We start from the raw sequence: 72,089 nt of genomic DNA on the forward strand, positions 1-72,089 counted from the left end.
GTCAGACCACGGGTCCATGTAGCTTAATATTGTCTACACTGATTGGCAGCAGCTCTCCAAGGTTTCAGGCAGGATTCAGACAATGCGTCCCAGCCTCCAGAGCTGGTCTTGTGCTAGCAAGCATGACTTGTCCCATTAGCTAAGCAGGATCCACCCTGGTTGCATTTGAATGGGAGACCACATGTGAGCACTATAAGATATTCCCCTTAGGGGATGGAGCCGCTCTGGGAAGCACAGAAGGTTCCAAGTTCCCTTCCTGGCATCTCCAAGATCGGGCTGAGAGAGACTCCTGCCTGCAACCTTGGAGAAGCCGCTGCCAGGCTGTGTAGACAATACTAACTAGATAGACCAATGGTCTGACTCAGTATATGGCAGCTTCCTATGTTCCTATGATTTCCCACAATGCACCGTGCAGCAAGCACAGTGCATTGGGGGATAATGTCCGGGGTAAAAAGTAGGGGCAGGCAGGTAGGAAGTGATAGGACCTACATGGATCCTGGCAATGCATATGAACAGCCTAACCCAGGCTGTACTGCCCTAGCTTAGGTTAGGCTGTTTGTGAGAATTGGCTTATAATTGACCACAAGTTTCAGTTTATTCTAGACTTTTTTTCTCCTCGACTTAAGCAATACCCATGCTACAAACAAGCAATCTGGATGTGATCCTGTCTATGTTTGTGTCGTGGTTCTTTTCCTGCTGTGTGTTCTTGATCCACACATGCAACCCTGCACTTTGGTGTATCACCACACAGAAAGAATCTTGATATCATCATGCATACCATAACTTCCAGATTGCTTGTTTGCAGTCCTTTATTAATGCAAGAGTTTCAATGAATTAATTTATTAATGTTGCTGATGGCAGCTGTGGACTCTCCTTGAACTGAAAGGTAGGCTAGAAATGAAGTAGATTAATCTAACAAATACATCTGCAACCACGTGCAGAATGCCAGTTGCGTATCCGTCTTGACCACTCGATAAAGCATCATCCAGAATCATCCCGCTTCACCAATCAGCTCACCTCAGTGAGTCGACCCTCAGGGTACAATCAGTGAGCATCACAGTTTCCCCAGTGATGCACATTCGACATTTTCTCTGTGGCATTTAAAATGCTGCTTGATTAATCCATGAACCAGGCCATGGGTACCATCTCAGGGGATGAATGCTCATAGTGATTTTTGGCAACATCTCCCCCCACCCAGAGATGGAAAATAGACCACAGCATTGTGGCACATACAGCTTTCTCTGTGTTATCCCCTCATATGTATCCCTATCCCAAAATGATTGGGGGAAAATTGGCAGTCATTTTTGCACAGAGGAAAGAGTTAGGGCAACAATGAACAAATTGTTGTATTTGCTCCACAGAATAATCTTTGGAGGACATTCCTTCCAATTTTCATTTCCATTCCTCCGAAAAAATGTCAATACAATTTAATAGCTGTTGTGTTTTTAAAATGTTTAAAAGCTTTTAAAACACCTTTGCAAATTTTCCTACTGCAGGTCCAATGGTCAGGATTATAAAAGCATAAGACACTGAAAGCTGAAAGTATTGCAGGGCTATCACCTATTTTCTATCTCTAGGGGTGTAGGTAGACCTTTTCAAAACTCTGGTATTGCCTATGGGTCAAATGGGTTCTTGGTTTAATGGGGCAAATTAGAATTACATAGGGGTGGGTGTGTTTGTGTGGTCTAAAATTACCTTATTGTTTTCGTAGCATGTGCAAATGGGATGACTTGTTAACTCATTTATAATGGATGTTTTAAAGTAAAGGTAAAATGTGCCGTCAGGTTGATTTTGACTCCTGGCGCCCACAGAGCCCTGTGTTTTTCTTTTGGTAGAATACAGGAGGGGTTTACCATTGCCTCCTCCTGCACACTATGAGATGATGCCTTTCAGCATCTTCCTATATTGCTGCTGCCTGATATAGAACCAGTGGGGATTTGAACCAGCAACCTTCTGCTTGTTAGTCAAGTATTTCCCTGCTGTGCCATTAGGTGGTTTAATGGATGTTTTACTTTTGTGTTATTTTAATGATATTTGCATATCTTTTTGAAAAAATAATGATTTAAAGAAAATCACAATGAACATTCATCCCCCCCCCTCATGTACTAATCCCTGCATTGCTATGCAAATGCCCACTTCACCATATAAGACAAAGCAACACATCAGGAAATAAGAAGCAGGCATTGAGTTGATTTGTCCTGTTAGCCTAGGACATTTACTGCCCTCTCCCACAAAATACACACCCACATTCTCCTGGGTTTTGTGCACATGTTCACAGATTATTTGGACAAATCCCTTCTCCTCGGCATACCCAACACTTTGATGCTCGCGTTTCATATCTTACTTTCTCGCAGTCTGTTCAATTATTCAGATAACTTAAAAAGCTGATGGGGAAGTTAAGGCAGGCAATTAGCGAGATAGGCATGTTCCTAAATGAGCTCAGAAAAAGGAAGAGAGAACAGCAACCATTTCAATTGAGCCACCCAAGGCTGACGGGTGCCAGCCGTGCCTTCTGCAACACAACTGTTTGCCCAAAATCTGATGCCATTTCAAATATCCCCAGGGCAGCAAGTGAGGAAGGCAGGATTCTTTCTGGCTCATTTCTTTCAGGGTTGGTGCAAACTTTCTTTCAGACAGAGTGCCAAAACATATTCTTGGCAGCTTCCCTGAAGAGGATCTCAGAGGGCTTTAGGATTCTGATGGAAGAAAGAAGCTCTTATGGGTCTTAACATTAAACATTCTTAAGGGAGGAGAGCTGGTTTTGCAGTAGCAAGCATGAATTGTCCCCTTTGCGAAGCATGGTCTGCCCTGCTTTGCATTTGGGTGGGTGACTACCTATGAGCTATCCCTGCTCTAAGATACACACACACCCTTAGGGGATGGGGCTGTTTCTCAGTGGAAGAGCATCTGCTTGCTACCAGATTCAACCCCTGGCAGCATCTTCAGGTAGGGCTTGGAGAGAATCCTTGGAGAGCTGTTGCCAGTCAGCTCTCGAATATACAGTCAGCTGTCAAAATAGGCTATATTGAGCTAGATGGACTGTGGTCTGACTTGGTATAATGCAGCTTCCTGTGCATTCTAGTGAGGCAGTATGCCTTTAAATACCAATTGATGGAAAGCATCAGCCAAAGAGAGTTATTTGCCTACACGTCCCACTTCTGGACTTCCCGGAGGCATCTCACTGGTCACTGTAGGAAACAGAATAATGTTGGGTTTAGAAGTGTTTCTTTGATAGTTGACGTAGCCCTATTATTCCCTTGTTATTACATTTTCTTGGCCGAACTGATGAATTTTATGTTCATGTTAGGTACATTTCTCCTTGCAGATAAGAAAGCTTCTGTCACACACAAGGTTGCTAAATTTTGTGTGGCTGCTGTTAAGATCTGCCCGTTAAGATCCACTGTTAAGATCCGCCAATTAACTTCTGCTCTCTAGATTCGACCATCAAATGTTTACTTTATTGGTGTATGGTATGATAGATCTCTTGCCTGCATGCTGTATATTTGGTTGTGATTATGTCTGATCTATGATCGTAATAAAGCTATTCATTCAGAAGTGTTTCTTTTTGGGGGAGGGACAATAGTTCAGTGGAAGAGCATCTGCTTAGCATGGACAAAGCCCCAGGTGCAAACTCTGACATCTCCAGGTCTGGCTGGGTGAGATGCCTGCCTGCAACCTTGGAGAAGCTGCTGCCAGTGAGTGTAGACAATACTGAGCTAGATGGGTGAATGGTTTGACTCTCTATAAGGCTGTTTCATATGTTCCTATTGTGAATTTCAAAAGAGGCAAACAATTGTTTGTTTCCTTTTATGTGTTTTTATTGCATGTTTTGTATGGGTGTTGTTTTTTGTTTGTTTTACTGGATGTTGTTGTTTTATTGTGAGCTGCCCAGAGAACAATTTGTTAAAAGCCCTAACAAATTGTGAGCCCTATTGTGAGCCCTTTACAGCCCTAAATGGCATGGGACCAGTTACCTGAGAGAGCGCCTTGCCCCATATGTCTCAACCAGTCAGCTCTCAAATATACAGTCAGCTTTCAAAATAGGCTATATTGAGCTAGATGGACTGTGGTCCATCTATTAAGGTGAGAAGATCTCACCTTAAAATCTTAATCGGAAGCCCTTCTCCACGTGTCCGGAGGTCCATCTCCTATCTAGATGGACTGTGGTCCATCTATTAAGGTGAGAAGATCTCACCTTAAGATCTTCATTGGAGGCCCTTCTCCGGGTGCCCCTGCCAAACGAGATGAGTCAGGCGGCTACTAGGAAGAGGGCCTTTTTGGTAGTTGCACCCCATTTATGGAACCAGTGAGGTTCGCCTGGCTTCAACACTTTGTTCTTTTAGACAACAGGGACAGACTGGATTGTGAGCCCTTTGGGGACAGGGAGCCATTTTGTTTGTTTGTTTGTTTCTATGTCAACCGCTTTTGGGACTTTGGTTGAAAAGTGGTATATAAATATTCGTAGTCATCATAGTCAAGACCTTTTTGTTCACACCAGGCCTTTTAAATTCTGGTTTTCAGATCTGATTTGATTTTTAACTAATTTTAAAATGAGTTTTTAAATTGCTTTGTATTGTGTTTTGTATTTTCTTTCCTCCCTTTTTGACTGTTATGATTGAAGGTGTTATGTGTTTATATTGCATGTTTTAATTCTCTATTGTGAGTGGCTCAGAGAACGATTTGTTATGGGGTGGATAACAAATAAAGACGTTTAGTGATGATGATGATAGTTATGATGACGATTAGGTGGCTAAAAAATAAAGTTGTATCATCATCAGTCATCCTTATCATTATTTGACAGCAATACCAAGGGGTAAAACATTTTTTGCACTGTACCACTCCTGGCTGCGCGTGGGAGGTGTTCTGTTTGGTTGGTCCTACATGAGAAAAAACTCTTTCATGTCCTTCATAGAAGTTTCCAGCATACCTTTCTTCCTCCCGTGCTAATTTTCTAGGTGCACAGAAGTCTCTTGCTCAAAACGTTGTTGAAATGAAAAAGAAACAGCCTCACCCTACAGTAAAAAGTGTTACATAGAAAGCTATAGGGCTGGTTCTTACGATCATTCACGTCAGTTAAGACAAAACCCAAAGCTGAGACCCCACAGAGCTTGTCATGAGAACTCGTGATTTTCCTGCCATCTCAGACAGATGCCATAGCTGACCAACAATCCACCGAACTCCAACCCAGTTCCAGAATCTAGGACCTGAAGTTGGGTTGTCAGTGTTGGCTAATTATTGGTTTGGGGCCAATCAGTGTTCCCTTTAACAGGGATTCCCAAGTATTGTTGACTACAACTCCCAGAATTCCTAGCTGTAATGGCTTTTGTTTGGGGTCTATGGGAGTTGGGATCTCAGGTTTTCATTCAACCAACATGGGAATGATTGTGAGAACTAATCCGTACTCCAGTACATCGAGGCAATAACCCTATACACGTTTACATGCAGGTGATTCCTGTTAAACTCAGTGGGATTTAATTCTGAGTAAACATATGTAGTACTATCAGGCTGTAATCCAGGGAGGTATAATCCTTGCTGGGAGTGAAACATTTTTGAATTAGGCATGGAGTCACACATATTTGCCCTTTATTTGTTAAGGGATTGTTCAGTTTGAATTAGTGTGACACAAGACAGTGTTGTGTTCTTTTCCTTGTGCAGCGATTGGATGATGTAGGTAGCTAAGCAACGCAGCACAAATTGCAAATTTGATAATCAAGTATACCTCTTGCACATCATTTTTGTTGAATATTTTAAAAGGCAGGCAGAAAAATGCACTTTTCATCAGTATGCATGATGCTGAGATACAGGCGTTCAAATGTTCACAGGGAGCTGAACAAAAAGGGGGTTATGAATGTGGTCAGGCAGGCATTTGCTTGAAAATTAAACAAATGACTGAACATCCCCGTTTTCTCCGCTTGCAGCCTACCTCTGATTAGCTGGTGACCCAGAACTAAGGAAAAGTAGCCTGTCTAAGAAGAAAAAAGTCCACCAGTACTCCAGTCCAAGATCTCCCCCCGAGTCTCTCTCTCACACACACACACTCACTCAGGGTGATTCTAGAACAACTAGTTTGGGGAAGCAAAGAGCTGGCAAAGAGCATTATTAAGGAACTGAGGATTTTGCTATACCTTAAATACTTATAGAAGTAAGGTAATTAATAAGGTAGTTCATTATTTACTTTATTGATGCAGTTTGCGTGACATTTTCAAGCTTATTCAGAAAATGGACCAGATTCCTGTTAGAAAATACTGAGGCTCTTCTCACGATCTGATCTCTGGATTGGCCGCCCACACAATTGCTGGCTCCATTACAGAGCCGGCGGGGGCTGGGGATATTGGGGGCTGTGCGGCCCCCGGAAGCTCCAGTATGCCCCGCCCGAGCGCGCAGAGCATGCTGGAGAGACCCCTGAGCCGGGAGGCTGCTTTTGAGCCTCCCGGTCGGGGGTCTCCTCATAAGTAGCTGTGGCATGGAGTTGTGCCACAGCAACTCGTGAGCAAAAAAACTGGGTTTGTGGAGAAAATATAGAAACTATAGAAACATAGCGCAATCTGCAATATTCAAGGGTTCAAACTTGGTTCTTTTGCAACTCTTGGAACCAGATAGTTTATTGTGATGGCTTAAGGCTTTCCTATGCAATCTATTTTTAACAACCAAAATTATATGGGCAAATATATATAAGGTAGTAATTCACTCTCTTCTTATAGAGAGTGAATTATTACCAAAATTTAGGGAATAATGCGTATTGCAAAACTGACTTTTAAAATTAATAAAAGCAGAAATCCTGAGAACTCAAATAACACACTCACTGTCTAATTTCCCTTTCCCTATCCCTAAATTCCTGGAGAAGCAAAAGAAAGACAAAATGAAACCTTATCCGTATCAAAAAGGTTTCATTGTACTAAATGCTGCTGAATGGATGCTTGTTTTTTCTTTAGTAATTACAATAAATATAATGACTGATATCCTGTCTACATTTCTTAGTAGTACTACTCAGGAGCTATCCTGAAGAACTACTGGATTTCAATGGGACTTCTGTCTAATAATTTAGTTAGGATGACAGTCAATGTGTTTTTCCCCTGGGGGGGAAAACTCTCTAAAGCAGCTGTTTGGAAGTCTTTATTATTATACATTTTATATCTGTGGGCCCAGCAGCGTCAACAATTTCTTTTTACAATATAAGTCCATGGCACCCCTGACCCGACATGATTCTAAATTGAACTGAACCAGGCCCCCGTTTGGGTTGCCAGAACCGAACATGCCCAGTTGGGTTCAAATCAGGTTTAGATTTGAACCGAACCGAGCAGACCAATTTTGTGCACATCTCTACCACACAGTTTTCCTGGCTATCTCCCCATCAAACAAATTGCTTTTGTGTCGGCACAATGTAGTCCTCAATTTCGTCACACTTGTCGTTCTTCTTAGGGCATGAACTTCTAAGCACAGGACTTGTGTGACCACCATTCATTCTGAAATGGTATTGAGATGATTTGCAAAGCAGAGACTGAACTGATTGAATCCTATATTTGGAAATTCCCCACAAATCCGAGTGAGGTGAGTGGTATAAAGGGAAACCATTCTGTTTGTTCATGTCCTGGCAAAGTGCATTCACCCTCAGTAGATTATACCTTAATGTTTGAAAAGCAAAGTGCTTTGAGATATTCAGATGCATTACTTAGAAAAGCTCTTGTTACATCCTAGAGTGTTATTGACAGCAATCCATGGTGCTCCCTTTACTGCTTGGAAAGAATTTTCTCTTACAGTAGACAGCAGATGTAAGTTGAGTCAACACTTACTGGAACTGCCGTTATGAATTTTTCATATAAACAAGGAAATCTGAGACCTGGTTTGGTTGTTTTATTAAACATACAAGCTGGGAACCTTCAGGGAAGACATTCCATGCAATTATGGTGCTCTGATTGGCACTGCGGATAACACGGCTGTACAGCTGTTAATACCTAATTTGCTGCAGCTATTTGCTCTGGGGAGAGCATACAAGGAGTGGGGGAAGGCCATTTGCTTCAAGGACTGGGATGTGGCTGGGACACCCCACTATTGGAAAGGAGACAGAAACACCTTGGCTGACGTGACCGTCTGCCATATTTGTTCTCCAAAGAGAGAACCTGTATTCGCAAAGACGGATGGAAATCTGATGAAAGATTTCTTAATAAGTAAAGCCATTTGGCTCCAGCGAATGTGATTAGCAGGAGTATTCCTCCCTGTTTTCATTTGATTGATATCTGCTCTTATGTTTGAATTCAGAAATGAAAGAAGAGCCAAAAAATTGAAATCCCATATTTTGAACATAATATGAATATATTAAAGTCAAAGTTCAAATTTGGAATAGGAATTGGTGTTACATGGTTTTGAAATTTATTTATGCTTCCCCCCTCCTCCATTTGGCATTCTTATGCTACTGACAGTGAGATAGAGCAAGAGGGTTAGAGGGGAAGCAGACCTAAAGAGCTTACCTCCCCACAGATGAGCAATGGTGTCCAGATGACTACCAGCTGCTGAACAGCCCCCCCCCGGGGGCTCCAATAATGCTCTGCATTAGTGCATGGTGCATTATGGGGATCCAAGGAGCCACGAATGGCAGACGATGATGGAAATGGTGTTAGGAGAGCACTCACTCTCCTAACCTCATTTTGGAGGGTGGCTGCTTAGGCGGGTTTGAGTCTGAGATGCCACCGGGATTGGGCCCGATCCCAGTGCTGCACACATGTAGGCAACGCAGGGCTGGGCTTCCTCAGCCCAGTTATGCCTGCACGTGTGAATAGCTTCAAAATGTAGATGGATAGATGTCGAATTGTGGTCTAAGGACCACCAACAGCCCCTGGTTTCCAGTAAACATGCTGAAGGAAAATTACAGTGGGGGATACCAAAAAGTCAGCAATTGTTTGATTTAGCAATTTCCACCACAGTTTGAAGAAGTAACCCAGGCTATTGCAAAATAAATGTACCGCTGGCAGAATCATGTGTAAACATTTGTGATGGTGGTGATAGGAACATAGAAAATAGGAACACAGGAAGCTGCCCTATACCGAGTTAGACCATCTAGTTCAGTATTGTCTACATTGTCTGGCAGTGTCCTCTCCCGGGTTTCAGGCAGAAGTCTTTCCCAGCCCTACCTGGAGATGTCAGGAATTGAACCCAGGACCTTCTATAGGCAAAGCAGATGCTCTACCACTGAGCTATGGGCCTATCCCATAACCCTTGGGCTGTGGTGTGAAAATAAGGATGTACTCAAGATTGTCTCTATTTTTATCTCTGAAACGTTTGAGGGAATGCCAATGTAATGCAGCCTGTAAGTGCTAGAAATCAGTGAATGAATCTACTTTCCCAATTAACTGGTTTAATATGCATTTCTTGCCCCAGGGAATTGTGGGCACTGTAGCTGTGTGAGACTGAAGCTAAGCTATGTGAGACTGAAGCTAACCTGAAGCTTCAAAATCCTCAACAACAAAATGTTCAGCACCTCACCAAGTTACAATTCCCAGAATTCTTGGGAGGAAGCCATCACAGTCAAAGTGGTGTAAAACTGCTATAAACTTGTAGCTTACAAATACCCTAAGGCTTGCATATTTCTTCCCCCAAAAGTGTGATCCAATAAAGATATTTCCTAACCTAGTTTTCAGCGTTCAAAAGCTAAAAGAAATGCTAAAATGAAAGCACAGGAACAAAGCGTGAATCCAGACTCTCAGAATAAAGTTAACCATTCCATAAGACCTTTGCAACTGTAGCAAGCTTTAGTTCTATTAACGATTTTTGCATTTGTCAAAAGACCTAATGGGAGTATTCACACTGAGCTCCTAGCCTGCCTACTCTTTGTGCTGTATTTAGAATTGGAAACGCTCCAGATCATGGAGGGTTTGTGGAATTGTGTGTACTTTGACTTGAAAATTCTGTATCATTCCTTCGGTGAATAGTCACCAGGTAATAGAGATAGTAATGGTTCTGCCACTTGCATATATTTTCATATTCACCCTGTCTAAAAATCACCATTGCTGCATTTTGTACTGTATGTTTTGCTCTTTTAAAATTGTTCAATGGGTAACATGGAACCTAATTTTGAAGAAAGGTTTTTTAAAAGTTAAACACAAAAAAACCCACAAACACACAATCGAACAGAGAGAAGACACATTAGAGTCTGAGGTGTACCTAGCTAATTTTGGAGCCTGGATCTAAAGGCCTTTGGAGGCCCACCCGCTGCAAGTTAAGCAGCATTTTTTTAACACATAGCTTCTTGAGGGCACAAACCACACCTCCCAGGACAGACTAAAGAAGATTTGGGGGTCCCCAGGGGGTGTGAAGGCCCTGGAATTCGGCCCCAAAGTCCAGGGGTAAGAGCACCTCTGATTAGAGTTTTCATATGACATTCATAAAGGTGGAAAAATAGACTGACATCTTTTTGATACCGTTATTTTCTGTTTAGTTGATCAAATGAACTTTGGAAATAACAGAATCTTTGCATAATTGCATCAGTGTATTGGAGTTGACAAATTTATATATTGGGGTGGACAAATTTAAGACTTCCAGAACTTACTTTTATTTTGGCAGAACCCTGGGAGCTATCAGCAGTTAATCGTAGCAGCTTCTACAAAAAATTAGATCGACATAATGGTGGTTTTTAACATCAACACCCCTGATTTCCAGGATAGTTTTGCTGCAGGACAGGAGGAGAGCAAGAGAGGCTGCTTTGTGGGGGACAAAAGTATTGTCCCAAACCAGTGAGGTCAAGGACTGGAGGCAGGACTGGAGACAATTCTGACTCTCCTTAGAGTTGAGCCATCAAGTGGGATTCTATGCAAGGAGGCTCAGACCTGACCCAGGGCCAGTAAAGATAATCATTGCCAGGCAGTGTGTTCTGCCCCACAGAGGAAGCTTTTCCTGTTGCGGTGAGCCAATGCAGTGGTGGTCCTTTCTTGAGGTAAGCTGAGGGTGTCACCTCAGGTGGCAGGTTTTTAGGGTGCCAGCAGAAAAGGTAGACCCCCACCCCCACCACTGTCACCATGGGGGCAGCTTTTCAGGACCAATATGACCCTTGCAAACTTGGCAAGAAATGCCCCTCCTCACACTCTTTGCAAAGCTTGCAGGAAGCATAAGGAAAGAGAAGGAGGTGGCTGACAACCAACTGACCCTCCTCACCCCCCCATGCCACTTTTAAAGCTTGCAAGGGTCAGTTTTGAAAGGGGGCTGCCCCCCGCCACCAGGTTCATGGAGCAAGGCCTCTCTTAGGACTTTGCCCTGCGTGGGTGGAGTCGCCCACTCACCCTGGTGGCTCACCATGTGAAGAAAGTATGTACGGAATGATAGATTCCAGAATCTGGTCCCAGCAGCTCTTGACACCCTAAAGCCACCTCCAGATTACTGCAGACAGGAGTTCTGAAAAGCAACGTTTTAAAATTTCTAATCGCATTCCTCCCCACTGCACCTGTGTACATCGTTATACAGTTTAATGATGAATCTTGATGCAATCATACTAATGACCACATCAAGATTTCTGTTTGGCAGTGGTTGATCAATGTGCACATATATACATCAGGAATGCAGAGGAGGGGGGATGCAAAATGAGCGGAAGGAAGGGAAATCTGCACTAAATTTGAATTAATGTGAAAATTTCTAGCTAAATCAGAATCTAGGAGGAAGGGTACACAGGGTGGAGTGAACAAGAGGGAGAATAAAAGAACGGGGATTGGGAGAAGTCATGGATCTGATCTTCATTCTAAGATAGCCATTGTTCTTATTTTTATTTTGGTCTTTAACAGTTGTATGGAGATCAGCCTGCACTGCATTGGCAGCATGGCCGGGATGGCTCTCCCTGCCTTTAAGACCCAAAACCTTGGAGAGACACTGTTGTTCAGAGTAGACAGTACTGAGCTAGATGGACCAATGATTTAGCCCCATATAAGACAGCTTCTTATGTTCCTGTGTTGATCCCATCATTTCAGTAGGGTTTGTGCAGGAAAAGTGAGGAAATGCCACCAGACTATTCTCAATGTAAATCCCCAAAGTTTAGGAAACTAAGTATAGAGTCAGCCAAAAAAAAATCTTTATTTCCAAACTCGAAATGCCCAGTCCAAAATTTGAAGCCAACAACAACAACAAAAGTATGTACTTCAGTGAATTAAATCTGAAATTTATTTTTATTTTATTTTTACATATATATTCCGCCCTTCCTCCAAGGAGCCAAGAGCAATGCACATGGTTATGTTTGTCCTCACGACAACCCTGTGAGATAGGTTAGGCTGGTGGGCAGTGACTGGCCCAGAGACACCCAGTGAATTTCATGGCTGAATGGAGAGTTGAACTCAGGTCTCTCTAATCCTAGTACAACACTCTAACCACCACTGGCTCTCCAAAGAGACCAGATGCAAGCTAGTCCAAACTTTATAAACTAGAACAATGCAGAGAAGAGAGCTGGTCATGTGGTAGCAAGCATGAATTGTCCCCTTTGCTAAGCAGGGTCCACCTTGTTTGCATCTGAATGGGAGACTACATGAGTGAGCATTGTCAGATATTCCCCTCAGGGGATGGGGCTGCTCTGGGAAGAGCAGAAGGTTCCAAGTTCCCTCCTTGGCAGCATCTCCAGATGGGGCTGAGAGAGACTCCTGCCTGCAACCTTGGAGAACAAATGGACTTGCTAAGTACAAGGTAGCTTCCTATGTTCCAATGTTCCAATAATGACAACCATATTGTCTTTTCACTAGGACTCACATATGTTTCTTGAGCTTGAGGACAAAGCAGTCTCAAATGCACACCACGGTTGCTACGAAACCCAACACTTCTTGAATAGGTAGCAAAGGGAGATTTTAGAACTACCATCAGCAGCATCTTGGATAAATCTGTTCTATTAGCTTTGCAATGAATAAAGGATTTGTTCGGTTTCTGTGAAGGCGAGAAAAAGCTTCTGTAGCTTATATATTCATACACAAAAGCATGGCATTGCATCCATTAAATGAATGACATTAAGTAGCAGCCACACTTGGGGGGGGGGTAGATATCTTACCTTCTTTCTCATCTTTTTGAGCTGTTACTTTATTTATATAATGTTGCCCATCTTCTGACCTTTCGTAACAAGCAGCACATTTTGCATGTATCGGAATATGAGTTTACTCTTCAATACTCTATGAGCTCTTTTCACATGGAATACAAATTAGCAGCGATTAGTTGCAGATGGCTACAAAAATCCTAAATTTCAATCAACCCAACACGGTGGTATTTCAAAATCAATGCTGTGTCCTGAGGCACGTGAGTTTTTAAAAAATTAATTCAAATTTCTGCCACCAAATGACAGATTGGAGTTCTTGCTGCTGTTTTCAAAGGCAGCAGTGAGGAAGGAGCAGCTAAACAGAATGTCATTCATCTTTTTAGATCCCTAAAATAATCTGGGCTAGGGAAACAAGCCAGGAATCTGCAAATGGGCCCCAAAGCAAAGAGAGATGGTGCACAAACAGACCAGAAGCTAAAAGAAAAGAAATAGGACTCTGGAAACGACAAAACCCTGTAGACAAAACCACAGAAAAGGAAAATGATTTGCTAACCAGCATCATTCAAAAGAGACCATGAAGTGAAAATGAAGACTATATCATTCCGATGACCATTTATACAAACTTATTCATTCATTCATTCATTCATTCATTACTGACTTATTTATTTATTTAAAATATTTAAAATATTTCTATACTTGTATATCCCAATATTTATATATCCCAATGATGATATGAATACATGATATCTAAATACTCTAGACAAAATAGTTATTATAGATCTGCAAATCTACTCCACAGTAGTAACGTGTGTATAATGGGTTTGAATAGATCAAGTACTCGCTGAAGCTATTCCCACAATCACTAGAAAGTGGGCTAAGGGGGCCCAGCCCAGTTTCTAGTGAGCGTCAGAACCACCGGGCTTGTGGGTGAACCCGATGGTTCCAGGGCGGCTAGCCTGCCTAACCCCCACTCCCACTAAACAAGGTTAATGGAGCGATCACTGTTAACCTTGTTTCTTGGAGCATGTGTAAGCCATGGCTGCTTGCAGCTGTGGCTGAAACACTCGGGCTGGGAGAGAGAGGGGAAGGAGGGAGCCAGGAAGGTACCATGCATTCAGGCAGTGCCTTCCTACGGTTCCGGGCTGGGGCGCCACACAGCCTGTTCCCCGACCCCCAGAGCCCTCCAGTGAGCCGGATCAGGAGCACCCGATCAAAGCCACCACCCAGCAACGGGTGACTGCTTGTGTGCAGGGACAGCAGGCTAAGCCCGCTCTCCCCAATAACCTTCTCGAGGCGCTACACCTTGATCGTGTGTAGACCCTCATAGATTACAAGAGAATTAAAAGGTCAAATACCCAAAGGTCCAAGAAACAACCATAATGATAGGAGGCCCTCTATTTTCATGGAGGTTCCATTCATGCCTAGTGGTGCAACTATGAAAACTGCAAATAAAGAAGTCTTACCCCTATGGAAATCCAGGTGTTAGGTTACTCACACACACGGACTGCTGTTGTTTTTAAAGTGTTTTTAATTGTAAGCTGCCCTGAGCCATTTCGGAAGGGCAGTATAAAAATTGAATAAATAAATAAATAAATAGGGCCCAAAAATTGAGGGGGGGGAGAAATAGGAGGAGAAAAGCACAATACCTTGCTCTCCAGATCTCCAGCAGTGCCCCCCCTCCCAAATTGGCTGAAATTTTGGTGAATATTTGCCAAAAAAAATTAAGAGCCACAAAATGGCTCCACACTGTAAAACAGTATCCAGAATTGAAACTGGAAGTCATTTCCAGCCACCCAAGAACCATGAATATGTGAATTTTGCCTGTTTTTTTAAAATACCGTGGATAAAGAACTGGGTCTCTAAGACTCATCCACAGATACACAAAACCACGGTCGTTGAAACCATGAATAACGAGGGCCTCCTGTACATTTATTTTAAGTAAACCATTACTTGTGTCTATTTTCACTTAAGTAGTATGTATTAAATGCATAAGAGACCCTAGATCCATCTAGCTCAGTATTATCTACCCAGACTGGCAGCGGCTTCTCCAAGGTTGCAGGAAGGAATCTCTCTCAGCCCTATCTTGGAGATGCTGCCAGGGAGGGAACTTGGAACCTTCTGCCTTTCCCAGAGCAGCTCCATCCCCTGAGCAGAATATCTTGCAATGCTCACACTTCTAGTCTCCCATTCATATGCAACCAGGGCAGACCCTGCTTAGCTAAGGGGACAAGTCATGCTTGCTACCACAAGACCAGCTCTCTTCCCATCAGCTACCTTCCCCACAGCCCTACCCAGCCCTAGCAGCTAAGGTCATGTGAATGATTCTTTTTTCTGAATCTGGAGTGGTTGAATGATTTGGGTACCCGGGATGCAGGGAGGAAGCAGGCTGAGCCACCATACTGAGCCCAGTTGGAAGCACTGATTAGTAACTGATTCAAAGACATGGCAGGCAGCCTCACTGGTAGACGGATGCTTCAGACTCATGGGAATCTTTGCTGACTTCATTCTACACAATGCACTAGCAGCTTTCTTACAGCCCACCACTGTGCTTCGATGTACAGTTTGAGAATTACTGCACCTATCACTATGCCTCTGTCAACTCACTGGGAAGTGTACAACAGCTTGCAGGGAAACAGAGAGGGGGGGAAACTTAAGAACAATAAAACGTGGAATCAAAACCACCTCCTGTTAAGTGAAGGTCACTGAACATACATCCTATTTAGATATAATGAGGCAACTATTGAAGATCAAGAAAATCCGTTATTATTAAATCTTCATAAATAGGTATGCGGTGGGATGTGCTCCAATCACACAGTCGTAATAAATATCTTTGGGGGTGTTTTATTTAATATCCGTCTGCCCACATGCATTAAAATGATGCATATTCTGGGGCCTTGATGTAAAACAGAACCTAAGCCGCATAGCCATCAATCGCATGCTAAGTTGTAGTTAATAGCCTTCCCTAGGGGGAAACCGCCAGCAAATAGTTATGAATTTGGCAATATGGAACCTTTATGCAGTCAGAGCAGAGAGCTCATTCTGTTCCCCCCTCCTAGGAGAAAACAAAAAATAGGCAATTGTGAAAGCTGGCAGGAGGGGATCATTCTTCCAAAGTGCATAACAAATACTCCAATCCCCTCCTATTTAACATTTATTATTTCTTGATGCAGAGGGGGGTGGGATCAGAAGCATATGTGCTTTACCTGAGACAGAGAGCTGGGACTCCACTGGCTTTTTAAAAGTGTTGTAAATGAGGACTCTCTATGCCCTCCTATGAAATAAGACTGGCTTCACCCTACCTAGGGAGGAGAGCTGGTCTTGTGGTAGCAAGCATGACTTGTCCCCTTAGCTAAGCAGGGTCCACCCCGGTTGCATATGAATGGGAGACTTGATATGTGAGCACTGTAAGTTAATCCCCTCAGGGGATGGAGCTGCTCCTTACCATGAGTTGCTGCTCCCCTGTGATGTGCTGTGCCCCTGGAATGCCTGAAAATCAACTGAAAATCACCATTTTGGTTTTTAAAAAACCCCAGGGAGCCATTTTGTGGCTTCAAGAAGCAAAATGGCAGCCAGAAATGACCTCTGCAGTCATTTACGGCCACCTTCGACTCACACATATGTGCGGTCAACATGGTTTTTTCTCAGTGTATGCCAAGGTCAGATGTCTTTCCCCTGACCAGATATGTGAATCCACGAATATTGAATCCACATATAAAGAGGTTTCCCTTCATAGTCTTATCTACAAGAAGGGTTATATAAAAAACAGTTGGTCTTCCCTGTAAGTTGTCTTAAAGGGGTAAAATCAATTTTCTATGTGGAATGCTATAAAATTTACAATAGAGTAGAATATGAGACAAATTTTCAGGAGACCTCCCTCCCTCCCCCCCCCATTTATATCATGCTTGAGCAGGTGATGGTGGCAGCATAGCATAATTCTGAGAGGATATTTTTCTGGTGAGAAATGGCTATTACTAGTAGGCTGAGACATTTTCCCCCCTCAGACATGATTGAGAAATTGCCCAAATTGATCCTTTACATTTGCTGCCTTTGATGTCTTGGCTGAAGGGCAGTATATGAATTCAAAAAGAGATGCAGATATTTATTTATTTAGGGCATTGCCCCACACACTCCACCTGCAAGGATGACACAAGAACTGTAATATTTGGATGAAAGAGCCCCAGCTTTATTTGATAGTGAATTAGCGTGCTGGATGTGGACAAAAAACTCCCCCCTGCTGCACTGCGGCCTATTCCACAGGTACTCCTGTAATACTCCAGAACTTTTGTAGTATAGGTGACCCTTTGGAACTCCAGGTGCTGCTTCTCAGACGTTTTACTGCACAAAGGCAAATGGAAAGAATAGGATGAAATGCATACTAGAAGAGACAGATCAGATCCTCCCATCCTCCCATTTGAAGGCCAGAAGCACTATCTTCTAGTAAATTCCTGTGAATTTTACAAAATCTGTGAATATATAAAACCTGAAGTCCAACCAAGAAGTTTCTGTTAGCACGGACTAAAAATAGTGGTGAAGAGGAACATTCTGTGTTGCAGCTAACCAAAAGCCTGGAGAAAACAACTGCAGCACTTAATCCATAAAGCATTTTAAATGCATGCTGATTGCTTGTCTCTCTTTCCCTCTTTTCTTCCTCTTTGACCTTAAGAGGGATCAATTACAATCAATCGTAAACTCATTATTATCAGTTCCTCTCCCATAATCTGTCTGTGCAGTTGGAATTTCAAGAACAAGAGGGCAGAATAGCGATGGGTCAAAAGGTGGGATGGGATAGACCCGAGGGGTGGAGGTGGGTTTAACCAACTATGGGGTGGGGGGAGATTCCAAAATCAATTGCAGTGTGGCGAGGGGGAAAGGAAGACCCTTTGCTTGCACATATGTTTTTCTACATGCATGAAAGGCTTGCTGGGTTTTTTTAAATGACAACTGCAATTAAGTAATTTCATAGATGAATGAGTATATATACAAGACAAGCAATAATATTGAGATACACTACCCCAAACCAGGCTGTAACATGAACTCTCATTGTTACAGCACTCACATGAACTGGGCAGGAAAAACTTCACTGATGTGCTATGTAGCACCTCCTCCCTGGTTCTCCATGGATACATTAAGGTTGTTCCCATGATCAGAACTTGGGCAGGACAAATGTCCTACCCACAATGTGGCTGGGGATGATAGGAGATGTGGCTCCATCAAATGGAGAGCCAAGGTAGCCTCCTCTCCTCCCTCTGTCCCCCCTCTCTCTTTCTTCTCACTCCCCCACTTCCTCCCTCCCTCCCTTTTTCTTTCCTCTCTCTCTCCCTCCTCCTCCCTCCGTCCCCCCTCTCTCTTTCTTTCTTCTCTCTCTCCCTCCTTCCCCTCCCCCTTCCTTCCTTCCTTCCTTCCTTCCTTTGACATATTTCTATATTGCCCCATATGCAACTCTTTCTGGGTGATTCACACAGTAAAACACCATTACAATTAAATCATTAACACAATTAAATCAATTTAAAATATAGATTAAAAATGCTAACTAACATATTATTATGGAAGTGCATGGTATACCCCCGTTCCTTTTCTCCTGCTGGGGGAACAGGATAGTTCACAATATAATGAGGACATCAAAACAGCCTTGCTGGATCACACCCAAGGCCTAGCTACTCCAGCATCCTGTTCCCCACAGTGACCCACCAAATTCCTCTGGGAGGCCCTCAAGCAAAAGGCGAAGGCATGCCCCCTCCCCTGCTGCTGCTCCCCTGAAGTTGGCATTTGGAGGCATCCTGCTGCTGAACATGAAGGTAGCCTATAGCTATCAGGACTAGTAGCCACTGAGTGAGCTGTCCTCCATGAATTTCTCTGAGCCCCTGTTTAAGGGCTGGTGGCCATCACCACATCCCGTGGCAGAGAATGCTGTAGATTAATTGTGTGCTGTGTTCATCCTTCTTGTGTTCATCCTTCCTTTTGGAAGGATGAACTTCCAAAGGATGAACTTCCTTTGGATGAAGCTAAATTTCTTGGCAGTCAGTTTCATGGGATGACCCCTGGTCCTTGTGAGAGAGGGGGGAAATGTATCCCTATCCATTTTTTCCACATGATGCATAATTTATAAACCCCTACCATGTGTCCCCTCAGTTGCCTTTTTTCTAAACTAAAAAGCTCCAGGTGTTGTAGCCTTGCCTCATAAGGAAGATGCTCTAGGCCCCTGATCATCTTGATTGCCCTTTTCTGCACCTTTTCGAATTCTATCATATCAATCCATACATTTCCATAACTATAGAGTATGTGGGAAAGAGCATGGAGTATGGGGAACTATAACTTTATATATAATATATATACAGATAACTCTAGAGAAGCGGTTCTAAACAGGGGGTCCATGAGAGGGTGCTGAACTACAATTCTCACCATCCCCAGACACAATAATTGCTGGGAGTTGCAGTCCAGCAACATCTTGTGGACCCCATGTTTAGAACCACTGCTACAGAGTACGGGGAAAGAAGACAGACATTGATACAAGGCTGACATCTTCAGCAGCAACTTGGTGCTACAGATGTGCACAAAAACCAGTTTGCCTGGTTCAGTTCAAATCTGAACGAGATTCGAACTGGACTGGGCATGTTTGGTTTTACCCCCTCAAATGGGGGGCCTCGTTTGGCTTGAATTCGAGCTTTTTTTGGCCTGGTTCGAAGGTGGCGGTGGGGGTTAAAATTTTGTAAATCAATGAATTACCTATAGCTGCAAGCGGCTCTGGCAGCCTTGGGCGGGTGTGTATGCTGTGATGGCTGCACGGGGGTCTCTGGTGGCTCCGCCTCACCTCACTGGCCTCCCCCCACATCTCCTGGGGCCAGTTCGTCCTGTTTTGGGGCCGTTTCAGCCCTCTGTGACTGCATGTTGGTCATTTGGGGGGCACTGCACATGCACTTGGGCCATTTACGTGCCCCCAAAATGGCTGCCATGTTTGTAGAGGGTCAAATGTGCTGGGAGACTCAAGGGGGGGGGACCGGCGGGGGATAGGGAACTGTTGGAGGCCCGTGCAGCCACTGCAGCACCTCCTGAAGCTTCTGCAGCTGGTGGCGGCTGCAAGTAATTCACGGATTTACACTATTTTAATGCCTCCCGCCACCCTCAAACTGGGCCACAACTAGCCTGAGAGATTTGGTTCGACCTCTGACCGAACTGGGTCCTGTTCGGTTTGAGTTCGAACATCTGAAATTGCCCGGTTCAAATGTAAACTGGTTCAATATTGAACCAGTCTGCACATGCCTACTTGGTGTCCATCATGACATCTGGTTCCATGTACCCTGTCTTGGGTGCATGAAACGAGTTGCATTCAACTGCAATGGAAATACTCATGAGTATCTTAATGTGGCTATTAGTCATGCTGTTTCTAAATATTACTTCATTGAGCCCTGGAATTAAGATTTCTTAGCTGAGTACCAGTGTCTCCTATATAGTGATATCTCTCTGTGTCTTTCTCCTTCAAGAGGCGAGGCCTTTGTCCTACTTTTGGGGAACTTTGTGTTTGGGCTCACCTACAGTTTGAGAACACACGGGGCCCAGTTCAGTGCCTTCACTTCAAGGTTCTTCTTCCTGCTTAGGCATGTGTGCCTCCATCTCCCTTTTGCTTCATTAAGTGGTGCTACTCAGATCTGTTAACCCTGAGAAACAGCCTGGATAATAATGAAAAATAAATTCTGCTGGCAGTTCAAAGTAACCTCTCTCAAATTCATACAAAATAAATCGGGTTTGGTGCTTCGCAGGTGGCATGTTTCAGTTTGTTACCCTGACGGCTTGTCTTGTACTCACTCTCTGTTCAATTATGCATTATTTCCTGTTCTCATTATGGACCTTCAAACATCCATGAAAATATCCTCATTTGGAGTTTCTCCTGTCCTTGTTAAATTTTTATCTCACATAAAGGAGAAAGATAATGGTGTTAAGCCCAGTGTAAAGACAAATTGAGAAGAGATGGAAAATATATTTTCATTTGGTCTCCATGCAGCTCTTTTGTTGCCAATGTGGGATTTCCTCCCCATCTTGTCCAAACAAATGTATTTAAACCAGAGTTTGAAAACTAGCTTGATCCAGTGACTATTCAGGATGGACAGCTTAGGGTGAATAGATAGTAGTCTCAATAGGGGTGAAATAGTAGTAGTATTTATTCAATTCAATTCAATTTATTCCTATCAAAGATCAGCACACAGATCAAATCCAGATACAAGAGTCCCCGAAAGTGAACATCAATACATGCATATATATAAACATAAAATATACAATCAAGAACTATTACATAAAATGTAACATGGAATAAGATAACAAAATAAAAACAAAACAAATTAAGAGCCTGTATTAACCATCTCCGACACACCGTATGTGGGTCTTGATTGCAGCTGTACAGAATTTGGCCACCAGATGTGAGCCATCAGTATACGTATCAGAAAGAAATAAGTTTATATAAAACTCATCAGAATTATTTGGATATCTAAAAACAAGAGGGGCAATAAGTCTAAGATGCACATCACAATTAAATGAGCAATACAGGAGCACATGACCTACTGTTTCAACATTCCCATTCCCACAAGGACACAATCTCTCCAAAAAAGGAACCCTCCTAAATCTACTGTCTAATACCACAGAGGGCAACACATCCATGCGGGCTAGTGTCAGGGCTCTTCTGTGGGTTGGCTATGTCAGAGAGAGAAGTGACTGGCCCAGAGTAACCCAGCTAGTATTATGGCTGAATGGGGATTTGAACTCGGGTCTCCCCGGTTCTGGTCCAGCACTCTAACCACTACACCACTCTGGCATCTTTGAGTAGTCACAGTGACTTTTTACCCTTAGTGCCATATTTACTTGAATAGAAGATAATTGAATTTAAGATGTCTCCCTTAAAAAAAAACAACCAGAAGCTAAATGCAGACTACTGTACACTTATGTTTAGCTGAAAGGCATAGGACTCTGAATTTAAAACGATCCCCTAATTTCTAACATCAAAGAATGTGGGAAAAGCCTTGAGGCTGTTCTCACATGCAGACAAAACGAAGCCAAGCCCAGTCTTGCCAACGCATCAGAACTGCCAGGATCAGGCCCGATTCCAGTGGCATGTTTGCGGCAAACCCGCCAAACCAGCCCTCTCCTAAACAGGGTCAAGAGACTCAGAGTGAGCGCTTTCTCAACCCCGTTTTTCAGATCGTCTGCCAGCCATGGCTGCTTCCATCCAGGCCTGGGAGACTGCAGGGCTCTAGCTGATGCCAGGAGAACCCCATTCGTGTGGGGCATTATGGGAGTCCTGGGGGGTGGGGAGATGCTCCCAGCCCCCCAACCCTCCACGACGCCTGAGGAGGGAGATGCATATTTGAGTACTCATTCTCAATGTCCAGACTCTTCATGAGAATCGTCTGTGGGGGAGATGAGTTTTTGAAGGCTTCCTCCCCTCACCCCTTTTGAGCCCTTTCTCCGATCATGAGAAAAGGCTCCTAGTCTTGGATTCAAGTAAAATACTGTACTCTCCATTGCATACATAAACATCAGTGTGTCCACTGCTGGACCACCGACTGAGTCAGTTCCCATTCTTGCCCCTCATGAATCAGTTATTTTAAAAGTATGCTCAAACTGTTTGGCTAGCACCTGTGACATCAACAACATGCTCCCTACTTATTTTCCAGAGCAGTTAAAAAAAAAAAATTGCAAGGCGAAGGGTGAAGTTGGAAGAGGTCACTTTGAATTGTTGGTGCCATTCATTCTTCATTTCACCATTTTTAAAAAAAATACTCTTAGGATTGAGGGAGAGGAAAATGATTAGAGACATGGGTTCTAGACAATAGGTGCCCATCACAGCCACAATACAATTCCCGAATTCAACCTGAAATCACAATAAATCACTGCAGACCGCCCCCCCCCATTTTCCTCCAGAGTTCATGTCGTGACTGCAAACAATGCACAACATTATGACATATACTATCTCATTAAATGGACATGTAAACCAATCAGGAAAGTTCAAGTAGGTGAAATAATAGTGCTTGCCCAAGACCAATGTTTTCTGTAACAGGGAATTCCAGATATTGTTGACTACAATTCCCAGCTTCCCCAAGGAGCATTGCAGTTGGGGATGCTGGGAGTTGTAGACAGCATCTGGGATTCCTTGTTACAGGGGATACTGCCAAAGGCCTATCTAGCTCAGCACCCTGTTTCCCACAGTGGCTCACTAGATGCCTCTGGGAAGCCCACAAGCAGGAGATGAAGAAGGCATGCCCCCTGCAGCTGGTAGCAGCTTCTGAACATGGAAGTAGCTATCAGGACTAGAAGCAATTGATTGACTTGTCCTCCATGAATTCGTCTAAGTACCACTTAAAGCCATCCAAGCTGGTGGCCATCACCACATCATGCAGCAGATAATTTAGATTAATTGGAGGTGACGGTGGGTCTCAATCCAAATTTTGAAAATGGAGGTGCTTGTCTTTAGGCATACCAGAAAAGCTCCATCCTAGTTCTAGTATTTATTTCACAAAGAGAGCAAACTGTATTTAATGAAAATGAGATCCAGTTACTAGAATTAAGCCAGCACATGACAATTATTACTGTATGTAGAGTAATAAATATAATTGAGCTTTGATTACTATCTAGTGCACATAATTCAGTTTTATCAATTTTTATGGTTTGTTTTTGTTCTTACAAAAAAAATTAAAGCTATTCAGCTATAAAGCTGCACAGTGGTACTCCCCCATGCCCCCAAACCCTAGGTATGTGTGAGATTCCCAGAATGCTGCATCTCTACAGCCTGTTCATTGTGCTATTGGATGATGAGTCCCAACATAAGCAGAGATCCATCATCCTCTTTTATCTTCTTTGATGTGCATCTCCTGCCGGGGATCAACACACGTTATTCATAAAAGATTGCCAGCATACCATCATTTTAGAGCAACGCTGCCCAAATGGTGATGGTGCTTTTAAAGGTGAGGTTATACAATTTTGATAAAATATATTTTTCAGGATTATCTCTTTTGGCAATCTGTTTCACTCCCCGTCCTGAGCGCTAGGAATCGGCAAACGCCAGTAGGGTGGGGAGAGAGAGGGGTTAGTAAATCACAGGCTGGATGTCACTTTCTGAAAGGATAATAGTTTTCATTCAGATATATTTATTTCCTCACACTGTGATCTGACAGACAAATCGCATCATTCCGGTATTTCCCCCAAGACCTTTGGAGCTGATAACATACCCGGCTCCTCTCGCAGCATGGATTTCTTTATGAAGCATAGCATTTCTGGTGAAGCACTGTACTGATATACAGATCTTTTCCCCAAAAGCCTCTTTCTAAACAAGACTCTCTGTTTAGTGCTCCTATATTCTGTAGTGCTCCTAGTCTGTATTGACTTATAAACTAAGTTTGTTTTTGGTGGGACTTCCAAATAATTAAAGCTGTGATAAAAGCTGTGGGAACTGCAGAAACCAGAAAGCTGAAATGGGGCCTTGGGCTCTGGGCACAGACTGGACAGAACCCATTCAGGGATCCTCAGCGTTGGGCCCCCAGATGTTCTTGGACTTCAACTCCCATAATCCCCAGGCCCAGTGGCCTTTGGCTGGGGATTATGGGAGTTGAAGTCCAAGAACATCTGGGGGCCCAACGTTGAGGATCCCTGCTTTCAAGTAAGCTGGCCAACAGTGATCTGGAGTCCCGAAAGTCTAGATCAGGAACCAGGGCATGGAAGACCTAGAGTAAAAGAACACTTTTTTTTACCCCCACTACTAAGTGGGGACATGTCTGTATTAATTATGGATCCACTTGATTTTTTGCCTTCTTCTTCTTAATTTTATTAACAGTCTTGCTAAAATTTGCTTGGGTTGTATTAAATCACCTTGTTGAAAAATCCCAGTCTTTATCCAGTAACTAATTTAAGACCTGTAGATTGTTCCATTTGACAACACAAGGGAATCCACAATTTTTATTTGTATAAATCATCCAGACTGTGCAGTGAGATCAGCAGTTTATTGATTTTTTTTTTAGCCCAGGAGGATCCATTGTGGTTGCCTTTCCCCCTTCTCAAATCAATCATTTTGAATTCCACTCCATGATCAGCTTTGTGTAATCATTAAATCTCACTGTGCATTGGTCCACGAGATGAGTTAATCTTCAACCACAAATATCATCACACCTGATATTTGAACATGGACCATCTTTTAGTTCCTGAGATTATTTCAGATTATTTCCATTATTTCACTAAGGACCCACAGAGATGAAGAACGAACTACAAAGCTGCCTTGTACTGAGTCAGACCATTGGTCTATATAGCTTTGTATTGTGTTTACTGATGGCTTTCCAGAGAGTCAAACAAGGGGTCCTTCCAAGCCTTACCTGGAGCTGCCAGGAATTTAAACTGGGACCTTCTGCAAGCAAGGCGGACCATGGGATGGTGGAGAAAGGGGAGAAAAGATGATTTGTGATTAAAGCAGTTGTGGGGAGAGAAAGAAATCATAAAAGAGGAGACACCACGGAGGGCTAAGCAAGGCTGATCTGTGGTAGAGGAAGTGGTGCCAAAAGGCAAAGTGGTGTCCAAATTTGACCAAAGCAAGGCAGGCAGGTGAGGTTCTGGGCATCACAGTTGGAAAGACTTTCTACCTTAGTCCTTCACATCTCCTTATCTTGCTGCCTAAGAGGCCAGGCAGACTGAAGAGGAAAAGATCAGATAAGAGACGGAAGGAGAGAAAGAAGCAACCTGACATTGGTACCAGTGAGAGATGTTGAGGAAGAAACATACCTGTACTTACAAGCAATAAAAGAGCAGTTTTGACTTATCCTTGAGATCTGTCCAGTCTTCTTGTACTAAAGAGATGCCACAGTAAAACAGATGGAATGAAGCATCGAGGGACCAACCTCATTACATCCTTGGAGTATCACTGGGGTACGATGTTGGAGTATAATCTTAGAGTATAATTGCCACCAAATTTGGCCTCCAGCAACATTTTGAGGCAAATATGGAAGTTCCTGGTTTGGCAAAACATCCAAGGCATTTTGCAGGAAGCCAAAAAGAGTTTGCATAAGCCTAACAACATTCCTCAAAGGCTTTCCCACTAAGCCTCCATTTGTCTGTGCTAAGGTTTGTATTCCAAATGTTACTGCTAGCAATGCAAACATAAGATCAATGCCAATATTGCTGCTACTTGTTCAGTCCCAGTTAATGCTTGCTTACCTCTTATATAAGACTAGAAAGTTTGTAAAATGTGGAACAGAGAAGGAGAGATGGTGAGAGTGGCTATGAGTGTGAGGGAGAGGGAAATGTGCGGGTCCTATGAACGGCAATTAGATCTGAAACTTTGATCTTCTGCCTTTGGTTTCTTGCAATGCAAAAGTAAGACTCACCATCGAGGAGCTGATGGACAGATCCTGTGCAGGCCTACTGACACTTTAGTATCCCTGTGTTTCATTTATCTGTCACCTTTGTTTACTCTCTTGTGTGTACTTAACTAATTTGACTTGACATAATAAGGGCATGGCCACAAGAAGCAAAATACATTCTTTAAATATTTTATACAATGCGTGGGGGGGGGGGGAAACCCAAAGAGGCTAACGCCAAGTCTTATGTCCTTCTCATTTTGTATTAGGGAGGGGAAAACGGAGTTAGGCCAAAAAAAAAAAAAAAAGCCATGATTTTATCCAGGCGATACATGAATTCATTATCAAGCTCCTCAAAATATATGGAATGCCAGTGTATTTGCTAATGGGAATTGACTCTGGATTGTATTCATTTTTAACTAGGTTTAATGAACTTTTCTTGTACATTGCTCCCAGTTGCTCATTATTCCATTAAGTGCCATTTAATCAAGGAGATGACTGTAGAAGATAACAGCTTGCGATGGGTTCTGTTTAACAAGGCCATGCCAACTCTCCACCTAACTGACAGGAAGTGACAGGTCCCCTTTCAGCATGGCGGCTACTACCTCCACCATCTCATAAAAGATGGATGGGATCAGCTGGGAGGCAACCGGTTTCATTGGGGATGTACTTGTAGCAGATTTGTGTGGCTGTGATTAAAAATGGATAAGGGACACAAACTCATATTGATGGACTCACGGCAGTGATCAGCATGGTTTTAGGTTCTCCACACAGCAGCTAAACATGGAGTTTAATGACTCAGATTTGGATAAATTGTTTCCCAATCAATTCAGAGTTTCTGCCTTGCAAAACGCCTTTGTTTTGCCGTCCTGATTGCACCGAAGTCATTTTTATAGGAATGAAATGCCAGGTGTGTTTCAATCATCAGTGCTGAATATGGCTGGCTTCCATTCTCCAGCTGTATAGTTAGACTGAATCAGTCACTTTTATTTTCAACTGAATGCTGAATGCGGAAAAGTTCTTTGGGCTTGGCAGGTGGTGATGATGGCCACCTCTAAAGTGAGACTCCTATGTCTGCTGGTGTCTATCATTTATCAAGCTAGTACTGGCATGCAATACAATCAGGTTCCTCGGCTCCGTTATGAACTAAATTAGCACAGGCATCTTAGCAAACTATGGATTTCTGCTTATTTCATTGTGTGTCAGTTTCTAGAACAGCTTGTAAAGATGGGGAGGGGAGCTGGTTTTGGGTAGGAGAGCTAATCTGGAGAAGAGCTGTCTTGTGGTAGCATACATGAATTGTCCCCTTTGCTAAGCTGGGTCCACTCTGGTTTCTGTTTAGATGGGTGACTACATGTAGACACTGTCTGCTGTCAGATATTCCCCATGAGGGATGGGGCCATTGCTTAGTGGTAGAGATCTGCCTTTTTTTTCCTTTTTTTTTTTTGTGGCCTCCCTTATTTTTTCTTCAGATTTTTTGAACACCTCTGAACTTTTGAACACTTTTGAACAAGTCTGCTGGTACCTCTGGATCATCGACTGGCACTCCCGTTATCCTTCCATATAGGTCTTAATGTGTCCACCTCTTCCGTAAACAGAGAAACAATTATGTAAAAAATTAAAGAAATGAGACAATTTGCCTTGGCTGACACAGACCACAAGGTGGGATGGTACATGTGCCTCTCTACACTGTATCTTGATCCTATGTTCTTTGGAGCATTAAACACTCCTTTAAAGCATCCAAGGAGGCCAGTTTTGCATGGCTCACAATGAATTAACTACCGAGAACCACAAAGCAGCACAACCACACCCCCAGCAGGCTGCTGGTTTTCTATGCTGGTGACCTATTGGAAGAAAGTCAAATGTTTACAATATAAACGCACAGTCTTTAGAAAGGAGAACAATGATTCACTCTAATCTAAAAGCTTTGCACACACAACACTTCTTAACCTGCTGGCACGGGAAGGTTACAGAACCTTGCTGGCACCTAGCTGGTAATTATAGCGATCAGAAAGACCACACTATTCCCCCCGTCTTTTTGAAAAGCTTTGTGCTCCTTCATGAGGAGAGCTTCATAATGGCCACTGCCTTTCCCTTTGCCTTAAACTGAACTGGCAGCTCATTCTTTCAATGAGTAATGCTCTATGCTCTATGGAGTTGGCATTTCAGTGGGCATCTGCTTCCATTTGGCATCTCTGCAAATCACTGATGGGCAGTTCAACCACATGCCAATGTGCTTGAGTGACGAGGAAATAACATAAGCCCAGCAGGCAATATTAATTGACACCTCAGGCTGTTTCACTTAGGCCAGGTTCACATAAAATGCGGAACGACCTGAAGTTGGCATATATCAGTTTGTTGGAAATAACTAAGTTGAGCCAGAGGTACATCCCCCAGGCAGGCCTCCCAGTAAGGCTCTGGATGCTTCCCTAGCCGGCCTTGCATTGGTCTTTGACTAGCATGCCTTCCCTACATTAGCCACATTGTGGCCATTGGTCCTGATGGAAAAGGGAGCTGGCTTGCCTGGAATGAAACAGAGATTCATGAAGAGTGTGGGTTCAGAGATAGGCCCAGTTCAGATGTACAGGTTAATTGGAATTAAGCATGGCCAAGGTTTTAGTTCTTAACTCAAATTGCATCACTGACATTCACCAAACCATGGCCAGCCAAACTCCAGATGAAGGAGAGGGGAGCCCTTCCCTGCTGCCTGGCTGTTCAGGCACATCTCCACCACCTCTACGATTGGAGTTTGGAATAGGCATAAAATCACAGTTATAGCTGACTCAGCATTTGGGCATAATGCTTTGGCGGCAAAACCTCAGTTGCCGGTCGTGAAACTTAGAGATAACCAAAGGTTCCAATTGGAGTTTGGCGAGGCAAACTGGAGTTCACTTTTGCACCATAACTCTGGTTTCAAATGTTTGGGCGTACTGCAGTTACAGCCTTGGCCAGCTATAACTGTCGTTATCCTGTATGTCTGAACTCAGCCATAACGTGCATCTCAATGGGAGCAGCATTTGGTTTGGTGATCCAGCTTCAAATCTTGGTTGCATATCTCAGTTTGGGGCCTTGAGTCAACTTCAGGTTCCTGCTAGGCATAGACAAGTCAGTTACCGCCTTTTTAAGTAGGTCCAGTATTATATGTAAACCTACCTTGTGAATGTATGCTAAGAACATCAGTATTTGAGCTAGGAATTGAGGCTGGGGCTTAACTGAGAGAGCTTCCTAAGAAGCTCATAAGAGCTTCATAAGAAGGGTTTTATGTAACATTGGTTCCTGTTACTATGCAGTATGAAGCTTCAGAACTGGCTAGGCTTGGTATAAATCACAGGAACCTGGCCTTCTGCTTTTGCCCGCCTCAGAACCGGGCCTTTTCTGTAGCTGCTCCTGGTCTATGGAATGCACTCCTGACAGATATCCACAATTTAGGCTCGCTGTCGTCCTTTAAGAGAGCCCTAAAAACCTATTTGTAAAGTGTTGTGTGTTTTTTAAAGTATTTTAATTGGTTTTAATTGTTTTTGAATTGTTTTTATATTGTTTTTAGCACTGTGTTTTGAATTGTGTGTTTGTATGTCTTTTAAAAAGTTGTTGTACACCACCCAGAGCCTCTGAATGGGGCAGTTTATAAATGTAATAAACAATAATAAATAATAAATAAATAATAATTATACCTTGTCAGACCATTGAGCCATCTTGCTCAGTATTTTCTCCATGGATTGGCAACAGCTCTCCAAGTTTTCAGGCAGGAGTCTCTCCCAGCCCTCCCTGGAGATTGTGAGGATTGAATCTGGGAACTTCTCCACTGCCCCATCCCCCTCTTAGGAAGCTGCCATATACTGAGTCAGACCCTAGGTCCATCTAGCTCAGTAATGTCTACACTGACTGGCAGAGGCTTGCAAAGGTTTCAGGCAGGAGGTTTTCCCAGCCCTTCCTCTATATGCGAGGGAGTGAACCTGAGAGGAATATCTTCCAGCGGAAGGTGCTCACATGTAGTCACCCATCCAAATGCAAGACTTGGCAAAGGGGACCATTCATGCTCAAGACCAACTCTCCTTTAAAAGCTTAGAGATACTGGGATGTTAGCGAGGGAGAACTGCATTCTGTACGTAAAACAGCATCATTTCTAAGCTAGCCTCGTGTCTTTTTGGGAAACAGAGTTGACAGAATTCTGTAGTGTATCATTGTCCTGCAACCTCACCTGCACACTTTTTTGATGGATAACTAGAACCATTTCCAATGATTAAATGCTGTGAAAAGCATGAGCGGATCTCTGACGGACTCAAATCGCTGGCTCTGATGAGACAGAGCTGGCACGCCTGAGTGTTTTTGCCTTCTTATTGATACAGCCTTGGCTTTTAAAAAAAAGTTATTTAGGGGAGAAAGGCATTAAAAAGAATCACTTCTGCTTCTTAAGTAACGAAGACAGTGTGAATCCAGCTCATCACTTCAAACTGCTGACTCATTTACCACTTGAAATGAATTGAGGGCTGTTAAAGGTTTTATAGAAGATTTCATTAAATATGTATTGAGCTGGCTTAAGATGGAAATTGTTATAAAAACTGGCAACGATTCAAACAGGCAAACGTTTTTGGGTTTATTACGGAGATATTTTACTCCTGCCTGCAATTGGCCTTCTATTAGCCCATTGAAATGTGCAAGGCCAAAATAATCTGTATTGTGGGGCTGTAATCGCTGCAGAGACACGTGCGGCTTCCTCTGGAGCCGAGTAAAACATAGCCTGGCTCCCTTCTGAGCACCATTGAACACGGCAGGCACCATACATTCCAACCTGTAACCTGACAGCCTGCTCAGGAGCTACACAGCTTTGTTCCTGGCCAAGAGAAATGGTTAGACATGGAGCTATAGCAAGGATGTGATTGCAACAAAGGTAGTCTGTTGATGCAACGTCTTTCCCCTGAGCTGGGGGCAGAGCTGCCAAAGTTTCATTTAAAATCATCCCGGCATTGCACTGTTCTCTGTGAGTGTCCTGGACCATCCAGCAGCCAGGCACCAGTGCCTTTCCTCCTGTGCCACCATAGCTGTTTCCACGCCAAGCCTGGAAGACTCAGCTCTGCACGTCAGGCCGTATGTACGTGTGTTCTGCAGCCTGCACCTCGCTGCCTCTTGTGGCAGCCTGCTAACATTACAAGCTTCTGGATCCCGCACGATCACTCTCTCCTCCTCCTCTCCTGATCATTGCAAATACACAACTGCTAATTGCAGAATCCAAAGGAGAGAGTTGTGGTATGCAAGGACAAGGCAGCCGAATGGGGGATATTCTGTACAGAGACGCAAGTGCAGACTGCTTTTTCAGTGCTCCTGCTGCTGGCTGTTTGTTAACCCCTCCTCTCTACCAGGACCGGAATACAAGTAACGAAAGGCTCATTCAAAAGCTGGCCTGGATCAAGGAATGGATTAACCCCAAACACCACACCAATCAGGAGCATACATGGCTCACCCTAGGGAATGGCAATATAATTGAGGCCAGAGGGACAGTTCTGGCCTGTATTTTGGCCCTGGCCTTCCCTAAATTGTGAACTAAAAGCTCCCAAACGAGGATTTTCAGCTCAGCCCTAATGATGATACACTGTAAAGGACTATATAGCTCAAAAGCATGGTTGTTAATAATAATAATAATGATAATGATAATGATAATAATAATAATAATAATAATAATAATAAGAAGAAGAAGAAGAAGAAGAAGAAGAGAGCTAGTGTGGTGACCAGGGAGCTCTGAGTTCAAATCCCCATTCAGCCATAAAACTCACTGGGTGACTCCGGGCCAGTCACATATTTCTCAGCCTAACCTACCTCACAGGGTTGTTGTGAGGATAAACATAACCATGTACACCGTTCTGGGCTCCTTGGAGGACAAGCGGGATATAAATGTAAAAATAAAATAAAATAAAATAATAATAATAATCTAGTCCCATTCCCAATAACCCGGACATTATGTTGAATATTTTCTTCCTGTGCCTATGGACAGATTTAGTGATAGAAAGAAGCAAAGTCCTTAGAAACCTGTAATCACTGCAGCTAAACAGTCATTACATGCCCATCTCCAGCCTATTAACCCCAGAGACTGGCCACTGTGCACACAGGCACGGTTCTAACTCAGAGCTGGGGAGCTGCTTATAAATCACCAGCGCTGGGTTTCTCAGGCTCCGTGACTTCAGCAGAGCTGCAAGGGTGAGTTACAGCCCAGACATCACGTGGCTGCCATCTATTTTTACCTTGTACAGTACAGTCTCTGTTCAAGGACAACAGCATTGTTCATAAAGTATGCATGGGTCATGATAGACCTTAATGGGGAAATAACCATTGGTTAACAGAACATTAAATGTGTAGTAGGCCATTAGTGTAAACTCCACGAAGGTTTTTTCCCCTAAATTCGCTCTAGCCAGGGATGTTTTCCTGGAAGAGGCTTTGTACATTGACCCTCCTTCCTCGCCATAACACTTGGAGTAATTAATTATGTTGATTGTAGTAGATAAGCTGACCTGATTGAAGGTGAAAGCAGACAATACATGCACTGGTCACTGAAAGCATCAGTCTTGCATTTCCTCCTCTCCGCTTTCCTATTAATGTCTAGGAAAAGCAAATACCATATTTACCCAAATAGTCTATGAACTGAAGGTAAAGGTAAAGTGTGCCGTCAATTCGATTTCATAAGAACATAAGAACAGCCCTGCTGGATCAGGCCCAAGGCCCATCTAGTCCAGCATCCTGTTTCACACAGTGGCCCACCAGATGCCGCTGGAAGCCACAGGCAGGAGTTGAGGGCATGCCCTCTCTCTTGCTGTTACTCCCCCGCAACAGGTACTCAGAGGCATCCTGCCTTTGAGGCTGGAGGTGGCCTGTCGCCCTCCAACTAGTAGCCATTGATAGACCTCTCCTCCATGAAGTTATCCAAACCCCTCTTAAAGCCATCCAGGTTGTTGGCCGTCACCACATCCTGTGGCAGAGAGTTTCACAAGTGGATCACACGTTGTATGAAACAATACTTACGTTTGTTGGTCCTAGACCTCCTGGCAATCAATTTCATGGAGTGACTCCTTGATTTCGACTCCTGGTGCCCACAGAGCCCTATGGTTTCCTTTGGTAGAATACAGGAGGGGTTTTCCATTGCCTCCTCCCACACAGTATGAGATGATGATGCCTTTCAGCATCTTCCTATATCATTGCTGCCCGATACAGTGCCAGCGGGGATTCGAACCGGCAACCTTCTGCTTGTTAGCCAAGCATTTTCCCGCCATTGAAGACAACCCCTTTAAAAATGCAGATTAATTACAGGTTGTACTGTATTTACCTGAAAGGAAGAGGACTCGGAATTTAAGACAACCACCGATTTCTAACACCAAGGAAACCTGTCCTCACGGAGGACAGGTCTATCAATGGCTACTAGTCTGGTGTTTATTGGCCACACATCAAGCCTCAGAGGCACGATGCCTCTGAACACCAGTTGCAGGGAAGCAACAGCAAGAGAGAGGGCATGCCCTCACCTCTTGCCTGTGGGCTTCCCAGAGGCTTCTGGTGGGCCACTGTGGGCAACAGGATGCTGGACTAAAGAGGCCTTGGGCCTGATCCAGGTGGGCTGTTCTTATGAACCTGCGGGAGGGGGACCTAGTCTTGGATTCAGGGAAAGAGGCACTTCTTAAAGTGGTGGTACTCTTATATTTAGCTGGGGGAGAGCAACTGGCCCTATCGAACCCCAGCTCAGCATACCTCCTGTGGCTGTTGCTGGTGTGTATCTTATGTTTCTTTTTAGACTGTGAGCCCTTTGGGACAAGAATGCAAACCATCTTATTCTTTCTTTCTTTCTTTCTTTCTTTCTTTCTTTCTTTCTTTCTTTCTTTCTTTCTTTCTTTCTTTGTAAACCGCTTTGGAAACTTTTGTTGAAAAGTGGTATATATGTATTAGTAGCAGTAGTAATAGTAAATACAGTATGTGATGTGAGAACATTGTGGACAAAAGGATACAAGGGCAGCTCTGCAGGATTCAACCACAGGACCAGTATCTTCTTTTTCACAGTTCGTTCATTCATTCATTCATTCATTCATTCATTCAATTCTATACCACCCTTCCAAAAATGGCTCAAGGTGGTTTACACAGAGAAATAATAAATAAATAAGATTGATTCCTGTCCCCAAAGGGCTCACAATCTAAAAAGAAACATAAGATAGACTCCAGCAACGGTCACTGGAGGTACTCTGCTGGGGGTGGAGAGGGCCAGTTACTCTCCCCCTGCTAAATAAAGAGAATCACCATGTTAAAAGGTACCTCTTTGCCAAGTTAGCAGGGGTAAAGCTAGTTAGCAGTTGCAAGTCTGATGCTTCCACAAAGCCCACAAGCTGGAGCTCAAGGCAAGAGTCCACCTCCTCTGCTGTGTCCCCCACCAGCAACCAGTATTCAGAGGTAGACTGCCTGTGATACGGGAGGCTTTAGTTACTTTACATTTATATCCCACTCTTCCTCAGAGGAGCCCAGAATGTTGTACATGGTTATGTTTATCCTCACATGGTTATGTTTATCCTCAGGTAGGTTAGGCTGAGAGATAAGGGACTGGCCCAGAGTCACCTAGTGAGTTTCATGGCTGAATAGGAATCCGAACCCAGGTCTTCCTGGCCCTAGTCCAACACTCTAACCACTACACCACACTGGTTGTCTAGGAACATTGGAAACTGCTTTACACTGAGTCAGTCCATTGATCCATCTTGCCTCAGTATTGTCTATTCTGACTGATAGCAGCTCCCCAGGTTTTCAGACAGGATCTTTCCCCAGCCCTACCTGGAAATGCCAGAGATTGAACTTGGGACCTTCTGCATGTAAGGCAGATGTTCTACCTCTGAGCTGCATCCACATCCCTATCATGGGGATAGCTAATATCTGGTTAACTATCATTATCAACATATGTTGATAGATGAAACCTCCATGAATCCAAGGATCAAATTTGAAGGCTATTAGACATGATTGCTTAATAAATTCTCCATCCTATGTCCTACTGCTCGTGGTCTCCATCTGGTAATAGATGTCATTGCATATGTTATGTGGATAGGCAGAGAATGTATTATTAGCACTGAAGTGTCACATTCTGGGCATGCAGGCAGGAGTGGGGGTGATGGCTGAGCAGACAGTGCTCTGTGCACCCACAAACAATGCTTCTCCTGCATCTCCCTTTCCATTTCCAAAGCAAGATTAAAATAGTTTTGTGATGTATTAAGGCATATGAATAATGCACATGGAAAATGCCTCGGCGCATTAGAGCATGCTTCACCCCATCAATATGATAAATATAGGTACCGTTGTTTTAATTGTACTGATCATGCTGTAATGAAAACACATCTGCGCTTAGCCTGGGGGATGTTAAATGTTGTCCCAATCTTGATAAACACAAGCATCCTGGTACTGCTGCTACTGCCCCAGACATTTCACCTGCACTAGGTGGGGTTTCCCCCCCCCCCCAGTTTCTTGTGTATTATGCCTCCTTCCTTGAAAGTGCAGTGGAGACCAAATGCATTAATAAGTGATACGCTGAAAAGAACAGGCCAAAATACTGTGCAGGCATCCATCTGTGTAAGTCCACTGAAGCGGGTTGACCTACGTTTAACCTACATGAGCTGAAAATTGGGCTTCATGGAACCCAACAAAGCTGCAAGTGGTAACTGTATTTTTTGCCCAAGGACTCCAAGAGACTGAGGTTGCATGTGCTATTCTGCAAGAAAATCATCATCATCATCATCACCATCATCACCATCATCATCATAGGATCAGAGAGGCAAGTGCAGTCTGCCTTCAGTGCTCTTGCTGCTGGCTGTTTGTTAGCCCTGCCTCTACTCCTGGACTGGAATAAAAGTAACTAAAGCACCATTCAAAAGCTGACCTGGATCAAAGAGTGGATTAACCAAAAGACCACAAATCATCGTCATCCATCATCTTTATTCTACTAGGGGCCTTTATGTGCAGATTCCAGCCTGTTTGTGAAATTTCCATACACACACATTAGATGGATTCACACAATCCCCAATAAGGTAGCAATAGGATACCCTACTGAGTAGCATCCTACCCAAATTCGAGAGCTATGTGCAGCGCACCTACATATTGTGATCATGTGGGAATAAAAAGCAAGGTAGGAAGGAGGGAACTGACTGTGTGTGAGGTTCCTGCTGCGTCGACGGGCTTTTCCTCCTTTCTCATTGAGCAGCTGGGTACAGCTGGATAGGGTGGAGCCTTCCTACCCAGCATCATCCTCACAAAGGATCACTTCCCCTGCCTCCTACCTTGTTATTGTTGTTGTACTCAAAGCAAGAGCTCCTGATCCTGGGTAGGATGCTTGTCATGTGAAAAAGCCTAGTGTCTGAATTCTGCAGCCAGGAAAAACATACTTTGGAATATAAATAAATCATTTTGATTTGCTCGTTATTTTTAGGTATGTATTCAGGTTTGTTTTTATATCCCACCCTTCCTCCGAGAAGCCCAGGGCACTGTAAATAGTCCTGTTGATCCTCACAATAACTCTGTGAGGTAGGTTAGGCTAAGAAATAAGTGACAGGAGGCCCAAAGAAGCAATCACAGAGGCTGTTCTCATGCGCAGAGAACCAGCAGGATCGTGCCTGATCCCAGCAATCCTCGGCAGCAAATCTGCCAAGCAGGGGCGTAACTATAATAGGGCACGGGGAGACAGTTGTCTGGGGGCCCCCTAGAAGCAAGTCACATGATGGACTCCCCCAGCCGCGCACCCGCCCAGGCTTCCTTCAGTTGTATTCATCCTCCGAAACTGATGTGAGTGTTAAGACCTGCAGCCACCAGAACAGCAGGTCTTTCTCTAGTACCATTAAATGACTTGCATTGTCCACAATTTACAAAACCTTTAAAAAAATAATTTAGGATGATGTTCTATTGTGGCACATAGGTTATATATAGGATATATATAACTATGCTTTTTGTTACCACTATTCAGCCTCATTTAAGATTTCTTTACTTCATGAGCTGAGCTTCAGTGGGGGGGGCATTTCAAAATCTTGTCTCTGTGCCCCCTCCAACCTTGCTATGCCCCTGCTGCCAAGCCAGCCAACCTCTTAAACGGGGTTAAAAGAGTGGGTGCTCTCCTGACCCCATTTTTCAGATCATCTGCCAGCCCAGGATGCATGCAGCCGGGGCTGGGAGAATGCGGGGCTCCTGGCTTTCATCGGGGGAATCTTCATAATGCACTGTGCACATTATGAGAGTTCTGGGGGCAGAGTGATGCTTCCTGGCACCTGACCCTACGCACTGCCAGAGAAGGCAGCTGCATGTTGGGGCACATGAATGATCTCCATGCCCAGACCAACAGAAAGGCTCATATGGGGTGGAGGTAAGTTTTTTTAAAGCTTCTTCCCATGCCCCTTCAAGCCCTTTCTCATGGATCACGAGAGAGGCTCAAAGACGACGGTTTGGCATTTTTCTCTACAAGGAAAAAAGAAAAGGAGAGGAAAGAGAAAGGAAATGCAGCAAAGCCACAATCAACAGTGTGGTCTATCTGTCAAAAGCCATTTCAGTCACCACTTTCATTATCATTTCAGGACTGCAAGGTATGGTGCCCTCGTCAGCCCCTATAGCCTAATCAGCTTTGGCACTAAAAAGCTCTTCTCTTAATATTGATTCATTTGCTCAGTGACGAGCCTGGCCCAACATGGGCATCTGGGCTTCAGGATCCAACAGTCACTCATTAAGGAGACAGGGAGCCTTGATTAAAAACAAGCAGCCCTGTAGATTTCAAAACGAGTGGCAGGGTTAAGAACTCTGCAGTGGAGGTGGGTGCGGTGAAGGGAAAGGCCATCGGCAGCTGCTTCTTCCTCTTGACTTGCACCAGTCTTCTCTGTAACAGGGATTCCCAAATGTGGTACTGCAACTCCCATCATCCTCAGCCAAAGGCCATTACAACTGGGGAAGCTGGGAGCTGTAGTCAACAACCTCTGGGAATCCCTGTTGCAGCAAACACTGCCTTGCACCCCTTTCAAAGCCTGCAGGGGTTGGATCTCATCCCTGCAGGTCCTGAAAGAGTTTTGTGATGTTTTTCATCTCCTTGCCCCATGCCCACTTTGAAGCCTGATAGGTTAGACCCAATCAGTCTTCCCTGTAAGAGGGATTCCCAGATGTTGTTGACAACAACTCCCAGAATCCCCAGCTGCAATGGCCTTTGGCTGGAGATTATGGGAGTTGTAGTCAATGACTGACCTCTAGGAATCCCTCTTACAAGGAACACTGGACCCAACCTATATAAGCTTTGAAATAGGCCTGGGGCAAGGAGAAGATGTGAGCAGTAGCTTCTCTTTCTCGCCTCCTAGTTCGCAGAAGAAAAGATACACGTAGGTGAGCAGAGGGTGCAAGGCAACATTTGGTGTTTCGCCTCAGGTGCCCGAAACCTTGGGCCATCTATGGCTCTGAAAACCAGTTGCTGGGAAGCAACAGTGGGAGAGGACTATTTGCCTACATGCCCGGATTCTTAGCATTCCAGAGGCATCTGATTGGCCACTGTGGGAAACAAGGTCAAGGGATTCCACAGGACTTATGTTTTTGGTGGTGGGGGGGGGGGAGGCAAAGGCAGCAGTATTTCCCCTCCTTGGGAGTATGCCCCATTGAACAAAATGGGAACTAGTTCATTTTAGATGTCACTCCACCCAGATGACCATGCACAGGATACTGGAGTAGATGGACTGTTAGTTACATCCAGCAAGGCAATGCTGGAGTAGATGAACCTTTGACTGCGTCCAGCAAGGCCCTTTACTATGTTAGGAGAAGAGAGCAGGTCTTGTGGTAGCTAGCATGACTTGTCCCCTTAGCTAAGCAGGGTCCACCCTGGTTGCATATGAAAGGGAGACTTGATGTGTGAGCACTGTAAGATCTTCCCCTCAGGGGATGGAGCCGGTCTGGGAAGAGCATCTAGGTTCTAAGTTCCCTCCCTGGCAGCATCTCCAAGATAGGGCTGAGAGAGATTCCTGCCTGCCACCTTGGAGAAGCCGCTGCCAGTCTGTGAATAAGACAGTACTGAGCTAGATAGACCAATGGTCTGACTCAGTATATGGCAGCTTCCAATGTTCCTATGTTTGTATGTTCTTTACAGTGGAGCAACAGGACTTTCTGCCTCAAAGGGAGTTGGATGCCAGGACCACATAACTAGCCAGATTTCACAAGCTCGCAATGGGCTTGGAAGCCTCTATTATCCACCCCGCAATGCATACAAATAGAGAGTTCAGTCATAATGTCTAATCTGCAGGCTAGATTGGAGGACAACATCTATTTCCCAAGGCCCTTGGCTAAAATGCACCACAAATTCCTTAGCAGAAGGAGAAACAATGGTCCTGACCTAGTTAAGAACAGTTGGTAAAAAGAGAAATCTGCAGTGGAAGTTTGCATGGCCCTCCCAGACACTTGGCACCAGGCTGAGACCACTTTGTCTCCTAATCCTCAGAAATTTGTCCATCAGCTTCCGAAGGTCAGTAACTTGAGGTGATTCTTGGGTTTGAATATTAATGGATGGAGCTGAACTTATTTCATGTATTTTAACTTCAATAGAGGCAGTGGAAGCTATCCAGGCAAGGACACCGCACTTGGCAGAATCTTAGAAAACAATGTCCTGTTTGAGAAAAGGTTAAGAGGAGTGTTTTACAGCGGCTTCCCTCACAAACACAATGCAATCTTATATAGATTTAACGAAGTTTATTCAGAAACAACTCCATTTTCTCCTTTCCCTTACTTTTCCTTTCTGGCTCCACCCCCACACTCTCTACAGGATCCCCACTGGGATAAACTTCTAAACTACAAAACATAAAAAATACTGGCTGCATTTGCATGTAATGTGGAACAGCGGGTCCTCCTTGCCCCACTCCCTGGAACATGGTTACTTGTCTGCATTTGGATGTAGGTGGCAGGACCCCTACTGCAGTCAGGGAGACTGCAGAGAGGAGGAGAACTGGCTGTGAGGGCTTCCTTCTGGAATGAAGGACAGCCTCGGCAGCCAATTACACCCAGAGTGAGGTAGGAGCATTCTCTCTCAACTCTAGTTTGAGTTCAGTGTGACTGTTCGGATGTAATACTGACACTGTCTAACCTCAAGTAGGAGTGGTGAAACCCACTTCAAACTGAATGTTCAAATTTGAGTTTCAGGACGGACACCTCAGGTTGCTTTTGTGTTTGAATCACAGTTGCACATGTTCAGACATACTAAAAATTCAACCTCAGGCCCCTTCAACTCCAGTTTCCCATTAAGTGTAGATGGGGCCACTGGATAAAATATGATGAGTTAATTGGGAAAGCCCAAAGACAAAGATAACTGAGGTGAGATCGCAGTGGGGCCCAATGAAAAATACTAAAAATGAAGGTAAAGCAAAACTCTGGAGGAGTTTAATTCTATATTGTTAAGTCTTGAACTAATGAGAGTGGCTTGAAAGAGAGATTACAGTTTAAGTTAATTGGTTGTGAAGTAGGATCTTTCCCTTTAGTAACAGTTTAGAAGAGGGAAATGTGACAGATATTTTTCATGCATGGGTGGAAACGAAAGCTACACTTCCTGAAATTTTCTTCTACCCAAGCTCTGCATTATAGACACTCTGATTTATTCATTGCATCTGGCTAAATTGATTAGCATTATTGAAGATTAGATCAGATATAAGAGATCACAATCCTGGCTCTAACAGCGAAACTGGTAGCGTGATAATGACTTCCTCATAACTATAACTAATTATGAGATGTGCCAAAACCACATACAGCCCACGCAATTACAGAATACCTGGACTATTGTCATGTCTAAATCTGATTGACTACATAGTATTGTGACATTACACTCACCAGTTATTCTGTGGCTGCTTGAAATGAAACATGCGACTAATCCAGGAATGAGAAGGAAACAGCAGACAGAAGGAACCTTGGTGGCAGACAAGAATGAAAGAAGCCATTCAGAAAATATTTCTAGTTCAGAGAAATTCCTAGTTTCAAGCTGAAAGTGGAAACTGGAGTATGTCCAGCATAGTTGCTCCAGGTTTGAGCACTTCAGGAACTCATTCACAAATGATCCTGGGTTGAGAATGTAGCCTGAAGGTCAGGTTACAACAAACTAATCCTAAAGAGAAGGGTTGCATCTGCTGGGAGCGAAGTGAATGGGTCGTATCTGTGATCCCCTATCTTATTTGGAACATAGGAAGCTGCCATATGCTGAGTCACACCCTTGGTCCATCTAGCTCAGTAGAGTCTACACAGACTGGCAGCAGCTTCTCCAAGGATACAGGCAGGAGTCTCTCCCAGGGAGAGAGCCAGGGAGGGAACTTGGACATTTCTGCATGCAAGAATGCAGGTGCTCTTCCCAGAGTGGCCCCATCCCCTGATTTGAATATCTTGCAGTACTCACAGATTCAGGGGCGGATTAAGCTTTTTGCCACCCATAGGCAAAAAGGCTTTTGCCGCCCTTTTACCTTAAGCAAAAAAGATTTGCCTTTTTTTAGATAAGGTAAGGGGGGGAGCTTTCTCCTCGCCCTCTCCATCCACCCTTGCTGCAGCCTCCGTTGCCCACAGAGAGGGGTGGCAAAATTTGAGAAGGAGCAAAATTTGCTACTACTCAAATTTTGCTGCCGTAGGTAGATGCCTACTCTGCCTCTCCGTTAATCCACCACTGCACACATGTAGTCTCCCATTCAAATTCTAATCAGGGTGGGCCCTGCTTAGCAAAGGGGACAAGTCATGCTTGCTACCACAAGACCACCCTAAATTACAGCCATTTTCCTGTGCCTTCTTTAGGGGGCTTTTCTCTCTCTCTTTTTAAAAACAGACTGGCCTTTCTTTAACTGCTCTTCTTTCCCCTGAAACTGGATGTATGTGAGAATCTCATGACAACATTCTTGTATGCAGAGAGGCTGTACTTCTGCTGGAGCAAAAGGCTTAATGTGGGAAGTATCTTTAATGAATTAGGATCATAAGGATCATAATCACTAACGATCCTTAATGATTATGGCTTGAGGGTCCATTTATAAGCAAAGTGGGTTTTTCAAAGTGCAAGTTTCACAGATATTATTTGTATCCTGGGAGACCAAGAGTCATAGTGAGGGAGAAACTGCCAAGAAGAACTGCAAAGTTTTCTCTTTCCATTTGGCCAGTATTTGCTCTTTGGTTTCCTATTTGCCCAATTTCTCCACCTTGATGGGCCTGAATCATCCTGGAGCAGAGGTGACCTCTGTGAATCTCATGTGGTTCCTCCTGAAGCTAACAAAAGAAGTGGCAGCCATCACTAATGGTCTTATGTTCTTCTGAAGATCTTGATTCAGATTGATTAGCTCTAACAAAAGCTTATTACCTATAAAGGTGCCCCTCGTTTCATGTATCATGGTTTTGTGTATCTATGGTTGGGTCCTAGAGACACAATTTCTTTATCCACAGGTAGAAAAATAGGGAAAACCCACCTAGCTGAGGTTTTGAGTGGTAGAAAATGACCTGAAGATTACTTCTGATGTCATTTCCGGCCACTATTTAATAGCAGAGGGCCATTTTGTGGCTCCTTTAAAACATATTTTGATGAATATTAGACTGTTTTCAGGGTTTGGGGCCTTTTGTGTGTGTTAAGAACCTAACCCCTAGATTCCCATAGGGGTAAGGTATCATTATCTGCGGTTTCTGTATTCGCACCTATAGGTGAGAACAGAACCCCTGCAAATAACGAGGGCCACCTGTATTATTTTGAGTTATTCCATTTGTTAAAGCAGAAATGGCTCTTCTTTTGATTGCTACCAGCTCAGAGAATCTGTATAATTGATACCATACAGGGTATCTTTCTACATCCACACTTTCTACATTGCTACTTCCTAAGGAAAGGTGAGGTGCTTTATCAGGCTTGCTGAACGAAGCCTCCAAATGCCATTGAGTCACATTTATTTATTTGTTTGTTTGTTTAAAATCCATCCAGAATGTTGCATCAGCATCACAAAACTGCTCATAGTACGAGACCTGGTGAAATAATGATATCATTAGACTTGGGGAGAATATGCCCCCAAAGTATTCCCCAAATTGGAGAATAATTCCCTTAAGCATTCTCCTCCCCTCCAGGTGAATGCTGTTGGGGGAAACATTGGCTGGAGAATATTCTTCTCGCCCATGTCTAGATATTATGTGTTTTGTTTAACTACTTAGATGATGAGTCCTTTAGGGACAGAGAACAGTTTTCTCAGATTTTTTGCTATGTGACCACTTTCAGAACTTTTTTTGGGGGGGGGGCGTTGGAAAGCAGTATGTAAATACTTTTTAGTAGCAATAACTTCTTAGAAGGCTACAATCGAAGTAGAAATTTTGATAAGGGACATTTCAGAAGCATCCCTGAAAATCAACATGCTGTATTCCTGTTGGGCACGAGTCAAAAAGCAGCTGCGTGGACTGGAACTACCATACTACATAAAGAGAAAGCAGCCACAGTTGGGAGATTGTCCAGTTACTGCTTCCCAGCTCTGTCCTCTCACTCTCTCAAAGAGTGTATCGTGTTCCACCAAGTGGAGTTGGAGAAGGCTCTGCTGGCAAGATTTCAGAGACCCCCCACCCCCACTTTCAAACACACTTGGATACTGCCGCTGTTCTGGAAATAAAACTAATTTGGCAGGTATCGCAAAAGAACGCAATAGCAGGAAAACAACTGCAGTCCATCTGTTCCTTTACTCAGGTACATATTTTTAATTGTGTCTTCAGGACAGAAAGATAAGCTCCAAGTCCCGTTAGAAGAGAGTCATTTTAATAAAGCCTTCCTTATAGCATCTCTCTCTCTCCAGAGGGGTGGGAGTGGGAATCCTGAATGCTTCTTTTGCAAAAGTAAGGTGATAATGGTTTATTTTGTGAGTCATGGCCACATGGTACCACTGGAGGTCAACACAGGGTGGTTTGGGGGATGTCAGCTTCAAATCCTGATGTATTATTAAGAATAATACACTGATGTATTATTAAGAACCTGTGTTCTTAATAGTCATGCTGGATCAGGCCCACGGCCTATCAGGTCCGGTATCTTGTTTCACACAGTTACCCACCAGATGCCTCTGAGAAGCCCACAGACAAGAGGTGAGGGCATGACCTCTCTCCTGCTGTTGCTCCCCTGCAGCTGGTACTCAGAGGCATCTTGCCTCTGAGGCTGGAGGTAGTGCATAGCCTCCAGACTAGTAGCCATTGATAGACCTGTCCTCCATGATTTTGTCTAAGCCCTTTTAAAGCCATCCAAGCTGGTGGACATCACCACATCCCATGGCAGAGAATTCCATAGATTAATTATGCACTGTGTGAAAAAGTACTGCCTTTTGTCTGTCCTAAATTTCCTGACTTTCAGTTTCATGGGATGGCCCATGATGAGAGAGGGAGAAAAATTATTTCTCGGCTAAGGAAAAGAAAAAGAGCAAATGGAAGTAAGCGCTGACAGTTTGGATTTCCCCCCATTTGTTTTTCATCCAGCTACAGATGGAGGTACAGTTCCCAGAGGGGCAGACAAATCACAGAAATCTGCTTGGCTTCTTTATGCAAAGATATGCCATGATGGTGGGAGGGAGTCTGTTGATGCAACCTTTTCTTGATTCTTGAAGTGTGGTGACAAGAATAAGGCTGGTTGACTCCCCAGTTGGCATGATTCAAGATGAGGATTAAAGACTGGTACTAGGCAGTGACATCATTATACCGGGACACTGCAAGGAAACAGAAACAAACTACACTGCAGTGGCTTCTGAGATGGAGGGTTTGGATCAGACCCAGGATGGCTTGGGTTCCTTGCACATGTCTGCTCGATTACAGTTACTTCTCTTCTAGTTTGGCCAACATAATGCCCTCCCTGTCTCCACTCCTGAATTCTAGGGGTCCTAGTTTGGAGAACACCTCATTGGAACATAGGAAGCTGTCATATACCAAGTCAGACCATTGGTCCATCTAGCTCAGTATTGTCTTCCCAGATTGGCAGTGGCTTCTCCAAGGATGTGGGCAGGAATCTCCCTCAGCCCTATCTTGGCAATGTCAGGGAGAGAACTTGGAACCTTCTGCATGCAAGAATGCAGCTGCTCTTCCCAGAGTGACCCAATCCCAGGGGAATATCTTACAGTGCTCACATGTAGTCTCCTATTCAAATGCAAACCAAAGCGGACCCTGCTTGACTCAGATGAGACACAAAATGTCCTTCTGCAGTCATCTTGACTGAATCAGTCTGCAGACAGAATGAGGGGAGCTTAATAGAAAAATGGGAAAAAAATGTCTTTTCCCGTCTGCAGGGTGCCACTTTCTTCTAAATTCTTAAAATCAGCAACATGCCAAATGTAAAAGGAATAAGAAAAAAAGGACATTTTAGATAAGCGTGGTTCAAAGAAGAAGCATGAAATTTGGATGAATGCCAATCCAGCGAGTCCAGTTCTGACTGACAATAGGAAATGAATTAAATATAGATTTAATTTAGATTTAAGGGAACACTTATTGGGTGTACTCATTGTGTGTTTCATAAATATTGCTTGATTGTTAATTCGGTCCCTTTTTTTGTTTTGCTTGTATGTCTTCAAATAAAGTTAATTTAGGACATGCCAAGGCTAGAGGATTCATAACCCTGGGGACTGCAGTCTTTAGGGATGGAACCAAATACTAATTTCCTTCTATATGCTATGCCAGTGACACTGGGTCCTGATATGAACATTTAACCTCTATTAAATCTTTGGCTCCAGTACGAGCGCACTTCTGATGTTGTGCTTTGGGGATGGCCCAGTTTATTTTCATTTATTTATTGTTACATTTATATTTATATTCACATTTATATTTACATTTATGAGGAGCCCAGAGTGGTGCATGTGGTTATGTGTGTTGTCACAACAAGCCTGTCAAGTAGGTTAGGCTGCATGGTAAGTGACCAACCCAGAGTCAGTGAGTTTCATGGCTGAACAGGAATTTGAATTCTGGTCTCCCCTATCCTAGTCCAACATTCTAGCCATTACACCACACTGCTAAGAAACTTCTGAGTCTAAGAAACTTCTACAGCCAGAAACTTCTGAGTCAAGTCAATGGAATGTTCTTCTACCATGCCATCAGCAGAATCAGTAGTGAGTCAGAATCAGAGCTGAAGAGATTGGGTGGGGGTCTCTGTCTCTATAATCCAAGCAAAGAACTACTCCCATGGAATTGAATGTTGATGCTTATCTAGGGTAATTTTGAGGCACATTTTTGGCATCAAGGAACTCCTTTTGTGCTGAATCAATTGTCTTAGTTGCACATCTCTGTGCCGCAGCAGAGGAGTCTGGGAAGTGTTATAGACTGGCAAGACCAGTTCACACAGACCAGGTCTTGCTGTAGCTTAGGGTACCTGCAAATGCATCCCAGAGAACACTCAGCTGTCTCCTGCTGCTGCTGCACATCTTATTTATGAACAATTTTTCTGTGCCACCCTTCGTGCAAAGATACCATGGCAGCATACAAAAAAGAAACATGAAATATAAAAGCACAATCAATATCAATAGTAATAAAGGCATCAATAAAACCATGTTCAGTTGCTCTCAGGTTCTGCATGTAAAGGCAAGGTTAAAAAAAAAAGTAATGTAAAAAAGCTCATTCTCCAAAACTTTATCAGTTAAATCTGATGTGGAAGGCCCCTTGTATGCAAGTCGGTTTTCACCTTGACTGAACAAAGGACATCATCCTCCATTGTTATTCCATCATTGTATCCCACCACTAAACTCAAAAGCTCAAACATGGCCAAGAAAAATTGAGGGGGTGAGTCTGCCCCCCCACCATCTCCATTCCCCCTGCCCTCAGCAGGTTAGACTTGGCAGACGGCAATAGATATAAATAAATGCAAATCCCCTTGAGTGTACATCACCAATGGTTTCAGTACTGCCGAGCTCCAGAGGTTCAGAGTTTAATGCAAAAGTATGAAGTGAACACAATTTATTCTAAATTGCTTCACTTGATCCTGCGACCCAGGAGAATTATCACTCGAGAAGACCCAGGATCAGTAACAGTCAAAGGCAAACGGGCAGGATGAAACAATCATAGAAAGGGCTTGTGCTGTTCTTCTTCTCTCCTCTCCCTTTCAGATGTAGCCCCTCTCAGAGAAATTTATCAGAGCTTCAGTAGCCCTTGTGCCTAACTAACAAAGCACACAAGAGCTCTTGACTCACTAAGGAATTCACCCAGGTAGTCGAGAAGGCAGGCACTGTGCAATGTCTCTGTGTCAGAAGCCACATTCAGTCATTATAGAAGACCCTCATTATCACGTGTTCTTCATCTGTGTATCCGTGTATCCATGGTCATTTATCCATTTTGTGTATCCCTGGTCGGGTCATAGGGGTCCGGTTTCTTTATCTGTGGGATTAAAAAGGGGCTATTTTTACTTATCCGTGGTTCCTGAGTGGCCGGAAATGACTTCTGATATCATTTCTGGTTGCCGTTTCGTAGCACAGAGTCATTTTGTGGCTCTTTCCCACTCCCTCCAAAAGCCCCCAGATTGGAAACTTTGGGGGTTTGGGGGGCATCGCTAAAGATCTTTTGCCTCTTTAGGCACCATACCCCGCTTGAAGGAAGAATGTACCACACACAAAAGCCCACGGCAACCCCCTCCCTAAAAATTCAGCAGCCAGGTACCCTAAGACTCTGCAACCAAGAAATGGGGCGTACCCCAACCTATGGCCAAGCAGCAAAAACATGGAGGGGTACAAAGGGAAACCTTAGTAATTAGCCCCTTAAGAATAGCCGACAACACTGCACATAATTGCCCACCCAAATGCAGACTTGGGCAGACACCAGGGCAAGCTGTGTGTACAACCACAAGACCAGCTCTCTACCCCTGACCAAGAAACCCAGCAACCCCCCAAGGGTAGCAAAGGAGCCACGGCAAGGGATCAGGCCCACCAAGTGCCCCTAATGCTAGAACCCCTCACCGTGGTGGGTGTGTTTGGGAAAATGCTGCCAAATCTGCCACCCATGCAGCCAAACACTCATGCCACAGCTAGGGGCACATAGCCCCTTCCTCAGAGCCTTTCTGCAAAGTCTGAGGCCCCTGGAGGACAGGCAAGCAGCAATGGCTGCCAAGCCTTGCTGGTCCCCACAACCATCAAAGGCCTGAACCAGTTCTCCCGGCCTTGTGCCTCTACAAATGTGGGGTGAGGCAAAATGCCTCTCCCGGCATGAGGCTGGTAGATGGAACATTTGTTTGTTTGTTTGTTTGTTTGTTTGTTTCACACATTTCTATACTGCACCATGTACAAATCTCAGGGCATTTACAATCTAAAACACAGCAGTCATTAAAACATTAACAAGTCATTAAAACATTAACAAGATAAAAACTCTAAAATGTTAAACTTTAAAACTACAAATTCTGATAAAACAGGTATGTTTTCAGATTTTTCTTTAAATCATCAAGAGAAAGGGAGGTGCCAATTGTTAGGGAGCACGTCCCAAAGTCCCGGGGCAAGCTTAGAACATACTCGGTTTTGAGACACGACCAACCAAGCCAGTGGCATAACCAGACCTCCCCTGATGATCTTAATAGCCCTGCTAACTTGGCAACAAGGCACTTTTTAACATGGTGATTCTTTTTATTTAGCAGGGGGGGAGTAACTGGCCCTCTCCACCCCCAGCACAGTACCTCCAGGGGCTGTTGCTGGTGTCTATCTTGTGTTTCTTTTTTAGGACAGGGATCCATCTTATTTATTTGTTATTTCTCTGTGTAAACCGCCTTGAGCTATTTTTGGAAGAGCAGTATAGAAATCGAATGAATGGATGGATGGATGGATGGATGAATGATAGGTGGTAGGGTTCATGAAGAAGGCGTTCTTTTAAATACCTTGGGCCCAAGCTACTTTTCAATAAATTGCTGTTTTGCTACCAGTGGTCTTCTGCTCCAGTTTTGGGATCCACCAGAAATCTCTCTGGCCTTCTGAGGCTGCTTCTTCAATCTTCTTTCCCCTTTGCCTTCATCCTTTCCCCAACCTAGCTGTCTCTTGAACCATAAGAGAGGAATTGGGCAGAGAAAGCTCTTTCCTTGTTCTGCTAGATTCTCCCTAGCTCATTGCAGGCAGTACACTCAACAAACATTGGCTGCTTCCCCACGTAACATGAAACCAGAGGTCCCTTCACCTCTGGCTTCAGAAACGGTACGTCTGAAAGTGGGCAACCACCGTTTAGTGAAGAAATGGACCTGTGGTTTCCCTATCTATACTACCTTTTGTACCTTTGGTTTGTCATGGGTTTTGCCACCTTTAACTCCAGGTACGTGGTGCCAGCATTATGTCCTATTGGATGCCAGGGCTGTCCTTCATTAAAGAAGGAAGCCCCGGCAACCAATTGCCCCTCCTCTCTGTAGTCAGTGAGATGAGAGAGCAGGGGGAGAGGTGGGGAGAGAGATGGGGAGGTATTCAATTTCATCCGAATTGGACACGAGAACTGCGGGGGGCGGGGGGCGGGAAGGCAGCTATTGGGTCATCGAGCTCAGCTCAGTGCCCCTTTCAGGTAGGTACCCTGCGCAACTGCTCAGCGTCTCACCCTGAAGAGCAGCCTTGGTGGCAAAATACCTAGAGCACCCAGTGGCACCCATTAATGCAGGATTTGGTTCTCCCTGCACTAGAAATAATCACCTTCTTGCTGTTGTTTACCATATCACTGATCCGGAGATGTAAGAGAGGTGAGGGGAAAACCCTTGATTTCGCAAAACTGATTGTGAAGAATGGCAGAAGTTGACAAGGAGCAATTTTTAACAGACTGCTTCTCAAAAATTGCTGTCAGGATCTGTTCCCTGGACCACTATCTTCTTCATCATCTTCTTTTTTTGCCATATGTAGCAAAACTAGACAAAATGTGTTGGAGGCTGATTCATTGTCAGCAATGGTTATCTGTCAGCAGTTGACAAAGAACTTGTTTAAAAAAAAACACCGCCGCAGATATACGCTTGGGTAAAGGATCAGTGAGGTACTTGTATGGCGCATGAACTGGAAGCTGGCTGAAGCATTCATATTTTATTTTGCTTTATTTATTTTAAAAAGTTGATCCTGCTTCTAAATCTGAATTTCCAAAGCAGCTGAACGAAAGAAGAAATAAAACAATGATACAACAGTGAATAAATAAAAAAAGATTAGTGGAATAATGGTAAAATGCTAGCAGCAAGCAAATTTACAGTCAATACACACATACAGTACACATATGGGAGGAGAGCTGGTCTTGTGCATGAATTGCCCCCTTGCTAAGCAGGGTCTGCTCTAGCCTGCATTTGAATGGGAGGCTACATGTGTGAGCACTGTAAGATATTCCCCTTAGGGAATGGGTCCATAGCTCAAGGGTATAGCATCTGCATGCTTGAATGCAGAACATTTCAAGTTCCCTCCCTGGCATCTCCAAATAGGGTCGTTGTCATCGTCATCATCATCATCATCATCATCATCATCATCATCATCATCATCATCAATTATGGTCCACAATCAGCCAGTGTAGATAGGGTTGAGAGAGACCTGAGCCTGCATCCTTAGGGAAGCCACTGCCTGTCTCTGTAGACAATACTGAGTTAGATGGACCAATGGTCTAACTCAGTATGGCAGCTCCCATAGGAAGCTGCTGTTCTGAGCTAGACTATGGGTCCATCTAACTAGTGACCCTGTTTTCTCTCAAGCAGGGTCAGAACAGCTCCTCAAAGGCAGCTAGAAAACCACTGTGACACCAGGGCAATCAGTGAGTCCCTGCCAGAGGTGTCATCATCACCACCAGCACCAGAAAATCTCATGAATGCATTCTGCGATGTCTTTTCTGTAACCTCCAATGGGAACCTGGACTGAGGTTTTGCTAAGGTTCAGTTGTATTGGCACTTAATTGATTGAAAGCCAGATGATTAGTCACCTCAAAAGCCCAATGTGCAAGTCATCCACATCTCTGACAGATGCCACCTCAGCTCCCTTTTCCAGCCGAGAATCTACAAGCTTTATGTTGGCTGATCATGTCCCATTCGCTAGAAAAGTCATTAACAATTCCATTTCAGAGAAGTAAAGAATGCAAATGAGGGAATTATGAGCTCCACTTACCTTTCTCACCCTTGCGCACTGCAGCTGCATTAAGAGCTTGTGGTATTACTGAACTGGAAACCTTGGAGAGATTGGTGGGGGGAAATCTATCTGTAAAGACAATCTTGGCCTTATGTGAGCTGTGCGGAAGGTGATTTGGAGATGGAGAACGGGAAGAGCATTGACTCTCATTTGTCGCTGCTAATCACACACCAAGGCCTTGGTCATTTGGTAGCCAAAGAATGCTTCAGAGTTGCAGGGTGTTTTGCTGACACAAAAGAGGACTAAATGTTTGTCTCACATCCTACAGTTGAGCTCCTTGCCTCCAGTGGGGGGACTTAATTCTTGGAGGAGAGAAAATATTAGAGATCGGCTCCTTGAACAGGATGCTAGTAGAGACGCTGCTGTGGTATGGTCTTCAAAGTTCTCATCCTGGTACCGCCATTATAAGAAACATCGAAGCCTCTCACAGTATCTGGTTAATATTAGGGGTGTACCACTGAGGAAGGCTTTTGCAACTTTCCATTTCCAGACTATGCCCTCAGCATATCTCAAAAGGAGATTTTGCAAACTCCGAGTGGAGCAGCACTAAAGAGAGAATTCATCACACGTGATTTATCTACTGAAGGCAGTAGGTGGGTTAATTTATGGTTTGGTTCTGGTGGATCTCTCATCAGTGCAAGGGGTTTAGTACATGGTATGGCCTCCAGGTCACAGGACATGAGTTTGGCCAGGAATGAGAATGGCCAAAGACCAAACTCTTCCATGAGGGAAGGGGCAATTCATAAGTTGGCGGTGCTGGCTGTTTCTCCTGTCTCGATGGTGTGATCTCTGGCCAGTCCATGGCTCTTGCTTTCCTGTTTGACCTCTTGGCTTCTGGCCGCTGCTCTGGCTTGACCTTTGGCAATAATTTGAATCCTGGCTTCTTCTTCAACCCTCTGTCCTGAAGGATACTCAGCTTTGACCTCTTGCACACTCTTACTCTTTGACTCCTGTCTCTGCTCTCTGGTTCCTGATGGATTTATTTTACTTTACACTGGGCATGTACATGGTTCCCAATTTCCTGCCTTAAATCTACTTGATTGGCCCTGGTGTTCCTGACTCTCTCAGTCCTGACCTTTGGACTTCCACTCTCTGGTACCACTACCCACAGCTCAGGCCTTCTTCAGTCATAACCTGGAACCGGAGGCAACTGTGGCAGAGGTTCAAGAATTTGGTCACCCAAATGCATGAACCTGTGGTTTCATTACCGAACAACGGATCTGTTGTAGTCCTGCAAACCTGAATTGGAACCCTCATTTACCTTTTAAGTTTCACTGCTGAAACTTTGGGTCAAAAAGTAGCATCATTTCATCCAAATTGAGGCACAGTGTTGAGGGTAGGAAGCTTGTCCCTCCCTTCTACTCAATTGGCTGCTGTGGCTTTCCTTCGTATTTTGAAGGAAGCCTGCACAGAAGTGCACTTGCAATCGAGTCCAGATTGGACTCGTCTGGGAGTGCGCAGGAGGAATGGAAGCAAATTGTGGGTTTGTTGGATGCACAGTTTGCTGTTGTGTGCAAAGATGGCCTCAGTTTTCTGACATAAGTCTACTTCTGGTTCTATCTACCTCAGTTAGGAGTGTGCACAAAACTGGTTTACCTGGTTTGGTTTGAGTCCTATTTGGACTCGAACCGGACCGGGCATGTTCGGTTTTGTGCACCCCCGAACACCACCACCCCTGGTTTGGTTCAAGTTCAAGCTGGTTCGGGTGTAATCTCGAGCCAAACTGGGGTAGATTAAGTTTGAGGCTGGCTCGACATCAAGCCCTTAAACCAGGCCTGTTCAAGGTTGAACTGGTTCGAATTTGAATCAGTTCGCCCATCCCTAACCTCAGTGCTGACTTGCTGCAAACCTGCCCAAAGTACATGTTTTTTAAATGGCAAGTTGAAGTTGTCTCAGATCCTCCAATACTCCTAAACCTTATTTCTTTTTTCCTTTTCATTGTTTCTCTGCCTGGGAATCCAGAAAGCACAAAACTTGGTAGTGTGCAAGTGGGCTCAGATAACAGTTGGGGAACTAACATTCATTAGACTGAGGATTCTGGGTGCAAAATTACAGATATGGAGTGTGAGATCCTGCTGGATGAGAACTCTGACTCTTCTACTGAGTCAAACACAACATACTAGGGATGGCGCTGAAATTTTGAAAAAAGAGGAATTAACCAAATGTCAGGGTTCTTCCCAATGTGAATTGGAAATGGTTCAGAGATGGCAACCAAGATGATCAGGGGTCTAGAGCACCTTCCTTACAAGACAAGGCTAAAACACCTGGGGCTTTTTAGTTTAGAAAAAAGACAACTAAGGGGAGACATGATAGAGGTCTATAAAATCATGCATGGTGTGGAGAAGGTTGATAGATAGAAAGTTTTCTCCCTCTCTCAAAACACAAGAACCAGGGGTCATTCCATGAAACAATGGTCAGGAAATTTAGGACCAACAGAATGAAGTGCTTTTCCACACAATGCATAATCAACTTGTGGAATTCTCTGCCATGGGATGTGATGATGGTGGCCTGATTGGATGGCTTTAAAAGGGGCTTAGACAAATTCATAGAGCACAAGTCTATCAGTGACTACAAGCCCTAATGGCTATAGGCCACCTCCAGCTTCAGAGGCAAGATGCCTCTAAATGCCAGTTGCAGGGGAGCAACAGCAGGAAAGAGGGCATGATTTCTTCTCCTGGTTGTGTGGCTTCCCATAGGCATCTGGTGGGGCCATGGTGGAGCCCAGAGAAGTGGAAAAGAATCCCAGGTTCACAGAGCAATTTGAGGCCTGAGCTCATGAAATGTTGCAGCAAAATATGTAGGCTGAGATGCAGGGTGCTTAGGATTTAATTGAATAGCACTGAGTTTCAATCAGAGTCTCTCCAAAGGTGTTCTGAAAAGCACTCAACCTCATTGTCAGTACAAAGACAACAAATGTAGTTTAAAGAATGGGTTTGGCCACCACCAAAGAATCCTATACAGAGCTGGATTGTGCTCACAGATGAATTTAGCTGGTACCAGTGCGAGAGAAAGAAGGCACATGATATTGACATAACAAAACTATTACTGTTCTCCAGAGGCAGATGAACCCCAGAAAAGTTTGCAGATAGAGGTAATGTCACACATACAAGCTTTCTCAACATTCAGCATGCATAGCTTCTGCTCTGAAGAAGATTATGCCCCATAAAGCTATTTGGAATTAAGTGGGAGAAGCCATTTATGACTGAACAATTTGTTGGGTGGCATGATGGTTTCGAATTAATATAATTATGCAAATTGGAATTATGTTCTGTGGCTGCAGAATCTTCTTTGTTTCCTCCTGGTAGAAAAATTCTAGGCACTGATCCCTCATAAAGTTCCGTTTGAAAACTGTTAGCAAGTTGCATGGGGGGAGGGGAGAAAGAGTGGGTCCATTCATTGTAGGGCCCACAGAGATGCATTGTACTCTGTGGATTCATTCGTGATCCACTCACTATTGTCAGGTCTTGTCACCTTTGATCTGTATTTTCATTGCCAGCTTTTGTCCAACAAAACATGTAGGACAAGTGATTGTCTGTGAGCTGCGTAGGATGGCTCCATCCTACCCTGTATTTTATCAAGGATGGACAGAAAGCCATCTTGCCCAGCAACTACCGCACAGACAGTCCCCTCCTCCTATCTAAGCTTTTTGCTAACACATGACTTAAAATTGGGAGGGCACAAACCAAAAGTCGCAGTTGGGCTCAAATTCGATCTGAATTCGAGCCGATTTGAATTCAAGCCGAACTGTGTACTACCAAATTGTTTGTGTACACCCCTACCCATAGCTGGGTAGGATGCTTGTCCTATGCAACTGAACTGGCTAGGTATATACTGCACTGCTGACTGAAGTGCACCAGGTTAGAGCAATCATACATATGTGGCCATGTGTCACACTTATGAACTGTGATGTGGGAGTCACTTCTTCATGATTCCTTCCCACTCCTTCATGACTCTTTCCCCACAGGAACAGAGGAATCACATAGAACAGGTGTTCTCAACCAGTGGTACTCCTGATGCTGATAAACTACAACTCCCATCATCCCCAACTACAATGTATTCTGGTTAGGGATAATGGGAGTTGTAGTTCAGCAACAGCTGGAGGACCACAAGTTGGGAACCCCTGACACAGAAGAGGAAATGGGGTGAGAAAAACCATGGGAGCGCGTATGGTGGGTAGCACCAGTGTACTTCTTCTCACATGAGGCTCTCCTTCCCTCAGTAACTGGAGACACTGTCTCTAATGCAAAGGAAATGGGAATGAACTGGCTAGGCATGTCCTTCAGTGGCAACAATTATTCATGCCCTCTCGATAAGGAACTTAGATTGAGAAAGACACTTTTGTAGAAATTAGTGGTCGGAATGATTCTGTTGTTAGTCTTTTCTTTTCTTTTGATTTGTTCATTTTGTTTATTTATTCTTTGGTTTATTTTGTTCGCTTACCTAAAGTGTGTGTGTGTGGGGGGGGGAGTAATTTGCTTTGAGAAATGGGATGGGTATTTATATATTCCATAAAGTTGAGGGAGAACAATGCTGAAAGATGTAATTTTTAATCCGTTCTAAGATTCTATATCTTAGTGTATGTTTGTTAAAATTGTTCATCCTGTCTGCTAATTTTTTTTAAAGGAACGTGGTGTTCCAAGTTCAGTGTTTGTCTGAAAGAGGGCAGTGCTGAACCTAAGGGTACTTCCTCCATGAGATTTAGAACGCTGGAACCACAAGGGTTCCAGATAGCCTAAATGCCCCTATATTCAGAGCTCATGTCCTGAAAGAGAAACTAAATCTGGGGGTGTTAGAGCATGTCCACTGAGTGCATATCCTCCTATTCCCAGCTTACTCAGTTCTTGAATATCTGGGTCATGCCATTATTCCTCCATTCTTACATCACAAGAGCAGCTTGGGGTTGGGGGAAACATCCATCTTGCTTTCCCTACTATCTCCTCCCTCCAGGGTGAGGAGCCCAGGACTTTGGGATTACAGCACCAACTACCAGGGACCAGAAGACTGCAGACCAAATGAGATGTTGCATCCTGAACATCAGCCGCCTCCCAAGTCCATCTGCAGCCAGGCATAAACATCTCCACCTGAATACTGTATCTTTACATTATTATTTAAATGGCAGGTCACTTTGGGAGCCTGCCCAGGCTGAAAAAGTGAAGAATACATTTAATGGATTAATAAAGAAACTAGCTTCTATCCTGCTGGCAGTAAATGCCAACCAACTCTTGATTAATTGACATGCAGTTTCCCACAACCATCAAAATTGGGGTCGGAGGTGAGCTACCCTGATCTGCATGTGAAGTTCACCACCTGCAGAGTGGCTGCTGTCCATGAATGCACTAACCTTCGAAACGCACTCTATGCTCCTAAAGCTGGAGTATCTTCTGCAGGACTGTGTCCACCTCCTGCTCCTTTGTGGCCAATGGGAGGGCAGCTGCTGACATCCCGAGGTTTTTCCAGTCTGGTGGCAGGGAAGGGCATGATGAGAATGCACCCCAGACCTTGGGGACCTTTCTATGGAGCTTGATGATTTGAGCTGTAGACTTGTAACAGTCATGATTGTATGCTGGTACAAAGATGCTGATCGTGTCCTTCTTACAAGGTCACTTGGGCTCCAACCCACCTCACAATGGTTGTGTAAACCTTTAGAAAACATAGGGACATAGGAAGCTGTCAGATACTGAGTCAGACCATTGGTCCATCTAGCTCAGTATTGTCTGCACAGACTGGCATTGGCTTCTCCAAGGTTACAGGCAGCAGTCTCAGCCCTGTCTTGGAGATGCCAGGGAGAGACCGTGGAACCTTCTGTGTGCAAGCAAGAAGATTACGCTCTTCCCAGTGTGGTCCAATCCCCTAAGTGGAATATCTTACCACGCTCACATATAGAGTCTATTCCCACGATCACTGGAAAGTGAGATAAGGGAGCTTAGCTCACTTTCCAGGGATCATGGGAACCACTGGACTCACAGGCAAGCCTGGTGCTCCCAAGGAGGCTAGCCTGCCTAATTCCCCCTCTCCTTAAATGAAGTTAACGGAGCAAGCGCTCTGTTAACTTCATTTGGTTGCTCATGTGTCACTGCGGCACGCGGTGCCACATGAGTAGAGCCCCAACCGGGAGGCTGCAAGCAGCCTCCCAAACTCGGGGGCTCTCCAGGATGTTCCGCGCCCTCGCCTGGGGCATCCTGGAACTTCTGGGGGCCACATGGCCCCCAATCCCTGTAGCCCCCGCTGGCTCCTTGATGGAGCCGGCAGCTGTGTTGGCAGCCAATCTGGTTGCCCAGCTACGAGTGGCTGCTCACCTGAGGGGAGAGCGGGCTAAACCCACTCTCCCCGCAGACCACATTGAGGTGCTTCACAGCAATCATGTGAAATGCCTCATTGTCTCCCATTCAAGTGCAAACCAGTGCAGACCCTGCTTAGCAAAGGGGACAATTCATGTTTGTGGCACAAGACCAGCTCTTTTCTGAGCAGGAGTTTTCAGGACACATATGAAACTCTTGCCCACCACCAAAGTTTTTTGGCCCCCGATATATTTGCTTGTAAATGCTGAATGGATGACTAACTTGTGAGCACAAGTTTGTGAGTATTGTGAGCACGCTACTAAAGAGTTATTACCCCATGCACAAAAGTAGTGTTGATGTTTTTGAATCAACCTATTGAGCTGCTGAACACTTTAATAATCTATAAAAATTGATTCACTCTTTTCAGAGTCTCCGAATTCAGAGTAGCATTTTTACATCTTTGCCCTAATACATGCAGGGATGACATGTTGAAGTCTGATAATATCCTGCCAACCTGTGCATCTTTCCCTGTCTACTGTTTTTGTAACCTATTCCAAATGTGATCCAGTTGCCTCATTTGATCAAAATGCATGATTATAAATTGTAAGCTTAAGTGAACAAAATCACGTTAATTTTAGCACATAACTGGCAAGCAGTACCCACATCGGAACATTATGTATGTAATTAACAGATTACCACAGGTTTGCTTAGTATATCTTCCTTGCCGACGTTTTCATTGTTGTGTTTGCTGCTCTAAAGTGCTCCTGTCATATTTCGGTGTTCTGCCAGATGAATTTTACAGTTTCTAAATTGCTCTGCACTCACTCCTAGCAATGTAAACCACTCCACGCAATCTCTTAAAGTGGCTTTAGCACAGTGGTTGGTAACTGGCAGACTGTGTGCCAAGTCCACCCCATAGAAGATGTCGGTTGGCCCATCACTCACCTTTTAAAGGAGCCCGATTGACCCAGAGAAGGATGCTTTAATGGGAAAGAGAAGAATACTGGAGGACATTTTCCACAGTGGACCAAGTTTATGGTCGGATTCATATGTAATGATGCTGGTCCAGTGTTATTGGGGGGGAAAGGGATAGTGGGGGCAGTGTGCATTGTGCAGTTGTGCAACGGTATGTAAGAGTGGTGCTGCCTTTGTGAAGCAGCAGCAGCAACAACAGCAACAACAACAACAATAACAACAGCAGCAGCAGGGGATTTGGAGATAGGCTGCTGCACAAGTTGGAGCTGTACTGACCAGTGGCTGACACTTTATGACAGCCAGCATGGCGTAGTGGTTAGAGTGCTGGACTAGGACCAGCAAGATCCGAGTTCAAATCCCCATTCAGCCATGAAGCTCACTGCATGACTCTGGGCCAGTTATGTGTCTCTCAGCCTAACCTACCTCACAGGGTGGTTGTGAGGATAAACGTCACCCTGTACAGAGATCTAGGCTCCTTGGAGGAAGAGTGGGGTCTGAGTGTAAAAATAAATAAATACATCGTTTCTGAAGACAATGTCAGTTACTGGCTGTACACACACTGGGCTTGTCCACATGACCGCCAGCAGGTTAGGAGAGCCAAGCATATGCCCGGTTTTCAGTCATGTGCTTGCAATGAGGAGAGCTTGTCTGGTGGTAGCAAGCATGACTTGTCCCCTTAGCTAAGCAGGGGCTGCTCTGGTTGCATATGAATGGGAGACTAGATGTGTGAGCACTTTAAGAGATTCCCCTTAATAGATGGGAAGAGCAGAAGGTTTCAAGGCCCCTTCTTGGTTTCTCCAAGATAGGGCTGAGAGAGATTCCTGTATGCAGCCTTGGAGAAGCCGCTGCCAGTCTGTGAAGACAATACTGAGCTAGATAGATTAATGGTCTGACTCAGTATATGGCAGCTTCCTATGTTCTTATGTTAAGGTAGGAGGTGGGGGGAATGATCCTGTGCGGGTAGGATGAGCATGTTTCCCCAGTTTCCATCCCCAGCATTTTACCAAGGGAGGAGGAAAAGCCATCCTACTCAGCTGCTGCCCTGCACACAATCATTCTCTACACTTCTTAGCTTAATGTTTGCAAGCACATCAGCTACAAACCAGGAGTGTTCGCAGCTCTGCTACCCAGGCTGGGCTCTTCAACTACCCTTCTGGCAGTTGCGTGAAAAAGCGTCATTAGTATCTGTTGTTACAAACCATTCATTGGGCATACGCATGACGTGAGCAGCATGCCAAAGGCAGCAAACGTTGTATTTTGAAACATAGATAATTGTCCGGTGTGGGTGACCTTGCCATAGATATTACCACCTTCAACCAGTCTCTACAGCAAATGCTCTTAAAACACACAGTTGTTTGCAATTCAGTCTAAGGTAAGAGCTTGCCATTAAATGTAGAGGTGAATCTCACCCCTCCCATGGAAAGCTCCGCCATTCCCACACCTGCTGAAATCTGAAATGGTGCTTGGGCCCACCATGGGCTTCTCTCTTGCTAGGGAACTTAACTGGAGAGAGAAATGGCTTTGGAAATACATAGAAGTCCCCCAGAGTGTCTCACAGACTTACCATAGAGGGACGGGCTTACAGACATTCACCATCATCATTCCTTTGGTCCCACTTCTAAGTTCATGGCCATCGGGTCTGACACTCCTTAACTTCCTTTCCCACAGTGCCACCTGCTGGCAGCCTCTTTATCCAACACACAGGTTCCCTTCCCACCCTTAATTTGAGACTCCCTGCTCCTAGAAAAGCTAGCAATGGGTCTTGGAAATGGCCAAATTGCCTGCAAGTGAATGGATGCATTTCCTTCCTCTGTTGCCCTTGCCTTTGCCCTCTTTCCTCCTTCTGCTCCCTCCCTTGTCAAAATTTCAACTGCATGCTCCTCAGGGCAGGGACTTGTCTCTTATCTTGGGTTCATTTCTCAAGCATCAACAGGAGCGTCTCCTACTCCTATTTCTGCCCTCGATTGGATTTAGAAGTGAAACTTTTAAAAATAGACTCTGGTAGTAAATGGTAAGACAAATCGGTAGCAAACTTTAATTATTAGGTTGTGTTTTTCCCCATCTGTGGAAAAAGTGATTTGAGGAAGCAGCTGTTATCCTGGAATATTTAAGGTGAATTTGATAGAGGGAAAGATATTACACCACTGCTCTTTGGAGCCTTTATCTAATTAGATTTCAGCAAGACTATCTGATAAAGAAATATATTTCCACTACCTTAGACATACGAGCAATGGAGAATTCAGGAACATGCACTGTTTATAGACCATTACGGACCGATAGAGATTAGTGTTAATGGCTAAATTATTTCATGGCCCAATAATAAGGTTATTTCCATTCCCGATACAGTATTTAAATGACTTAGATGATGAAATCAACAGCAGGATTGGTATCTTAATTTGCTAATAATGAGAAAAAAGGGAACAGAGGATCAACCTGCCTCAGTGACATTGGTAGGATTCAGCAGGATTTAAGCAGATTAGAAATCACAGCCATCGTGTAGCAGATGGCATTTTTCGACGCGCAGCATCAAAATGCAAAGTTAGTTAATGAATTTCTGACATGGAATGTCTCTGAAATGCTATTCCCAGTAAGGCTGGAGTGAAGCGGAGCAGAAAAACACAAATATAGAAAATCTGAGATGGATCGAGATCCACTAATCCTCACACCCCCTTGCAAATTTATGTCTTGAGAGAAAGAAACAGCTGCTAGCTTCAGCCAGAGATAGAACAGAATCATATGGTGCAACACACAAGATCCCACCCTTTCCCTCAGGACTAGCAAAATAGCAAACATTATAGGGTGCATGTGATGGATCTGCTTGTATATGAAGACAGTTTGGGGATGGGCTCTCAGGCAAGATAGTCTCATTGGGTTAATTAACCTGGCCAAGATGGAATCCACTTGTGGAATTCTCTGCCACAAGATGTGGTGACAGCAAACAACCTTGATGGCTTTAAGAAGGGTTTGGATAACTTCATGGAGGAGAGGTCTATCAACGACTACTAGTCGGAACGGCTACTAGTCGGAGGGCTGTGGGCCACCTCCAGCCTCAAAGGCAGGATGCCTCTGAGTACCAGTTGCAGGGGAGTAACAGCAGGAGAGAGGGCATGGCCGCAACTCCTGCCTGTGGCTTCCAGCGGCATCTGGTGGGCCACTGTGCGAAACAGGATGCTGGACTAGATGGGCCTTGGGCCTGATCCAGCAGGGCTGTTCTTATGTTCTTATGACCATGCATACTATCTGTTCTCTGGCATTTCCTCTGAGCTCTTGGGTTCAATGCTCACTGCAAAATGAGAATAGTGGTTCTGTTGGGATGGTTGGTCCTTTGCCGGCTGTGGGCCTCAACAAGTGTTTAACCCAGGGCTGCACAACTCCCATCATCCTTGACTGTTGGCCATTGTGGGTGAGGATGATGGGTACTGTCGTCCAAAACCAGCTGGATTTGTCAAATCTTTGCAGAGAGATGTTACATATTAAGCCTGTGCAAATCGGAGACCCAGGAATTCCAATGCTGGCGTTGCTCTCTCCCTGCTCAACAAAGAGAATCACCACTTTAAAAAGGTGCCTCTTTGCTCAGATAGCAGGGGACTTTTCTGAGGTGAATATTTGAATCAGGCTGTGTCAGATGTGCTATTGATGAAGTGAATATCAACACGAGAGAATATTTCGCGCAGCCCTAATTATTACCACCCTCCAAATCCCCCTCCCCAACTTGTGGCTTATCAAGCAAAATTATCTGGCAATGTGCCATTTCTCCTAGCAAACCCTAAGCAAATTTAGACAGTTGTGAATGGGAATTAAGGAGAATGATTGTCACAGCATCCAGATTGCTTAGTCAGAACAGTCTGATACTTTACAACTGTCAATGCATTCCCAAGCATCTTTATTATGCAGGTTGCCCACGCAATGTTTGGAATCAAATATACACATTCTACCCTGTTGTTGCCAGAATGTATTATAATGGGATGCTTGATTAATAGGATTTTGCCTCTTCTTAATGAATTATTCTGGTCTGAATTTATGAGAGGATGAAATTGGGAGAGGTTGGGTCTTCTTTGTAAAAGCCAGACAGAAAACCATATTGCATATTGAATATCCTGCAGATAGGAACATAGCAAGCTGCTATATACTGAGTCAGACCATTAATCCATCTAGCTCAGGATTTTCTATAGGGGCTCTCAAAAGTTTCAGGCAGGAGTCTTTCCCAGCCCTACCTGGAGATTCCTTGATATGAACGTGGGGCCCACTGTAGTCAGTGGAGATGTGCACGAAAAGAATTATTTATTTATTTATTTATTTATTAAATTTGTACACCGTCCCAAACTTTTGTCTCTAGGTGGTTAACAATAACATAAAACAAGTTAAAAATATACACAAAACTTAAAACAATTTAAACAATTTAAAAGTCAAAAACAGATTGAAACCTAAAAAATTTAAAAAGCTGAACAAGCTTGTGTGAAGAGGTGGGTTTTCAAATGTTTTGTTTTGTTTTTAAATTGCCAGAGATGGGGAGGATTGTATTTCAGTAGGGGGCGCATTCCACAATCTTGGGGCAGCAACTGATAAGGCCCATCCCCATGTGGCCACCAGCCAAGCTGGCAGCAACTCGAGATGACCTCAGTTGGCAGTGGGGGTCATAGTAAAGAAGACGTTCTCTTAAATAAATTCTCTTAAATGTTTCAATCCATTTTGAATTCAAATCAAATCGAATTCCAAAAATTCATTTGGAATGTGAATCAGATTCAAATTCAGTCTGAAAATTTGATTCAAATTTGAATCAAATTTGAATCCATTTGACTGTGTCTTGATGCCTTTTTAACCAATCAGGGGCCCGAATGGTTTAAAAAGGTGCCAAGCTACTCTCAAATTGAATTCAAATCAAATTTTGAAAAAAAAATTGAATTTGAATTGAATTTCTCTTTTGAGGGGTGATTCAGTACAAATTCTAATCACCTGAATCATCCAGATTTGAGCTGAATTGATTCAAATTTGAATTGATTTGCACATCCCTAGTAGTCAGCCATCCAAATGCAAAGCAGGGTGGAACCTTGTTTGCAAAGGGGGAATTCATGCTTGCTACCACACAACCAGCATTCATCCGCATAGATGGAAGTTACACAGTGGTGTCTCCTAGATTTGGCATCAGTATGGGGCGAGTTGGGAATCAGATGGATGTTTATTGTCAGGTATTCATAGTGCTGGCAAAGTACTGAAGAGACAATCTCCTTGCATTGAAAACAGAGGCCCTCTTCTAGTTATTAAGTGTGTGCATGAATCAATTTTTTGTTTCAATTTGTACCCAAATTGAATCACCCCCAATTTGGTTTGGGTCCGAATCTGTCCCTACCCAAATCAATTGAATCCACTCTCATTTGCTACCAGAGAACCTACTCTCAGAACACCTCAGGAACAACAAAACCCAGTGCCCCATAGGCTTGTGGGTTTGGGGGTGGTTGGCACCTTATGTGCACTACACCACCACTCACTCTGGGCCACCCTGGTGCCCCTCAGGTAGAATTATGGGGCTGCTGAAATCCCCATTATTCCCTATGGGAAAAAGCTTAGAGATGCTTAAACTTCAAAAATCATTTAACAATCACCCCTTTGTCCAATTTCTTTGAAATTTGGGTGGTAGCTTCCACCCATTGGCACCACACCCAACCCACTCTGGCTACAAAATGACATTCCGAATCTCTGAATTTTTCGGATCAGAATCGGGGGTGATTTGTTTTGTACTTGAATCTGGGCAACTGAAGACAGGGTTGATTTGTTTTGTCTACAAATCACCCAAATCGGACAGATTCAGGTACAAATAATTTTGTACCCGAATCATTTCACACATCCCTACTAGTTATGATTTCAGGCAGCTATGAAAAGAAAACTCCATGGTAACATGAGCATCTTAGAGATATGAGTAAGAAACATTTCCCAAAAATCTAGCAACATGAGCTACAGTACTGTCGTGTGGTTTCTACCAGCAATAAACCTAGTGAGAGGGCTTCTGGAGATGTGATCCCAAGGTTTCCTGAAAGGCTGGCAGAAAGAGGTTAGGATAGAGGCTGATCAATACAAGTCTGCACAATACACATTAAAGGAGAAAACAATTACATAAAGACAACTCTTGAACTTCCATGACACACTCAGCTGTGCAGCAGACAGAGTGATTTCCAAGATGGGTCACCGTGTTCCAAAACAATCAATTTGGAGCTCAAGAACAGAAAAGGAAAAGGAAAAGGAAAAGGAAAAGAAAGTGAAGTTCCCTCATCTGAGGTAGCAAATTTGATCAATGCTCCTTTGAACAGTCAGGAATAAGGTGATCAGGGATTATGGCTGTGTTTGTAACACAGCTGGAAACACACAGTGGGCTAGTAAGAGATGTACAAAAATGAAAGAAGTTTGAGACTTAATCAGGGACTTAATCAGGAGCAATTTGATGGTGGCCAGCACCAGATTTTCATGGTGTTAAGTACAGGGATGACTTCCTTGGTTAGGAATAGATTCACTTATGGCAGCCGCTATTTGTTACATTTGTCTTTGTAATTGTAAAACTGGAAAAGATGCAGAAGAGGACACCCAAGATGATCAGGGGCCTGGAGCACCTTCTTTATGAGGCAAGGCTACAACATCCGGGGATTTTTGTTTGGAAAAGAGGAAACTATGGGGAGACATGATAGAGATGTATTAAATTAACCCTGATTGTCTCCTACAACACTAGAATTGGAGGTCATCCCATGAAACTGAAGGCTGGGAAATTTATGATCAACAAAAGGAAACACTTTTTCACACAGCACATAATCTATGGAATTCTCTGCCATGGAATGTAGTGATGACCACTAGCTTGGATGGCTTTAAAAGGACCTTTGAATACCAGCCAACATTTCAATATGAGGGAGGGGAAATCTACACACACACACACACACACACACGGGCAGGCATTCTCTCTCTCTGTGTGTATATACACACACAAATCTGGCAATTTAATTTTTTTTAAGACCCACTGGGATACGCAGACACATTATGGAAGCAGCTGCAGAATAAACAAAGTGTAGCAAGCAAGGTCTCAGAGGACATTTGTTTCCTGCTTTTCCGCCAGCTATATAATCTTTAGAGCACCTGGCAATATAGATCATTAAATAAGCAGATAACAATAAAAATCAAATCAATGATGTAATGTAATCATGCTAGCTGGGGATAAGCAAGAACTTTTTATTCCCTTCTGTTTTTAGCCCCTTGTTATGATGTTATCCAAACTTCATTGTGGCCTTGAAACTTATATCATGCCATACCATTATGTCATCGTATGGCACCATTGTATCATATCACAGGAGGCACCAACATTGCAACCCCCAGGTTTTTGTGAAAACTCAAGCATTAACCATAATTGTTGCTGCAAATATTTAAACAGAAGTGACACACAGAGATTCAATGCTGCCACTTAAATTAGATGAACGGACTACTTTTCACACCAGACATGCTCAGGGGAAGGTTGATTTGTTGTTGCTGTATTTTTTAGAAGAAACTCTGGATACTTCCCACTGACCTGCAGAAACCAAATTGTGAAGGGTGCAGCTGGCTGTTGCTGTTTCTGCTGCTGCCGCCAGAGTCCCTCACTTGTGGTGGCTGCAGTGTGGTTCCTAGGAGGCTCTGGGATGCTGGGAGCCTTCTCCTCCTCCTCCCTCCTCCTCTAGCTCTGTCTGTGGATCTTGTCGGAAGTCTTGCAAAAAGGGACCTCAGGCTCTTGCTGAGATCCACAGATGGAACTGCCAGAGGAGCCCTTGAGGGGTGGGTGGGGGGTGAGGCAGCAGTGCTGAAACTGGGGTTTTGGTAAGTCTCTCTGGGACTCTGAGAATCACTAAGAAAAATGTGGCTATCCCCAAAGAGGGTAACCTGGCTGTCCCCAAACGTGGCTGTCCCAAAGAGGGTAAAATGGGGCAGTTGGCAGGTATGCCCTTGCTTTATTCACAACACCTCCATATTTTAAAATCTGTTGTCTGAATGTGAAAGTTGTGACTATTAATTGCATACCTGCTGTGTACTGCCGTCAGTAGACATTGGAGCTACTCAACACCTCTGTATGCATCATATTTTGCTGCCGTCTTCTCAGCAGATGCCAAGTATCCAAAGATGTACACACGTCGTGCAATCCATATAAGAAGAGTGCCACATGGGTGCAGAACAGCCCTGGGAAGAGTCATATGCCCCCCCTACAGGTTCTGCTTGCTTCGTAATTTCAGTTTGGTGTCGATGCATTGGGAACAGAAGAAACAGACACATTTTGAATGATATCAGTCACTGGGGATGGATTGGAACTTGCTTTGCATTGCTGTTGCTTTTGTTCAGGTCTAGTTAGATCACTCAGTCAATAGTGCATAGCCCGTTTCCCTGTTCTGTTCCAAGTCCCCTCTGCCCCTGGAAAATGATGGGTTTGGAATGCTAAACAGAGTGCCCAACTTCAGCCATAAGCCACCGAGACTGTTTTGTGCAAAACAAACCCATTACATGGAGATGAGAATAAAATGCAAACACATTAACTCTGACTAATCATCAAGATTACACAGCCCACCAATTGCCTTTCCGATGCTATTTGATTTGTGCTTACAGACAACAGGGCTTGGAGGCATTGTTGTGCCCACCCAAGCTGAATATTTTGTCTGATGCTCTTTTTGGCCCTGCCGTGGACTCACTGCAAGGCATTGGCCTGATGGCTTCTCTTTCCGCTGTAGTGCTGAGGTTCTGAGCATCTAAGACGATATCTTCTTACCCATTTTTCCCATCCAACCAAGATCCTTGAATTTGTTAGGGAAATTTGTATCATTGCAGAAATATCCTTACAAGTTATTGTCTAAACTTCTGTTTCTTTAAAAGGGGGATTAGACAAACTCATGGAGGACAGGTCTACCAATGGCTCCTAGTCTGATAGCTATAGGTCACCTCCAGCCTCAGAGGCAAGATGCCTCCAAATACCAATTGCAGAGGAGCAACAGCAAGAGTCTTGCCTTTGGGCTTCCCAAAGGGATCTGGTGGGCCACTGTGGGAAACAGGATCCTGAACAAGATAGGTCTTGGGCCTGATCCAGCAGGGCTGTTCTTATCTTCTTAAATTCTGTGCTGAGAAGCCCCTTGTTCAAATCTCCTTCACTGTGTGGTTTTGGGCAAGATACCCTCTTTTTGCCTAGGCCCCTTTCTATATCATCTACAGATGTAGGTAATATCAATAGCAGCAGCAGCAGCAACAACAACATTTATATACCGCTTTTCAACTAAAGTTTCCAAAGCGGTTTACATGGAGAAATAATAAATAAATTATTTCTTCCTATCCCCAGAGGGCTCACAATCCAAAAAGAAACATAAGACGGGCAGCACCAACAGTCACTGGAGGTTCTGTGCTGGGGAGGTGGATAGGGCCAGTTACTCTCCCCCTGCTAAATAAAGAGAATCACCACTTTTAAAAGGTGCCTCTTTGCCCAGTTTGCAGGGATACCAAGATAATTTATGTGAAATGCTCCAATATGATTTTTGTAAGGAGTAGCAAGATCATGCATTTGTAGTGGTTTGAAATATTTATTGATACGCTATTTAAGAATTCAAAGGATGCCTCTGAGTACCAGTTGCAGGGGAGTAACAGCGGGAGGGAGGGCATGCCCTCAACTCCTGCCTGTAGGCTCCCAGCGGCATCTGGTGGGCCAAAACTCGAATCGATTTGAATCGAATCAGGCGAGATTCGATTTGTACATGAATCTAGCCAATGGACCACAGGTGTGATTTGTTTTGTCTCCGAATCACCCGAATCAGCTAGATTCGAGTACAAATCAATTTGTATCCGAATCAATTTGCATATCTCTACCTTATACCAAATCAGACCTTTGATCCATCTGGCTCAGTACTGTCTACACTGACTGGCCATAGCTCTTCCAAGGTTTTAGTCATGACTCTTTCCCAGCGCTACCTGGAGATGCTGGGGATTGAACCTGGACCCTTGGGCATGCAAAGCAGATGCTCTGCCACTGTGCTATGGCCCCATCACCCTGACAAAATAGGTTGTCAGCAACACACATACCCACATCTTTAAGGAGTACCTATCGTATACTCAGCACTGTGCATGGATACAATGCACAGGTCCCTCCCTACAGTCTCACTCGCTTAACCAAAAAAAGAGACAAAAAGGGGGAGAGCTTGAAAGGATGGGGAGACCTTTTCACTTTCTCAGTGAGCTGAAAGGAACTGAAATCAGTTAGACTAAAAGCGGTACAACAATTAACCTAACAAAGAGAAGCAAATCCAAACGGAACATCACGCAGAAAGAAAGACAAAAGAAAGAAGATGAGTTTTTAATCATTCCTTAATGAAGGAAGAAGAACAAGACTGCCAAGGACCTAGGAGGGAGAGAGAAAGGGAGAGAGGCCAAGTATTTTTTTTGCTGAAATGCATTTTTCCCTTACACAATGAAGGGGCTGACTACCTTCTAGCTCTTGAAGTAATTTGGAGCAGGGATTTTCCAGGAGGAGCACTCTCTTGATTTCTTGAGTGTGAAGGTTTCTTGACTCCGTAGTAAAGAGGCAAATGCTGAAGAGAGAGCAAAGTGATGCTTTGTACTCAAGAAATGCAGGGAAGATGGCAAGCAGGGACATCATTGGAATAAGCTGAACCACCCAAGAGACAGCCTGCTAAATTCCTCATCAACCTGATATGCAAGGAAGTCTTTGAAGCAATAAAAAAAGAGCCCACTTCTCATACCAAGATGCTGCCCCTGTAATGTGTATTGCAACGGATCTGATGGCCGGATGTCATAACACTGCATTACTCCATTCCACGTCAGGTGGGGAAGAGCCAGCTTTAGGGTTTTGGTGCCCTAGGCAAAATTTGATTTTGGTGACACCTCAGCTAAGAAGTGTGAAGCCCTAGTTTTCACTCCAACTGTGCAGGCTGTTCATTCATTCACACACACACACACACACACACACACTCACAAATTGCACACTCACAAATGAAAATGTAACAGTTCTGAAGAATGGGCTACTCCAGTCACTGGCTGGTTTACATTAGCGATGTGCGGACCGGTTCGGATATGAACCGGTTCAGATCCGAACTGGGGGTGGTTCAGCGGTTCGGATCTGAACCAGGGGTGGTTCAATATGGACTGGTTTGGACTGGTTAGGATCAGTTTGGACACCCAAAAATTGGTAGGATGGTAGCTGGCACCCCGGGGTACCTGTCACCCAAACCCCAAAGCAATCAGACACTCGTACGATTTTTTATGAATTTTTGAAAATTATTTTTATTTTTTCTCATAGGATATAATGGGACTCCAACCATCCCATTATTCCTTATTGTGGAGCACCCATGGGTGCCAACAACCATGCAAACCCGAAGCAATCAGACAGCCCTATGATTTTTTATGAATATTTGAAATATTTTTAATTATTTTTCTCATAGAGTATAATGGGACCAGAACCAGTCCATATCCCCTATTGTGGAGCACCTAGGGGCACAAAAGTGGGAAGTGTGGTAGACAGACATGGGTGCCTACCACCCCAAAAATCCCAAGGCAATTGGACACTCCTCTGATTATTGGTGAATTGTTAAAGTATTTTTGAATTCCTCATAGAGAATAATTAGGATTGCAGCAAATGTATAGCTTCACTTCGGGGGGAAAGGGGTGTCGTAGAGTGCAGTGTGGTGGCTGGTAGTTCCTAGGGTGGGCAAGGAAGCTACCTGAATTATTTGAAAGGAATTGGGCAAAGGGGTGATTTTTAAGTGATTTTTGAAATTTACGCGTCTTTAAGGGTTTTCTCCATAAAGAAGCATGGAGGTGTCAGCAAATGTATAGCTTCACGTCGGGGCAAAGGGGTGGCCTAGAGCAGTGTGGGGTTGGTGGTAGTGCCAGGTAGGGGCAAGGAAGCTACCTGAATTTTTCCCCAAAGGATTTGGGCAGAGGGCTGATTTTTGGTTAATTGTTGAAGTTTACGCGTCTTTAAGGTTTTTCCTCATAATAAGTTATAATGGAGCTTTCAGCAGCCCCATAAGTGCACTTGGGGGGTGCTGGGGTGGCCCAGAGCGAGTGGTGGTGTAGTGCACATAGGGTGCCAACCACCCCCGGTTGGCACCCTATGTGCACTACAGCACCACTCGCTCTGGGCCACCCCAGCACCCCCCCAAGTGCACTTATGGGGCTGCTGAAAGCTCCATTATAACTTATTATGAGGAAAAACCGCCCACCACCACTACCGCCACCACCATCACCACCACCACCACCACCAGATAAGCTGCAATGCACTATTTTTTACACCAGAACATGCTCAGGGAAAGCTGGAAACTCTTTTTATTCTTAGAAGAGATTCTGAATAAGATACTCCTCACTGACTTGCAGAGAGATACCACATTTTGCAAGCTCAGCATTTGGAGCTCCCCAACCCAGACCAGCCAACATTTGGAAGGCCCCCACCCCCAGCCTCCAGGGGACTGGACCTTTGCCTGGAAGTCCAGTCCAAAGAGCGCCACTGCCAATGTTGGGGTGGGTGGGAAATAGAATGCTGTTTGGCAGCGGAGAGGGAAAGCAGACAAAAGAAGGCAAGAAGGTCAGAAAAGACAGCAGAAAAGGGTGAAGAAGGGGGAAAGTATGGATGGGAAGAGATGTCAAAGAGGAGAGTGTTGCAAACGTAGCAATGGGATGCACAAGAGAAGGGATAGAGATGGTGAGGGTCCAAAGAGGAGTCCCAAGAGCCGTCAAAAATTGCTCCCCAAACTCTGACTCCAGAGGAGTCCCATAAAGGACAAGAGGCCGGGAAAGACAAAGAAGTAAAAACTGTTAGGAATGAAAAGTAACACAAGAAATAGTAGCAAGTACCAAAAATGAAACAGAACAAGAACAAACAAAGCCAAGGAAAAAAGGGATGAGGAGAAGGAGGAGAGGAGGAAGGGGACATGGAGAAGTCGAAAGCAAAGATGGGGTGAGCACGAGGGGGGTGAGAACACCACCAACCCCTTAATGTAGGAAACAGCTGCAGCTGCCACAGTGCCTTCTCCAGCAGGGAGCAATGTTAAATTACATGCTCAACATTTGGAGGCCCGCTCTAGACCTGTGGTGGACTGAATCTTCACCCAGAAGTCCAGTCCAAAGAGCACCACTGGATGCTATGCTGATTGATGAATGCTCATTATAGTTTACAAGACGTCTCTTCTGAAGGAACACCCTTCACCCAGGATAACACCCCTGAAGATGGGAAACATGGAACAGATCTGCAATACTTTCAGCTTTCAGTGCATTATATTCGTCTGGCCATCAGGCCTGTACAAGCAGACAGATTTGCAATGGTGTTTTAAAAACACAAAAACTGCGATAAAATGTTATCAGAGGAATGGAAATGAAAATTGGCAGGAACGTTCTCTGTGGAGAGAGGACAACCGTTTGTTCATTGTTACCCTAACACTTCCCCTTTCCTCTGTGCAAAAATGACAGCAATTTCTCCCTAATTGTTTGGGGGTTGGGATAAAGAAGG

Source organism: Hemicordylus capensis, chromosome 8 (assembly GCF_027244095.1).
Source record: "Hemicordylus capensis ecotype Gifberg chromosome 8, rHemCap1.1.pri, whole genome shotgun sequence".
In the NCBI taxonomy this organism is placed as follows: domain Eukaryota; kingdom Metazoa; phylum Chordata; class Lepidosauria; order Squamata; family Cordylidae; genus Hemicordylus; species Hemicordylus capensis.